General features: G+C 38.4%; 9 protein-coding genes and 1 long non-coding RNA gene across 12 annotated transcripts in view; 8 read left to right on the forward strand and 2 right to left on the reverse strand.

The window, feature by feature from the left end:
* Positions 1-697: 697 nt before the first annotated feature.
* Positions 698-1,894, forward strand: LOC149097407 (uncharacterized). Its single transcript, XM_089280375.1, has 2 exons — positions 698-777; positions 1,342-1,894. The coding sequence occupies exons 1-2, from the start codon at positions 698-700 to the stop codon at positions 1,892-1,894; spliced, it is 633 nt and encodes a 210-aa protein (XP_089136501.1).
* A 780-nt stretch (positions 1,895-2,674) lies between these two features.
* LOC149097408 (uncharacterized) lies at positions 2,675-4,027 on the forward strand. Its single transcript, XM_089280374.1, has one exon. The coding sequence runs from the start codon at positions 2,718-2,720 to the stop codon at positions 3,873-3,875; it is 1,158 nt and encodes a 385-aa protein (XP_089136500.1). The 5' UTR covers positions 2,675-2,717; the 3' UTR covers positions 3,876-4,027.
* Positions 4,028-12,984: 8,957 nt separating this feature from the next.
* Positions 12,985-15,990, forward strand: LOC149097409 (uncharacterized). Its single transcript, XM_089280149.1, has 2 exons — positions 12,985-13,576; positions 14,146-15,990. Exons 1-2 carry the CDS (start codon positions 13,037-13,039, stop codon positions 15,640-15,642), a joined length of 2,037 nt encoding a protein of 678 aa, XP_089136275.1. The 5' UTR covers positions 12,985-13,036; the 3' UTR covers positions 15,643-15,990.
* Positions 15,991-22,046: 6,056 nt separating this feature from the next.
* Positions 22,047-22,707, forward strand: LOC149097410 (uncharacterized). Its single transcript, XM_089280593.1, has one exon. It carries the CDS (start codon positions 22,264-22,266, stop codon positions 22,642-22,644), a length of 381 nt encoding a protein of 126 aa, XP_089136719.1. The 5' UTR covers positions 22,047-22,263; the 3' UTR covers positions 22,645-22,707.
* A 424-nt stretch (positions 22,708-23,131) lies between these two features.
* On the reverse strand, positions 23,132-24,706 carry LOC149097411 (uncharacterized). The gene is made up of 3 exons (XR_016204405.1): positions 24,005-24,706; positions 23,697-23,811; positions 23,132-23,194 (listed from the first exon to the last, which is right to left on the reverse strand). It is a non-coding gene; the product is annotated as an uncharacterized LOC149097411 (long non-coding RNA).
* A 323-nt stretch (positions 24,707-25,029) lies between these two features.
* LOC110064730 (uncharacterized) lies at positions 25,030-32,067 on the forward strand. 2 transcript variants are annotated; one of them, XM_089280172.1, is made up of 4 exons: positions 25,030-25,400; positions 26,405-27,169; positions 27,674-27,833; positions 28,796-32,067. In XM_089280172.1, exons 2-4 carry the CDS (start codon positions 26,471-26,473, stop codon positions 29,446-29,448), a joined length of 1,512 nt encoding a protein of 503 aa, XP_089136298.1. In that variant the 5' UTR covers positions 25,030-25,400; positions 26,405-26,470; the 3' UTR covers positions 29,449-32,067. The 2 variants fall into 2 exon arrangements, with proteins under 2 accessions (XP_089136298.1, XP_089136297.1); XM_089280171.1 differs by lacking the exon at positions 25,030-25,400 and adding an exon at positions 25,410-25,568.
* A 760-nt stretch (positions 32,068-32,827) lies between these two features.
* On the forward strand, positions 32,828-47,071 carry LOC110064729 (putative ATP-dependent RNA helicase DDX52). Of its 2 annotated transcripts, none has more exons than XM_020771823.2 (19): positions 32,828-32,977; positions 33,163-33,394; positions 34,896-35,026; positions 35,719-35,807; positions 36,843-36,939; positions 37,116-37,196; positions 37,925-37,987; positions 38,415-38,526; positions 39,025-39,097; positions 40,167-40,236; positions 40,861-40,994; positions 42,062-42,152; positions 43,038-43,160; positions 43,770-43,805; positions 44,397-44,511; positions 44,831-44,906; positions 45,170-45,241; positions 45,513-45,605; positions 46,756-47,071. In XM_020771823.2, exons 1-19 carry the CDS (start codon positions 32,888-32,890, stop codon positions 46,832-46,834), a joined length of 1,857 nt encoding a protein of 618 aa, XP_020627482.2. In that variant the 5' UTR covers positions 32,828-32,887; the 3' UTR covers positions 46,835-47,071. The 2 variants fall into 2 exon arrangements, with proteins under 2 accessions (XP_020627482.2, XP_020627483.2); XM_020771824.2 differs by having other exon boundaries at positions 36,849-36,939.
* Positions 47,072-48,196: 1,125 nt separating this feature from the next.
* LOC110064732 (cell division cycle-associated protein 7-like) lies at positions 48,197-49,317 on the forward strand. Its single transcript, XM_020771827.2, has one exon. The coding sequence runs from the start codon at positions 48,296-48,298 to the stop codon at positions 49,076-49,078; it is 783 nt and encodes a 260-aa protein (XP_020627486.2). The 5' UTR covers positions 48,197-48,295; the 3' UTR covers positions 49,079-49,317.
* Positions 49,318-52,733: 3,416 nt separating this feature from the next.
* LOC110064728 (uncharacterized) lies at positions 52,734-64,891 on the forward strand. Its single transcript, XM_020771822.2, has 14 exons — positions 52,734-53,427; positions 54,443-54,683; positions 54,947-55,595; positions 56,552-56,635; positions 57,230-57,372; positions 58,118-58,268; positions 60,241-60,387; positions 60,847-60,979; positions 61,563-61,703; positions 62,059-62,192; positions 62,639-62,746; positions 63,237-63,296; positions 63,756-63,846; positions 63,939-64,891. Exons 1-13 carry the CDS (start codon positions 52,968-52,970, stop codon positions 63,843-63,845), a joined length of 2,541 nt encoding a protein of 846 aa, XP_020627481.2. The 5' UTR covers positions 52,734-52,967; the 3' UTR covers position 63,846; positions 63,939-64,891.
* Positions 64,892-67,234: 2,343 nt separating this feature from the next.
* LOC110064747 (splicing factor ESS-2 homolog) overlaps positions 67,235-69,206 on the reverse strand; it is a 7,009-nt gene continuing 5,037 nt past the window's right edge. Inside the window, exons 4-5 of the mRNA XM_020771847.2 lie at positions 68,735-68,957; positions 67,235-68,097 (exon numbers count right to left, since the gene is read on the reverse strand). Of these exons, the coding sequence (XP_020627506.2) occupies positions 67,833-68,097; positions 68,735-68,957 (488 nt within the window). The 3' untranslated portion in view covers positions 67,235-67,832. The remainder of the gene's footprint in view (positions 68,098-68,734; positions 68,958-69,206) is intronic.

Raw genomic sequence — 69,206 nt, forward strand, 5'->3', positions numbered from 1 at the left:
TCCTTAGACAAACAAAGGTGTTCGCCTTCTCCCTTACAACAGAAATTATAAAGTGCATTATTTTTTGATGTGAAGAAATTGAGTTAGTACTCATTGTTTAAGAAAAAAACAATACTTTTATAATTGCTTCTCTCACGCGGAAACCGCTTTGAAGATATTGAAGATGTCGTTGATCTTACTCATTACCTGAGTTCTACATCACCGTACAAAGTATTTCCTTACCAGAAACCAGGTAATATGTTACCTCATGAACTTAATAATTTAATTGTCTTTTTCCTTATGTTATATATTTAAAAGAAACTCCCAGATGCAGTTTATTTGTTAACTTCCGGCCCCGGATGAACAAGGGAGTGGATGCCACCCACCAATCAGGCTCAATCTCGGACTTAAAAACAGTATTTATCCTAAGATGCTGAAACTTTCCACAGCTTTATTCATTCATCGCGTAAATTAATGTGCCAACTGTGTATTCATGATTTTACATGTAAGACATTGCAAGGCAAGGCATAATTACATGTAAGTTAGGCCAGATATGTACTTTAATTTTTGATGTATTTGTTTATATTTTTCCAGTTATTTTAATTTGATTTTAGTTTGTTGAAAAAAATGACTGTATTACTCCAAAAAAGGACAGATATAGTAGTGCTTTCGAATAAATACGATATACGTTTTGTTACACAGCGGGGACTTTGTCGCAATGATTCGAGACATCGTTGATCTTACCGGGTCCCAGATTCCCACATCAGCAGACCAACAGATGCCTTCACCAAAGACAAGGTATTCTATCTCAACGTTTATAATGTCAAGAAGCTCAAGTAAAGACTGAGGCAGATTTCGTGAACCGAATAGATATCGGATAGATACAAGAATAATTCTGAATAGCCATGAAACCATTCTTTTAAGTGAGAAGTCATTTTAGCGTTGTTTGATTTCAGCTCATTAATTAACATTGAGTGTAAAACATTCTAGTCTGCATGAATAGGGCATATTTGCAATCAGTTTCTTATATAAAACTATTCACTTTGCTCTCCGGCGGACGTCAGTACAAGACAGGTTTGATAGTTATTTGTTTCATTCACGGTTTTACTGTGGGATACTAAAGCGAAAACTGAAACTTTCGGTAGTGTTTCATTCATTTACATCCAACAATGTCTATATTAAGCTTCTTAATGCCGCCAGGCAAATATATTTTGCTTTGAACGATGATCGATATTCTCTGGTGGCCTTTTGTGTATTAGCTAGGGAGTCCTTAGGTAACTGTTTCATGAATGAAGAAAGGCTTCTCACTTACTCTCCTGTCCTTATTAATCTTTACTCTGGTCATTCCTTTGTAATTTGCAGTAAATGGAAATACTCAAGTGACGAAGAAAGTGACAGTAGCAGCGGGGATGAAGCATTTCGTGTCACTGAGTATTATAAAGACAACCCCAAACTTCCTGTATATACAAAGAAAACAGAGGTTCTTGGACCGCTGAGAGTTGTAAATCTTCTTAGATCAGTTGGAACGTCGCTTCCCATAAGCGTCGCCTGTATCCAACAACCTATCCATGTCGAGCACCACAGAACCTTCATTGTAGACACCGAAGCATTGAAATCCATCGAGGATCTCAAGTGTGATGATTGTGATTGCTGGTTCAATAACCGTAACAAGAAATTCCGTTTTGTTGTTGACAAAGGTGGAAATGTCTCCAAAGACGTTAGCAAAGAAATGAATGGCCCAGCTGTTGTTCTAACGCTTAAGACAGAGTACTTCTGCTTGAAAGACGGGATTCTAAATGACTTTAGGAAGAGGACTGATGTGATTTATGGTAGGTTACTTTTGACGTTTATGTATAAAGGGTTTCTCCGGGGGTTTCTACCCGATGTGAGGGTCTCAATGGGGATCAACCGTTAGCCGTTAAACCCCGAGAAATGTGATCCTTTGGCTTAAAACTGAAATTATAGTAGAGCAATGACTGTCATGTGACCGGCATCGCTCTATGCTGTAGTGCGATAGCTGTTTAGAGACGGAATTACTTCATAACCGATGAGTTACCAAACACGTATGCAAGGTTACAGATTTGCTTGCCTGAGCCATTTTGGTTGTAAGCATTTTGCCGTTTCAAGAGGATTACCCTAAAGAACAGTCCGAAGATTTTGGAGCTGTTATTATCCGTGCAGTTGCAAAGGCCCATCACATAAAATAAAAGAAAGAGATAAATTATATTTAAAGATTTGCGTTTGCTTTTGAAAGCGGAAATCTCTATATTTTTTCTCAATCGGCCGAGACAGGACAGAATTTGATTTTGATCACGGGTATGTCACGCTGCAATATCGCGCAACTTTTGTCAACTTCAATGTCGAGAAGTAAAATGAAGTAAATTCCGAGTTGAAAGGGCTCAATTTGCTCTTAAGGACACCGGCTCGCGCTAATTGTTTCCGCGCATCCTTACTACACACGCAAATTCACACGCCACGTCACGGCATCGAGGGCGCGCTAAAGGCAAAACGAAGTCCGTGACCCCCAATTTTTTTTTCATTTCTGAAACAAGTAATTCGTCTGTCCGCAATAGAAGTTTGAAGAAAATCTATCGAGGAGAACATTTTCGCGATGTAAAAAATTGTCCACTGTCGACAACCTTAAAACTAAAATACCAACTGTTAGTAGTAAAAGCCACTAACCTATAATAAATGAAGCATCACTGATATTAATATACCACATTATAGGGCCTGATGGTATGATGCATCGATATTGTTTGGTTCAGTATTCCTTTAAAGGAGGCGCCGAACACTCAATTGAGCTCAGACCACATGGAAATTGCAAGTCACGGTCGACAGGATACATGAGAACCTGGACCAGTACCAAGACTTTCCTGAAGTCGGCTTCTGAAGAATCTAAGCCAAGGGAGGTGGTCTACAAAACAGTCACAGAAGAACTTGGGGGTCTGCCCGGCTGTTCTGGCATAAGACAACTACCCAGAGGTAGACAGCAAGTAAAGGATTTTGGTCGAAAGCCCAGAGACAAAACGAGTGTTCCCGTGAAGAATATTTCTGGGGCAGGAAAACAACATGATCCGTGGTTTCGTCTTCTCGGCGATTGTAAAAAACAAGCAAGCGACCGGAAATCAGCATTCATAAGAGACGTAAGAGTCGCCCCAGAGCCAATGTGTGTCCTTACAACCGACAGAACTCTGAATGATATGGTAAGAGTTTGCTGTAATCCAGTCGAGTTCAAACCCTTCACCGTGGACCCAACATTCGACATAGGTGACTATAATGTGACGCCCATCACGTATCAGCACTTATTGTTAGAAAACAGAAAAGATGGCAAGCACCCTTCAATGATAGACCCTGTCGTCCACACTCACGAAAAGAAAACGACAGAGACATATTCAGTTTTTAGCGGAGCCCTGAAATCACTAAACCCAGGCTTAGGCAAAGTCTTAGCGTTTGGTACTGATGGCGAGAAGGCTCTTGTCATTGCGTTCAGAAACAACTTTGAAAGGGCCACAAATCTGCTATGTGATCTTCACCTGAAGGCGAACGTCGAAAGCAAACTCCAGGAATTCGGAATAAGTGGCATAGTAAAGGAAACTATTGTCGCTGACATATTTGGAAGACAGAGAGGAACTGTCTTTGAAGCTGGGCTTGCAAATGCTTCGAGCAGAGACATGTTTGCCAAACAGCTCGGCCAGCTGGAAGAACCATGGTCAGCACTACACCAAAATGGGCGGAATTTCTTCAAATGGTTTCATAATCACAAGAGCGCTGATTTCGTGAACTGTGTTATTAGTCCAGTTCATCAAAGAGCCGGACTGGCCGTGTCCATCCGAAAAGTTCACAACCAACCGCTCAGAGGCAACCAACAATGTATTGCAGGACTTCGTGTCACGTGAATCGCATGGAAAGAAGAGAGTGGATGAGTATTCCTTTGCATCATCTGTTCAGAAGTTGGTCAAGATCCAAAAGGAAGATGTCGAGCTAGCAGCAGTAGGAGGAGGGGAATACAAATTGAGAGAAGAATTCCGGAATCTAGAAGTTGTCCTAAGCGAATGGAGCCGAATGCGCGTCGATCAGAGAAAAGCAGTGTTACAAAAAATTCACGAGGCTAACATTGATGAAATGCAACAGTCAAGCGTTACCCAAGCCGCGAATGCCCTTCGAAGCGGAGCACATCCCGTTATGCAGGAAATTCAAAGTATCGGAATCGACTGGATACCTCATGACGTTTTATCTGCAATGGTGAATAAGGCGGATTCCCTGAATAAAGAACATCATTCTGTAATGCCGCAAAAACAATCGTTGTTCCGTCGAAGTCAAATCCCAGAGATCCACACGTGGTAAACCTGTTTGCTAACGGAAAAGCTGAATGTGCAAAATGTCCCGGATTTGCCGCATTTTCAATCTGTGCCCACACCCTGGCTGCATGTTTGGCCATAGATCGTCTAAAAGATTTTCTTCGTTGGCTGGTTAGTACGAAGTGTAATTCGGGCGGGATCAATTTATCCGCGGTAGTTGCTTACGGAATGCCCAAAGGAAGGGGCCGTAAAGGGGAACGTGCTCCCAGGGAACGTTCTGTTGCAAACAAAAAACCAATCTCAAAAGTGGTGTCTCGAGTCGCACTTCGCTACAACAGCAACGATGGTTTTCAGCCACACTCTGTGTCCCCCAAAGGGCAAGCTTTATCGCAGCAATCATCAAACTTCTTCCAGTCCATTCAGACTCAATATCCCCCAAGTCAGCTGTTTGTTGGCCCCACTGCGTCCAACCAATGTAGTCCAGACTCAGTTTTTCCAACTAGTTTCATTTCCCCTCAACAAACCCAGTTCTTCGTTCGACCACAGCCGACACCTGAGACGTCTTTTCAGCCGCAGTTCACCCCTCAGACATCCTTTCAGCCACAGTTCACCCCTCAGAACTCTTTTCAGCCACAGTTCACCCCTCAGAAGTCTTTTCCGCCACAGTTCACCCCTCGGACGTCTTTTCAACCACAGTTCACCCCTCAGAAGTCTTTTCAGCCACAGTTCACCCCTCAGAAGTCTTTTCAGCCACAGTTCACCACTCAGAAGTCTTTTCAGCCACAGTTCACCCCTCAGACATCTTTTCAGCCACAGTCGACCCCTGAGGCGTCTTTTCAGCCACAGTTCACCCCTCAGACATCTTTTCAGCCGCAGTCGACCCCTGATACATCTTTTCAGCCACAGTTCACCCCTCAGACATCTTTTCAGCCACAGTCGACCCCTGAGACGTCTTTTCAGACATAGTTCACCCCTCAGAACTCTTTTCAGCCACAGTTCACCCCTCAGACGTCTTTTCAGCCACAGTTCACCCCTCAGACGTCTTTTCAGCCACAGTTCACCACTCAGAAGTCTTTTCCGCCACAGTTCACCCCTCAGACATCTTTTCAGCCACAGTCGACCCCTGAGGCGTCTTTTCAGCCACAGTTAACCCCTCAGACATCTTTTCAGCCACAGTCGACCCCTGAGACGTCTTTTCAGACACAGTTCACCCCTCAGACGTCTTTTCAGCCACAGTTCACCCCTCAGACGTCTTTTCAGCCACAGTCGACCTCTCAGACGTCTTTTCAAACCAATCAGCCTCATCATCAGCTTAACATCCCATGTTTCCCTTTTCCTGGCCAAGGACAGTTTATTGTTCACCTTCTGCAATACTGCCCTCCTCAGACCAGTGTATGCTTTGGTTGTGGCAATACACTGTGGCCTAATGCAACCATTCCTGCTCCACCAGGAGATCTCGTGATCGTCTGCAAAATGGCAAGAGAGTGGTCATACGAAGGCCGTCTCTACAGAAAGTCTTCGAATGTATACTTCCACTGCAACGTTCTATGCGTTCAAAGAAAACAACCAAACTTTGATGGACGGTCTTGTTTCGTGAATTTAGATATAGAATCCCTTCTCACTTATGTCCACAGGCAGTTTATCAGAGATCACCTTGGAATTTAGACATCCCTTGAAAACAAGATCGCGAAAACGTAACAGGTAAATCAGTGTTTCATAGGCGTGACGTAAAAATAAGCGCGGTAATGCAAGCAAAAAATCGACAAGTTCTCCTCTTCGTAAGGCCTGCACGTTAACCGGAAAAAATTGAAAACATGCCGAAAACGCAAAATTAGTGCCGCGCCCAGATCAGCTACATTACAATGGTTTCTTATCCACAGTCCTACTACGTTTGCTTTGTCAAACTTGCTTTCCCCTACATTTGTGTCACATTTGTGAAGCAGCCTTGATTAATTAACATTCATCGCTGTAGAGAATCCAGAATGTTTTCCTTTTTAAATCTGGCCAAACGCGTTTTTATTGAGGATCCCTGCCTTGTCTGGATTCGCCTTTACTTTTGCTAGCTGACTGCGCTTTAAAGATTGTTTTGCGTAGTATCCTTAACCATGAAAAAGCCTTTCCATACACTTTAATTCACCTTTGACTGCAGACCTGAGCGTTCAGTGTGCGACTAATGTATACAACAGCTACATGGAATACGACACAAGTAATTGTAAACCTGGAGCTGGTCCGATCATTTATGAAACGAGAGTGGCATATCGCTAGTGAGGTTCCAGTCGGTAATTGATGTAACGGGAATATCAGTTTGACTTTCTTAGAAGGAAATGTTTTGTAAACTGTATGAAGACACCAAAAACGAAATTCATATACGCGAGAGTGGAAGTTATTCGCGCTGAAACTAACGCGAGCAACTATACCGAACTGGCATTTCAAGATTACTGTATTTTCTCGATTTATAATCTTTTAAACCCCCTTTAAACTCTTTAAACCCTTTAAACCCGGCTGGGCCAGGCATACTTTGTTTCTACATTTTAGCTAAGCTCGATGTTTATTCCATATATTCTATGGCAATTTTTGTTGCCGTTTCTTATAGTCGTACTTACAGGGTAACCGGCGTTTAATCGAGTAAGTCGTAACTTGATATACACATTTGTTCATGTTATAAACATTTGTTGCGCTCACTGCTTGACCAAAAAAAAGGCTATACACCTTTTTGTTTGCTGGCATTTTTTCCAAAAAAGATATAATTATATATAATTACATTTCCTTAGGTGATATTTTTCTACAGAATACCGTGCACAGGCGCGTTATGTTGCTTTGTGCTTTTATTCTGTTTTTTACTTCATTTAAAGCGAATATTCTGAATCACGTTATTTTCAGTTATAATGATTTTCGTTTGAAACAGAATAGTAAAGAAGTGTTGGGTTTCTACTAAGTAATAAATTAAACACTAGCATTATTGAGGGATATAGGAAACTGAAGGCGGAGGGTGACGTTCCAGTTGAAACTTGTAGTACATTAACGATTTTAAGGAAGTAGGTATAATGGACCTTTTCGGTGATACGGCGGCCATTTTGAATTCTATTATTTCAAATAGCTATTATGGGATGTTCAAGGGGGGGAATTAGTATTTATTTGCCTACTGAACATCCCATAATAGCTATTGGAAACAATATAATTCAAAATAGCCACCGTATAGCCGAAACGGTCCATTGAATAGCAATTAACTTCGAACGTTTGTAATCGGTCTCCATATCTTGTAATCGGTCTCCATATGTTGTGTTGTAATAGATCTTACTCGCTTTCTCGCTTTCTTTTTGCTTCGTTTATTATAGACCAGGTTATGATATTTTTGAGAATTCTTACTTTCAAATTTTCAGTCGCGTGTATACGAATGAACAGTTTGCCTTAGTTGGATAAAAGAACAATTCTCTAAAGAATATCACATGGTCTTAAATGAGAAAACAAACCATCCAAGTGATTTTTGTTTCGTCTTCCGTTAATTTTAGTGACAGATAAAACCTTACTTCTGCAAACAGTGGCGAGTGTTTTTAATTGGAAGGGGGTTTGCATTGGAATGACACGGTCGTGAGCGCGGGGAGGCGGAAAGTGAGGTGTGCTCCCCCAGAGATAGCATTTCGGCAGACAGCCAAGAGCAAAACCGTATAAGAAAAGAATGTTTTCTGGACTGTTTTACATTCAAATATTTGGGAACATAAATTTTATGGGACATGCAATATTCATTTCAAACAAAAAAAACATGCAGCATACATGCAGCTCTTACATACAGCATAAAACTGTAAAAATGGAACTAAGCAATGGTCTTCCAAGAGTTTCTGTGGAAGCTAAGTCTTAAACAAGAACTTTGAAACCAAAGCAGTGAAGCTCAATGAGGTATGGAAAGAGGAACATTCCACTTCTATATTTAACTCTGTGATCTTCATTTGACTTCATATGCAGAAACTAAGATACACGTACACTGTAGATGTACTTTTCATGCAGAGCAATTAGTATGAACACAATTTTCTTCTGATCATCATTCCCCTTACAACCATCTTATCAGAACAGGCATTGCAACAATATGCCTTTCTTCTTACTGGATTTACAATGCAATTTTACCACATCTACAACAATCTTAATGTTAATAACGCTAAAAAAATGTCGCGAAGGAAAACCATTTAAATGGAGAATCGTAATTGGCTCTCATACCTTGGACGTCAAAACACCACCACATTTAATGTCATGCATGGGTGCTTTGTGTGATCTTTTTGACGAATCCATAAATATTCACCATGGGAAATTTACATCGGGGAAATATTGGTAACACTCACTTAAGGGTCACTTACCACGACAAAAAGAGCCCCGTGTCACCGCACCCTAAGAGAGCTACGGTGCTTACCATTTAGCAAAAAAATGCGGAAATTTCAGTTGAAAGTCAAATGGAACAGTAAGGGAGCTTACCATTTGACAGAATAAACCGGTTGGGACGACCGATGAATAATGGTAAGGGTTTTTCCAAAATCAGCAAACCAACCAAACGAGATGGAGCTTACAGTTGCAATTCGATTTCCCGTAATTGTTGTTGGCTGATGAGAGACTGGAGACTGGGAAGTTAAGCAAATGGTGAGGAAATTTCTGCTGTTCCGTTCCGAACGGAAAAAGAGGACTACCTCTGGAGGTAGTCTACAATTTCCGAACGGATTTTCCACAAAAATGTCCGTTCAATTTCACTTTCAACCGAAATTTCCGGATTTTTTTACTGAATGGTAAGCACCCTAATTTTCCGGAATGGTAGACTACCTACAGGGGTAGTCCCCTTTTTACATTCCGAACGGAACAGTGGAAGTTTCCTTACCATTTGCTAAATTTTCCAGTTTCCAGTCTCTCATCAGCCGGAAACAATTGCAAATGGTAAGCGCCATTTCGTTGGGCTGGTTTGCTGATTTTGGAAAAGCTGTTACCATTATTCACCGGTCATCGCAATCGGTTTATTCTGACAAATGGTAAGCACCCCTGATTTCCTTGAAACTAGAAGTCCAAACATGTTTCTCTCCTAACCGTTTTCTCATCTGCAGCTTGGGATTCTACGGATTCTATATTCAACATTTACCACTATAACATGACAAAATGTATTACATTTGCTATAATGCTAATCATCAATGTTTACTTGACTGAAATCCCACACGAGTACGCATTACGGACCTATTTTTCTCATTTGCATTCGATTCTGCTCATGTGAAGTACGGCGTCTGAACTTGACCTAAGGGTGCGTTTCTTTAAGGAAATCCAAGATTGGATTCTTAAATCCCAAAACGGATTTTGTGTTTCTTTACTAAACGGATAAATCCAAGATCACTCGGAACATTAAAAGAACCGAAGAATCCATGCCCAGAGTGGATTCTTCGGTTCCTTTGACGCGCCATGATCCGAGAGATCTTGGTTTAATCTGTTTAGTAAAGAAACGCAAAATCCGTTTTCGGATTTAAGAATCCAATCTTGGATTTTCTTAAAGAAACGCACCCTAAATTTGCCGACTCTCCCCAGACAAACTCTCAGTTGAGATAAACGTTATTTAAAATGCCATTCCACCGAATTGGCTGAAAAAAAATTAGAGTTTTCTGGATTGACCTTATATCAAAATAAACATAGAATAAACCAGACTGTGTGTTCGATCGAATCGCTTTATCTCCAATTCCGAAATACAGTGGAACCCCGGTTTAAAGATCTTCGGTATAACGATATTCCCGGTTTAACGATGGGGATGTCGTTATATCGTTATATTTCCGGTTATAACGATAAAATCCAAAACGTTGAAGTTCCTCAGTGATCAGGAGTACCCAACGACAGTTTCGAAGAAAATCCACCGTACAGTGTGCTTTACATTACCCGAGTGTCGCTACGTCAATCTTGTTTAATATTTAACTTCCCGAGGAAAAAAATACCCGCTCTTCACCGCCAGCAAGCAGGATTTTGAGGTTATCGGACTCCCAGCCAGCGCTCGACGTTGAGGTCATCAACGAGCCAGTATGCTTTAAATTTGTCACCTAGCTAGCCAGCATAAAAAAAGTTTGCCAAAAGTTTGCCAGCATGTTGGAGTATACTATTTTTTGCCAGCCAGCGAGCGAGAAATTTCAATATACCATAGCAAGGTACATTTCCTTAAAACTATTAATATAACAACGGATTTAGTATTGCGTACCCTGAACGCAAAAAATACGTTAATGGTTTCATTTTTACATTTGACTGGAAAGCTTTTGTAACACTTAAAAGATTACACTTACCATACAACAGTAAACACAAGGGAAAGATAAAATTTGCTTACAGTGTTCTGATTATCCTTTAGGGATCCAAGCTTCACTCTGAAAATAAATCGTGAATTCCCTCCAAAAGAAGAGTGAAGTATAAACAATGTCCATTCGGTTAACAGACGTAATCTAGATATTCAGTTAATGGAGATCTATTGCTGTTATTATAAGTACAACAAGCAACCTATCAGTTGTTTCAAACGCTTACATACGACAAACTTTCACATTCATTTCATTTCCCACAGTTATTGTTCCAAAACGTCAACGAACCTCCATGCAAAGAAAAACTATTTAGCTCATGAAGTAAAAGCAAGACAGGATTACAAAGCCCTCACTAGGCTTTGGCTACCAAATGTCTGTCATTTTTATTTTCAAATGAACCTATGAAACAAACAGATGTCAGTTACCTTTGTCAGTATGACATTTCGTTGGCAAAATAGCAAATCCCCGCAAAAGATTCAATACAGAAGCTGTAAGGATTTGCAGCAAAAGCAATCGTTAGTTGTTCGTCAGGCGATCATGATCACCGCAAAAGACTCACGACAGAAGCCGCAAGGATTCGCAGCAAAAGCAATCATCAGTTGTTCTTCAGGCGATCACCGCAAAAGAATCACGACAGAAGCCGCAAGGATTCACAACAAAAGCAATCGTTAGTTGCTCATAACTGAAGCGATTGTGGCAGAAACCAACGAATAATATTTGGAGTAAGAGGTTGGAAAAAACCTTTTAGCAACACGCAGAGAGCTCTAGACCCAGCTAAACCGTTTCTAAGTGAGTGTTCACCAATAGTCCTTTGAAGCCAAGAGTATGGGGCGCCGAACCAGTCAATATTCCCTATATATTTCCATGGTCTGTTGGACTTTTTATACGGTCAACTCGCCTTTTTATATGGTCAACTCGACTTTTTTTATGGTCAACTCGACTTTTTACATGGCCAACTAAACACTTTTTATATGGTCAACTTGACTTTTTATATGGTCAACTAAACACTTTTTATATGGTCAACTGGACTTTTTATATGGTCAACTAAACACTTTTTATATGGTCAACTTGACTTTTTATATGGTCAACTAAACACTTTTTATATGGTCAACTGGACTTTTTATATGGTCAACTAAACACTTTTTATATGGTCAACTTGACTTTTTATATGGTCAACTAAACACTTTTTATATGATCAACTTGACTTTTTATATGGTCAACTAAACACTTTTTTTATGGTTAACTCGACTTTTTATATGGTCAACTAAACACTTTTTATATGGTCAACTTGACTTTTTATATGGTCAACTAAACACTTTTTATATGGTCAACTTGACTTTTTATATGGTCAACTAAACACTTTTTATATGGTCAACTAAACACTTTTTATATGGTCAACTAAACACTTTTTATATGGTCAACTGGACTTTTTATATGGTCAACTAAACACTTTTTATATGGTCAACTTGACTTTTTATATGGTCAACTAAACACTTTTTATATGGTCAACTGGACTTTTTATATGGTCAACTAAACACTTTTTATATGGTCAACTAAACACTTTTTATATGGTCAACTAAACACTTTTTATATGGTCAACTCGACTTTTTATATGGTCAACTAAACACTTTTTATGGTGAACTTGACTTTTTATATGGTCAACGAAACACTTTTTATATGGTCAACTAAACACTTTTTATATGGTCAACTCGACTTTTTATATGGTCAACTAAACACTTTTTATATGGTCAACTAAACACTTTTTATATGGTCAACTCGACTTTTTATATGGTCAACTAAACACTTTTTATATGGTGAACTTGACTTTTTATATGGTCAACTAAACACTTTTTATATGATCAACTTGACTTTTTATATGGTCAACTAAACACTTTTTATATGGTCAACTCGACTTTTTATATGGTCAACTAAACACTTTTTATATGGTCAACTTGACTTTTTATATGGTCAACTAAACACTTTTTATATGGTCAACTTGACTTTTTATATGGTCAACTAAACACTTTTTATATGGTCAACTGGACTTTTTATATGGTCAACTAAACACTTTTTATATGGTCAACTGGACTTTTTATATGGTCAACTAAACACTTTTTATATGGTCAACTGGACTTTTTATATGGTCAACTAAACACTTTTTATATGGTCAACTTGACTTTTTATATGGTCAACTAAACACTTTTTATATGGTCAACTGGACTTTTTATATGGTCAACTAAACACTTTTTATATGGTCAACTCGACTTTTTATATGGTCAACTAAACACTTTTTATATGGTCAACTTGACTTTTTATATGGTCAACTAAACACTTTTTATATGGTCAACTGGACTTTTTATATGGTCAACTAAACACTTTTTATATGGTCAACTAAACACTTTTTATATGGTCAACTGGACTTTTTATATGGTCAACTAAACACTTTTTATATGGTCAACTTTCGAATTTTTAATGACGTCCACAATGCATTGCGCCCAAAATCAAACAAAGATGGCTGCCAGCAAGGAAGACGTGCAGCAAATCTCCTCGGCGTGTGCCATTGCCAAACAGGCCCTCGAGGCCATTGGGAACTTGCAGAACAAGGACATTCGAAATGTGGCAGCGTTGACCGCGACGAACAGCTCTTCAACGAACTCTATTTCGTCTTCAAGCTCGGGGTCGATTGCAGCAGAGCTTGCGCAACGATTCCCAAGTTACAACGCACGTGGAGCAACGAGTAGAAAACGACCTTCAACGAGTAGTTCTACGAATTCTATGTCTCGTGGAAAGAAGAATGGGCGCCCCAATAAGACCATCATCCACAAAGACCTGGTGATAATTCCAAACCCTGATACCAACCAAGTACCAAGTCATGTCAGCAAAGTGAAGCTGGAGGAGAGGGGTCTTATTATCCACCAGTTGCCTTTTAACAAAGATTGGACTCACCTGGACTTGAAAAGAAACATCGAAAGCCAACTTCCAAGGGATGATATTATGTTTGAATACCTTAAGGTAAGTTATTATTTTTTGTTTGTTTTTCTTTTCATCAAGAGAAACAAAGAAATATTAAAGACATTTTTAGAAAGCACAACTTTTCTTAGGGCAAAATGCAAAGCAATTTGTGGAGACAAAAGCTTAGTATGAAGCAGAAATGACTGACTAATACATGGAGCCTTTGGGACTACATATACCTTTTGCCACTTTTATCTAAAGCTTGTTTTAGGTGTGTGTGCAGTGTGTGTTTGCTTTTGCCCACCCCTTTAAAAAACCACACATCTTTTTTGAACACAAGTCAAGGGCTTTTTAGTGATTCCAAGACAAAAATGTATCCCAGTTCCACACAAAACAGCAATAGGTATAAAGACAACAGCTGACATAAGGTTTATTTTTGTGTAAGTAAAATGGAGAATATCTTTTTCCCTTTTCAAACCACCATACCTGTAAACTGTGATGGTAAATTCACATGCATAAGCATGTAAACAGTTGCTTGGTTACAAAGCAGTTGTTTCCTGTCATTCACATGACTTGTGTATTTGATGAGAATTGCTTCCTTTTTTTGATTGTAAATGTATACCTTATAGGCTTGCTATGGAACCCTAGTAACTCCAAAACTAGCAAAGGGAGTGAGAATGGATGGTGAAAGGATAATAAAACTGTCAGGACAAGGGAGTGTGTACATCAGATGTTTGGAGCCCCTTGAAGAGGAGGATAGAGATGAAGAGGATGAACAGCTTATGACACCAGCCTATGCCCAACACACTGACGACATCACAGGAAACCCTGCTGAAACAAGTTCTTCAAGTTTACAGAAGCAAGAAAGTGAATCTGTATCCACAGATCTGGGAGTGCCACTCCTACTTGAAGATCCAATGCCATTCTTCCCAGAAATGTGGGACAGTCAGTCTATTGACAATAATTATGAAGCTGTCATTAATGTTAATCATGTATTTTCACCAACTGCACCATCAAATGGAGGTAAAACTGCACCATCAAATGGTGGTGAAATGGCATCATCAAGTGATGGTGAAATTGTACCATCAAATGATGGTGAAACTGCACAATCAAATGATGGTGAAGTGCCAACTAAAGTTATAAGAGTGCACAGGTTGCATGTTAAGGCTGATATGCTTGAGATCTTCTCAGATCCATCCATAATTAAGTTCAGTTTAAGTGCCATCATTATAAATCAGCTTGGTCATGAAGAAGCTGGACAAGGCATTGGGGTCTTGAGGGAAGTATTTTCATTGTTTTGGAAAGATTTCTATGAGTCACACATGTTGGGGGAGACTGAAAGGGTTCCCTATATCAGGCATGATTTTGACAGGAATAAGTGGGAAGCAGTAGCAAGGATACTTGTAAAGGGTTACACAGAGAGTCAGTATTTTCCCCACAAGATAAGCAAGACCTTCCTTGCTGTTTGTCTTTTTAGGGAGGAGAGTATTACCTGGGAAATGTTGCAAGATTCTTTCAAGCGTTATGTTTCTCATTCTGAAACCAAACTTATTGAGGGCTGCTTGACTAATACTATTGCTTGTGACAGCGATGAGATGCTTGACTTTTTCTCAGCATTTGATTGTAAACGGAAGGTCACACCCAGCAATGTAGCAGAAATCATGAGAGAGGTTGCCCACAAGGAGATAGTGCAAAAACCCCAATATGTGAGTGATTGTTGGCAGCCAATTCTTGCCCACTTTAAGATCTATTTTCCAGATGTAAGTTTGTTATATCAATTTTATTCCTCTATTATACCAACTAATCTCAAAGTAATTGCCCTGCTCAAAGCAAGTCCAGCTACAGCTGCTGAGACTGAGGCCATGGCCCACCTCAAGCGATTTATTAGAGGGCTTGATGAAGCAAAGCTTACAACCTTTTTGAGATTTACTACTGCAGCTGATGTTATTGTCACTGATGCTTTGACAATATCGTTCACGAATAGTGAGGGTCTTCAAAGAAGACCAATTGTTCACACTTGCGGTTGCACTTTGGAGGTGCCAAGCACATATGCAAGCTTTTGTGAGCTCAGAGAAGAATTCATGGCCATTTTGAATTCAGATAGTTGGGAAATGAACATCTTGTGAAGAATTATCACATACCATAAAGTTATTGTCTGAATCTTGATCACCTCCAATTAAGTTTCTCAGGCCGTTAGTTTACTGTTGAGTTAACTGTTGAGTTAAAGCAGTATTGCATCTACTTGCTTAAAACACAAATGATTTCAAACACAGGAGATATCATTTAAATACATTTTTTCTGAATGCCAGCAGTCTTCTAGTGTAATCAAGGCTGGCTTGTTCGAGGTAAATATGTTACATTTCTTTTCAACGTTGGGGATTCAAACAATTTGTGTAATCTTAAATTTATTTTAAATATCAAAGTTATAGAAGAGAATATTACATCCAATAATAAAAGCTGTTGTGTTTTGTGCAGATTATAGTCTCAAGTGTTGATGTCTTTCTTAATGCATGTTCTTTCTTAATACAAGTTCGTTACCACATTCAGCTTAGGCCATATCCTTTAAATGAAAGAACACAGAATCGTTAAACATTCTAAGTATGTATTTTCACCACTTCTGTCATTTTCTTGCAAAGGATTGCACTGATTTTCCAACAATGCCATCTGCTGATCAGAAAGTGGGACAGTTGTATCTGGAACCACTACCTGATAGTCTTCTTCTTCCATGGGAAATGGACCTGAGGGATCAAATCCGTAATCATGCATGCTACTAGGATTAAACACACTTGCAACTGCAGCATATCCGGAAAGTTCATTTTCCAGCATCCCAGCTGTATATAATTGAAGAGGAGAACGATTCCCCTCGGAAGATAAAGGATGGTTTTCCCACTGCCTTTTAAATTCCTCTAAACACTTATTGATCCCGGGAATGAATGTGTAATGCAATGCAAATAAATGCAACTCATTGAGAGGATCAAGGAGACCATTATCCTCTAAGTGAGCAAATGTTCTTGCAAAGAAGCAAAGTACTCCTGAGTAAATATCTCTGTGGGCCCTCTCCACACGACAGTTGTGCACAGAACTACCAGTTATAATGCTACCTCTATCACAACCTCTTTGCTCTAACATAAATTCTGCTACTTTGAAATTTTCCATACCATAGTCGCTTCTCACTCTTGAGGGTAATCCATAACTGTTGACGCCTCCAACAAATTGTTCCAAGACTGTATCTGCTTTATTGTTATTGCAGCAGTGTGCATAAATTATAATTCGGGAATATCCATCGACACAAACATGAGTTATAAGTCTCCACCTTATTAGTTTGTGATTACCGTCGATGTGCCAGTGGGCGTTTGGAGTTGGAACATTGTACTTTCTTCTGTAGATTGCTGAACGCCAACGTAAACGTACCAACAGGATCAAGGGTGCGAAGACAATTTCTCACTCGCCATCGTTGAATATTTAGTCCTCTACTTCTCAGAGCACCAAGCAGTCGGGCCTGTCCGATATTAAGAGTTAGTTCTTGGATTTCTTGAACAATTCTCTCCAAATCAGAATCTGAAATCTGAGTCCAGCTTGATTCTTCATGGTCGGTCATGCCATACATCAATCTCCTCCTTCGAAGGGTGCTCTCACTTACACCAAGTAAGTCGGCTATCGTTTTCCATGGAAAATGCATTTCTCTTAAAAAACGTATTTGATTTTCCTCAATGACATAACGAGGGCGTCTGCGACCACCCTTTCTGGAATCAGTTCGGCTGCTGTATGCCCTTTCGCCAACGAAGTCTGACATGTCATTTCTGCATTGCTGTAGCTGAACACTCAAGTTTCTGACTTTAATCAGAATCAGGTTCAGGACGGACGAAACATCAGTTAAATCGTCATTATTTTCAATATCTGAGATGAGTAGCTGAATGGTCTCTGCAGCAGTAATCAATTGATCAGCAGCCTGGTCAATATCCTCAAAGCCCAAGTTATTGTATCTCTCTGCTTCCCCGAATGTGGATATTGTCGACAGCAGTAACTTAAAATTGTCAAAGAATAAAAACAACCCATGTTCGTTGCGTTCTCTTGCAGGGTTTCGAGCCATAATTATTGCTGCTTCCTCAAACGATAGATAGTGGCAGCCATCTTTGTTTGATTTTGGGCGCAATGCATTGTGGACGTCATTAAAAATTCGAAAGTTGACCATATAAAAAGTGTTTAGTTGACCATATAAAAAGTCGAGTTAACCATAAAAAAAGTGTTTAGTTGACCATATAAAAAGTCAAGTTGACCATATAAAAAGTGTTTAGTTGACCATATAAAAAGTCCAGTTGACCATATAAAAAGTGTTTAGTTGACCATATAAAAAGTCCAGTTGACCATATAAAAAGTGTTTAGTTGACCATATAAAAAGTCAAGTTGACCATATAAAAAGTGTTTAGTTGACCATATAAAAAGTCCAGTTGACCATATAAAAAGTGTTTAGTTGACCATATAAAAAGTCCAGTTGACCATATAAAAAGTGTTTAGTTGACCATATAAAAAGTCCAGTTGACCATATAAAAAGTGTTTAGTTGACCATATAAAAAGTGTTTAGTTGACCATATAAAAAGTGTTTAGTTGACCATATAAAAAGTGTTTAGTTGGCCATATAAAAAGTCGAGTTGACCATATAAAAAGTGTTTAGTTGACCATATAAAAAGTCAAGTTGACCATATAAAAAGTGTTTAGTTGACCATATAAAAAGTCGAGTTGACCATATAAAAAGTGTTTAGTTGACCATATAAAAAGTCGAGTTGACCATATAAAAAGTGTTTAGTTGACCATATAAAAAGTGTTTAGTTGACCATATAAAAAGTGTTTAGTTGACCATATAAAAAGTCAAGTTGACCATATAAAAAGTGTTTAGTTGACCATATAAAAAGTCGAGTTGACCATATAAAAAGTGTTTAGTTGACCATATAAAAAGTCCAGTTGACCATATAAAAAGTGTTTAGTTGACCATATAAAAAGTCCAGTTGACCATATAAAAAGTGTTTAGTTGACCATATAAAAAGTCCAGTTGACCATATAAAAAGTGTTTAGTTGACCATATAAAAAGTCGAGTTGACCATATAAAAAGTGTTTAGTTGACCATATAAAAAGTGTTTAGTTGACCATATAAAAAGTGTTTAGTTGACCATATAAAAAGTCAAGTTGACCATATAAAAAGTGTTTAGTTGACCATATAAAAAGTCAAGTTGACCATATAAAAAGTGTTTAGTTGACCATATAAAAAGTGTTTAGTTGACCATATAAAAAGTGTTTAGTTGACCATATAAAAAGTCCAGTTGACCATATAAAAAGTGTTTAGTTGACCATATAAAAAGTCCAGTTGACCATATAAAAAGTGTTTAGTTGACCATATAAAAAGTCCAGTTGACCATATAAAAAGTGTTTAGTTGACCATATAAAAAGTCAAGTTGACCATATAAAAAGTGTTTAGTTGACCATATAAAAAGTCGAGTTGACCATATAAAAAGTGTTTAGTTGACCATATAAAAAGTCCAGTTGACCATATAAAAAGTGTTTAGTTGACCATATAAAAAGTCAAGTTGACCATATAAAAAGTGTTTAGTTGACCATATAAAAAGTCCAGTTGACCATATAAAAAGTGTTTAGTTGACCATATAAAAAGTCCAGTTGACCATATAAAAAGTGTTTAGTTGACCATATAAAAAGTCCAGTTGACCATATAAAAAGTGTTTAGTTGACCATATAAAAAGTCAAGTTGACCATATAAAAAGTGTTTAGTTGACCATACAAAAAGTCCAGTTGACCATATAAAAAGTGTTTAGTTGACCATATAAAAAGTCAAGTTGACCATATAAAAAGTGTTTAGTTGGCCATATGAAAAGTCGAGTTGACCATAAAAAAAGTCGAGTTGACCATATAAAAAGGCGAGTTGACCATATAAAAAGTCCAGTTGACCATATAAAAAGTGTTTAGTTGACCATATAAAAAGTGTTTAGTTGACCATATAAAAAGTGTTTAGTTGACCATATAAAAAGTCAAGTTGACCATATAAAAAGTGTTTAGTTGACCATATAAAAAGTCGAGTTGACCATATAAAAAGTGTTTAGTTGACCATATAAAAAGTCCAGTTGACCATATAAAAAGTGTTTAGTTGACCATATAAAAAGTCCAGTTGACCATATAAAAAGTGTTTAGTTGACCATATAAAAAGTCGAGTTGACCATATAAAAAGTGTTTAGTTGACCATATAAAAAGTGTTTAGTTGACCATATAAAAAGTGTTTAGTTGACCATATAAAAAGTGTTTAGTTGGCCATATAAAAAGTCGAGTTGACCATATAAAAAGTGTTTAGTTGACCATATAAAAAGTCAAGTTGACCATATAAAAAGTGTTTAGTTGACCATATAAAAAGTCGAGTTGACCATATAAAAAGTGTTTAGTTGACCATATAAAAAGTCGAGTTGACCATATAAAAAGTGTTTAGTTGACCATATAAAAAGTGTTTAGTTGACCATATAAAAAGTGTTTAGTTGACCATATAAAAAGTCAAGTTGACCATATAAAAAGTGTTTAGTTGACCATATAAAAAGTCGAGTTGACCATATAAAAAGTGTTTAGTTGACCATATAAAAAGTCAAGTTGACCATATAAAAAGTGTTTAGTTGACCATATAAAAAGTCCAGTTGACCATATAAAAAGTGTTTAGTTGACCATATAAAAAGTCCAGTTGACCATATAAAAAGTGTTTAGTTGACCATATAAAAAGTCCAGTTGACCATATAAAAAGTGTTTAGTTGACCATATAAAAAGTCAAGTTGACCATATAAAAAGTGTTTAGTTGACCATATAAAAAGTCCAGTTGACCATATAAAAAGTGTTTAGTTGACCATATAAAAAGTCCAGTTGACCATATAAAAAGTGTTTAGTTGACCATATAAAAAGTCGAGTTGACCATATAAAAAGTGTTTAGTTGACCATATAAAAAGTCAAGTTGACCATAAAAAAAGTGTTTAGTTGACCATACAAAAAGTCCAGTTGACCATATAAAAAGTGTTTAGTTGACCATATAAAAAGTCAAGTTGACCATATAAAAAGTGTTTAGTTGGCCATATAAAAAGTCGAGTTGACCATAAAAAAAGTCGAGTTGACCATATAAAAAGGCGAGTTGACCGTATAAAAAGTCCAACAGACCATGGAAATATGTAGGGAATATTGACTGGTTCGGTGCCCCATATATTCGACTGAAGAAACTTTGTCAGAGTCTTGTTGCAAGGTCCATCTGCGTTATCGTATACATCGACCAAGCTATTTAAACCTGTGAAATTGAACATCTTAAGTGAGATATAATTTATGCGTGCACTGAATTTGTCTTAGTAGTCGTGAGCCGTGATTTTCCTAAACGTTCTTTTTTATTTTCCGTGAAGCGTAAAATGCCAATATTATATCAGTTTTCGTGAATTGTGAAAAGGCCTTTTTATTTTCCGTGAAACGTGATCTATACCCCCAATCACCCTCTCTACTAGTCGACGAACTGAAAAGACGTTTGCAATTTCGTGTGGTTCCTATGCATATACTGGGTGCACAGACCTTGTCAAAGCGCGTAATTAGGAACACAACCCCTTTTGTTTGCGGTCATGTCTTCAGGCAGTGTCAAGTTTCTCATGGGTCAACTTATCTCCTGATGTTCCAAAGGTCATTTGCGGCCTCTCGTTAACATGATCAGTGTGATCTCGGATCGTAAATCCTGACCCGGATCACCCCAAAGGAATTCGCCCCATTGGCCTTGTGTTAAGCGAGTGAACATGCCAAAAAAAAAAAGGAGTTTTCGCCTTTACGCCCGCCCAATACCACAGGCGAGAGATGCCTGCCAAATAACCTGGCAAAATTATTATCCAGACGTGCGCTCTTTGGTCAAAGAATTTTAAACTGGCAGAAGTGTCTATTTCGATATACAGTTCATCGATAGATCATTCTTTACACGACTCGTTAATTCACGGCACTAGCGTGCAGAATGAAACCGTTGCCTCAACTGCTAGGTCAACGACGAGTTCAAAGCTGGTTTGGATCGCGTTTATTACCGGAAATTCACTTGCTTGGCGCAATCAAACACATCGGCGTTATGCCTGTCAAATTGTACTTTGGTAATATTTTCCGGACACTTGCTTAGTTGTTTGCTTTTCACAATTCTAAAACAGTGTTTTCCAGCGATCGCGAGTTCTGTAATCCTTCGCTGATTTCTCTCATCTTTAGGCTTCGAAAGATCCTTCGGTTCCTGGTACGGAAATTCAATTATTACATGATTACACGCGCAGAACCTACAGGTCCGACCAGCTAGCTTTGTGAAACACAACCAAAGGCGACAAATGATATATTTTCGCTCAAAGAAAGCCGCACAGAAAGACGAAAGTTGTTTCCTTCTCAACTACCAAACTGATGGAAAGTTTAAGAAGGTAAAATCTTGAGTTCTTTAACTGACAAAGATTTTAATAACATAGACAATTGTAACATTTTACTTATTACGCCAAATAAGGGCCCGGACGCACTGGGCAAATTTTTGTTTATTTTGCGAAAAAATCTGTCATCAATTCCCTGAGACAAGTGCGTCCGGTGATTTTTAGATCTACCAAATTTTGTCAAGGCTTACCAAACTTCAAAGACGCCGTCGTCCTGCCTCGGAGCAGGACAAATTTTTGTCAGGCGTGAAATCTGACAGATTTGTCAATTCACACGCCATGATTTGAAGGAAAATGTCAATCAAGTCAGTCCGAAGCCCGCCAAAATTAAATTTATATTTGCGCGGCAATCAAACGATAAACATGGAAGATTCGTACCTCGGTGTGCTCCATGACGATCCGTTCGCACAGTACAACTATTACGGTTCCCAAGTCTACGTTAACGTTCCAGCTGCATCTCCAGGACCAAGCTCTGCTCAATTTGTACATCCGTATGTCCACCCGAGTCAGCCGAGTACAAGTACAAGTGCAAGTTTCACGACTACATGTAATCAAATGGAAAGCAGCCAAGCTAAGGATTCAAGAGCAGACGAGAGCAGAAAAAGGGGCAAAGATCCAAAGAAACAAGCGGCAAAGTATGGTGTTTATTTCCATGTGATTGACACTTGTGGTTAACAAATATTTTGCTGTGATTCAGTGCGCCCACGCTTGACAAATTAAAAATTTGGCAGAGACAAATTTTGTCGAGATTTTTGGAAGGGCCAAACAAATTTTGTTAGTCCAGTGCGTCCGGATCCTAAAATACATTGCATGATTTAACTACCGTTTCCGGTGAGCAGCGCGAAATAGTCCCTTGCATTCAATGTACCCAATAAGACTGAAAAAGGGGGCAAACAATTGACCCTTGTCGCCCGTCAACTTTCGGAAAATTCCATCACGCAAAGTTGCACTGATTTAAAGTAATACAAAAGTGCTATGAGCGAGGCGTTGATTGTATGTCGGGTACAATGATCCCTTTACCTTAGCATCAGAGAGGATAGTTGTATGTCCAACAATGCAGTCAGATGCAGTCCGTGCTAGCGCATGTAAACAAATATGCCTACCCTTTATCCAGCTGCTTTGTCTCTTTGGTAAGTCCTTTTCTCAGCGGAACTTAGATCTGGCAGATGTTTTCCCTTAGTCTCTTTTCTTTTTTCTCTCCAGCCTTTGAAATGACTCAGAATGACTGCAAATGTAAATTAACTCCCGGCAATCTTGAATCGTCGATACATTAATAAGTTTAGGGTCTCAAAATAAAAGCATTTCTCTCAAAGAGACAGCGAACAATGTGGAATGAGTTCACCAAAAGCATTTCTCTCAAAGAGACAGCGAACAGTGTAGAATGAATTCACCCGACGGCCATTTCTGGTGAGCAACGCGCGATGGTCCCTTGTTTTCCAGAGGACAAACATTAACTCGTTAGGCTAGCACTGAACCACGATTAAGGCATTTAATGTACCCAATAAGACTGAAAAAGAGGGCAAACCATGTCCCTCGTCTTCCGGCAACTTTCGGGAAATTTTCGATTAGGCAAATTTGCAGATTCATAGCAACCCAAAAATGCTATGAGCGAAACGATGAGTGTATGGTACAATGAGATCACTTTACTTGACTACTTTAGCATCAAGAGAGAAAAGTTGACCACCAATGCAGACGACTAGCGCATATAGACAGAACACTATGCCTACCCTTTATCCAGCTGCTTTGTTTGTCTGCGCCAAGTCCCTTTCACAGCAGATCTCAGATTTGGCAGATCTCGTTTCTTTCCTTTACCAGCGGAGCCCTCGAAATAACTCAGAATGACTGCAAAAGAGGAATGTAAATGAACACCTTAGAGTCTAGGTTCTTATGCCGCCGATACCTTTTTTAAATTTAGTTGTCTATAAATGAAAGAATTAATGCAAAACAGACAGCGAACAGTGTCACTGATTCCAGTACAATGTACCATCACTGCCCCGTGTGCAAGCAAGAGAATTATGGGAATGAATTTACCAACCTTTACGTTGCTTTCCACTGTTTCTTTACAACTGCTGACTGCTTGCAGCACAATAGCGCCAGCAGCGGTTTTCTGAAGTGACGGCTTCTTCAGGCCTTTGGAACGACAAACGAGCGGAGATCCTGGAGATCGTTCGTATTCCATTGAAAAGAACGTCTCTTACGGATTTGGCTATTCGAGATACTAGTGTTATCACGTCATTGAAAATGACAGCTGCTGGTGTTATGCAAGTTTTACTGATTGATGAAAAAGATAAACCGCAACACTAAAAAAAAGCCATCATTTTCGGGCATGGCACCATGATCACGCGCGCGTTGATTTGCATTATTTTTGCAGCGCGTGGCGCTGGGAGTAAGTACGGCCGCTTGCGGTTTATTGACTCACGGCGGAGGACTTTAGACCTTAGAGCTCACTCGCGCGTTTTTTATGTCCCAGGACGGAAGCAGTTTAATTGACTGCTTTTTCGAAAAAGTCACAGTCAGGAAAAACAAACAAGTCACGTTTTTTTCCAGCTAGGGACAGTGTTTTAAATCAGTTTTTAGCAAGCCAGACGCTGAACGAAAATCTCAGTCAGTAAATGATCTAATGCTAATATTTCCCAGCCAGCGTAATTGCAGCCTGTCGAGCGGGTTTTCTGTCGAGCGGCTCCGTCGGGTACTCCTCAGTGATCAGAGTGATGCCATAGAATTTTCTGTATTTTAGGTAACGAACATCTTGTGAGCTGTACAAACTGTTTTTGACATGCGTTAAGGACATTGAATAATACTCTGGATGTTGTAACGCATTTGATGATCAATTACAAATTTATTAGATAACGTGCAGTAAAAAGGCGATTATCAGCTTTATCCCGGTATAACGATATTTACAGAAATTTTCCCACAATATCGTTATTCCGGGAATTCGGCTATAACGATATCCCGGTTTAACGATATAAATTTTAACGTGCCCGTGGCATATCGTTAGGGCTCCACTGTGCGTGGAATGTCTTCCAATATTTTATTCAAGGGAGTACAACACTCGGAATATAATCCGGAACTATGATGTCACTTCCTTTTCGTGTCACGGCCTTTTGCCATACCAAAATTAGGAATAGCGCCCTCTGGCAGAAAAGGAAAAAATCAAAAGAAAATCACTTGTCACTCCTGCCAAGAGGGCAGTCGATAGAAATCCATGTCAGGACAATTTTTGTCGATGATTTTAGCATTGCTCGAAGCACGTGAAGCACGTGAGTAACATTAACACATGCATGTCATGACCATATTTGCCCACAAAACGTTTCCAGAAGAGCATCTTCGCGGTATGCTTCAGTTCTGTCCTCGCAGGTTTTGACCTTTGCTCGTCGCCGAAAAAAAGTATCATACATTTCCTGTGGGGAAAATTCTTTGCTGTTTTCTCTGTAAGTGGATTCTTTGTCGACCTTGCCGCTGGAGTAGGTGTAGGTTACATGTAAATTTACTTTGGCCTTGCCGGAAAGGTTAATCGCATTTCATTTACGAATACCGTGGGTCTAAAATCCAGTTAATTTCAAGTAGCAGGGGTGCAGGGGACATCAAATGTATGAGCAGTAAGTAAAATGTTAAACACGACCTTAACTCCGCTTAATCTCACCGCTACACTAGACGAGAATTGGCCGGTGTACTTCAATCTTAAATTCCTAAATATCCTTGTTGGTGTATCGATACAGCAAAACAGATGTCTGTTTTTGTGGTAAAGGAATGCTAAATGCGACTAGATTTCATCATTTGCCGGGCAAATGAATGGAACTTAACCGAATGTTACTAAATTCGGTGCCGGCGTTGTAATGACATAAATTTACCGCGTAAACCTGAAGTTTCACACAAAAACACGTGGAAAATAAGTCGGTAGAACGAGGGGTCTACACCAGTGAAAAATGTATTTGTATTGTTCAGTATTGTTTGTAATATTCGTGTTAGTTTGTCACAAATCTTGGGCAATGTTACGACCAAGGTTACTGAAGGTCAGTTGGGCATTTGCCCGGAAATCCAGTGAGGTATTTGTGAAGTTTAATTTACTGGTTGCTTGTACCTGTAACACTATTTAACGCTTACCTAGCATTGCGAATTGTCCGGCAATTTTTTTCGTAAGATCTCCTTAGTTGTTTGGTTAAAAACGGCGTTATATTGTTTTCAGGCTAGAATCACGGGTTTGGAAATATAATACACTGTGGTGATTCAGTCAAGAATTTTGAGAATCGTGTCCAAGTTGCAAAGACTTGTTAGGAAATTGTCCTTCTTATGGGAGAGAGAGAGAGAGGGTGACCCTGCATTTTGCGTTTGTCAGTTTTAAAAGTTTGCTGTTGTTTTCCAAAAAGCCTAAACTCGTCACCTATTTTTAAGTGTTGAATGTTTTTTTCACAGTTTCCTGTGCTTGCTTTTGCAGGATTTAGGGACAGAGTCATAAGGAACAGTTCACCGGACAAACAACGCGTCGATTTTTCATTCCAAAATGAATCTTTACTCAAAATACTTGGAATCTGCTCCGTCATTTCTTTATGGCCTGTTGTGCTTCTTTGCCTTTGTTCTGTGGACGTTGTTTGCTATCCTGACACTTCCACTCTGGTTCCTGTTCAGAATTTTCAAGTGGTTCCAAGGGATTTGCATTTCATACTACAGACTAGGGAGGCTGCTGGCGAGTTGGGACGTACCGTTTCTGCACGAGACAGAATACAACCGTAACTTTATCAACGGTCTATTCGTGGTGGATGGCTCTATAGATCTGCCAGAGCTCCGTGAGCTGCTCATGGCCCGTGTGGTACAGAATGTCGAGGAACCTAGCTATGCACGCATGCGCAAACTCATAGTTCAAACTTACTGGCGCTACGTTTGGCAAGACGAGCCAGATTTTCATATCAACAAGCACGTGTACCTATTCGAAGGCCCTTCTCCATGTAACGAACTAGAATTGCAGAGAATGCTTAGTGAGCAGTTTTCCTCACCGATGCGTGACAACATTTCCCCGTGGGAGATTCTGGTGGTGCCTTTGGACATGCCGGGCAAGGATCAGACCGCCATTTGTATGAGGATGCATCATGCTTTAGGAGACGGATTCGCCTTAATTGGTCTGTTTTCCAGGCTCATGGATAAGAAGCCAGAGCTACTGCGTGTCAAAAAACCCGTGGCCACCCCTTGTGACAAACAAAAACAGGTAAGGATTGTCGAGTATGGTAGTTCTAAACGCTTCGTTTTTGTTGTCACTCCTTCGCGCGCGCGAGGCGAGTTCATTACGCGTACAATTTTGGCATTTTAAATTTGCTAAAATAGGCCTAGTAATAAATAGATTTATATTTTACTTTGGAATTTCGTAACTATCTGAATCTGTTGAGTTCGCCAATCGATTTGAAAACTTCCTCAAACTAAATACATGTAATTTCAGTGATCAATTCAAAACAAGTTGCCGTCGTGGCCTACGTTCTCTAAATACGCAGCACTTGATTATCTCAGGTTGTTGATTTGCAGAGGACGGCTACGAAATGTGCAAAGATTTAAAACGCACGTGTTTAGCCATTGTTTTATTTATAAACCTTTTGTTTGTTGACTTTTTATTTGCCGTTGCCGTCGTGGTTTGCTTAAGCTCTCTAATGTAAATTGAGAGCAACTTTGCTGTTAAGTGAGATTCATTGCCACATTCTGTTTGCTATGTATTTTGCAGGTGTGGAAAGCCATTCTAACAGGCCCATTGGCCCTTTTAAGCGTGGCACTATCCAAAGCAGACAACCCTTTTCCCGCTAAGAAGATGTCTGGAGAAAAGTGCGTTAGTTGGACTAAAGCAATCAACCTTGAACTTATTAAAGAAATCAAGACGCGAACAGGTGATGAAAACATACGTTAAATCAACCAGAATAGTTTCTAATAAGACTATAGAGGTACACTTGACCCCCTATGTGGGAGTGTTGACCTTGGTTAGAGCTGTCCTCGTCTTCAAGGTTCCACAAAGTTAATAACAACCTTATTCAATGAGTGATTCTAGCTGTGAGCTTCTTGTGTTTCGTACGTGGGATTACTAGTGTTTAAATTTGGTTTTACCATATATGCTGCCACGTTAAGGCAATGTTGTTACAATAGTTTGTCCGTGAGTCTAGATCTGATTAAGATGTGTACTTTCACCAGTAGCGCTACATGCTGTCCAATTTGGAAATATTTGGATGAAAAGATTCCAAGGACTGCCAGAATTGGATGAGCCCGGATGCCGAGCCCAATTTGGCAGTCGGATGAATCTTTTTTAATTCAATTACAGTTGTTAACCTCGGGGAAATGGGAGGTGGCCGCTTAGTAGGAGTTGCCTTTGAGTTGGCCGTTAATAGAATTTCGTCGGAGATTAGCATAAGGATTTGTACAAACCTCAATTATTTATTCAAATAATTTATTCAAATACATTAAGGTAACATGGAATCACGTGCGGATAATTATAAACGTGTGTTTGAGTAAATTTCTATTTCGGATTCTTATCTTTTTATCACCTTTTCCAAAACCAAGGGAAACTACGTGTATTAAATTTTGGGTGGCCGCTTTAATAATAAGGGTTAGGGCAATAGAAAAACCTTCATCGGTATGACCAAAAGGTGGCCGCTTAATAGGGGTTTTATTTGAATGTAGTATTTTAATGTAAGCATTTGCGGGACTTTGATAACTGGCCAGTTAACAGGTTGGCCGCTTAATAGGGGTTCACCTGTATGTTCAAATTGGACAAGATGATCGACTAGGGTGTAGTCGCTTTATAAAATTATATTGCGGCTTCTCACCGAAGACTGTCATCGCGTATTCTCTACCTTAGGTACAACCGTGAATGATGTTCTTTCCACCTGTTTAGCGGGTTCGTTGCGTCGATATCTGAGTTCCGAGGGAATGGAAAATCCCGCTGACATCCAGATCGCTGTAAGTATAAACACGCGTTCTCCCAAAGTTCTGTCACGTGACAACATACCCCTGGAGAATCACTCCGCTGGCTTGCTTTACAACCTGCCTGTCAGCATGGCCGATCCACTCAAGCGTTTGCTGGAAACCAAGCGGAGAATGGATAAGTTGAAGTCTTCAACAGACTGGCGAATCTTTGGGTTCATCTACGACCATATTGTTGGCAGGTTACCTGATTTCATCGGCCGGTTTTCTTCGTTCTCTCTCAACCGACATGCTTCCCTGATACTAAGCAATGTGCCAGGTCCTCTGACGCCGTTTGAAATTGGCGGAAAGGAAGTGGTGATCGCGATACCTTGGCCCCCATTGGTCAGCGATACGGGCATGTCGATTACGGTGTTCAGCTATGCGGGTACACTGCGCATGAGTGTTCTGTCCGACAAAGCTGTGCTTGCCAATCCCGGTAAACTAACAGAAATGTTCATAGAAGAGTTCGAAGAGATGTACGAGTGCATGAAAAACGCTCCTGCGTTAATAACGGAGGACATGGCTAAGTGTAAGAAGTATTATTAGCCAGTCAAGGACGATGGGTGGGTCGTGAGATAATGTGTTGATGTTGTTATTGTTTCTTTGACTTTTGTTCTCCGTGTTTTCATCTTAACCTTTAGACGCAGTTGCCGTGATATGTACGAGTAAAGTTAATGTTGTGGACCTTCCTTCCACTGAATTTCAACTGTCAGTGGTGGAGGAGCAAAGTCCTTTATTTTTTGATTGATTTTCATCTAGAAGAAAAAGAAAAAAAAGATTTAAAAACGAATTGATTTATAGAAAACCATTAATAATATATTTGACGATGACTGACACATGTTAGAAATGCTTTAGGAGTTCACGGACGTTTTAACGTTTTGACGTGTGCTTTGGATTTATTGCAGAATTTGTCGCAATCTCCATCCTCTGCATTATGTAGTTAGGAGTTCAACGAATTGGAAAGGCATTTCAAGCATTCATTTCGCGGTGATTGAATTTTTAACATGATTCGAAACCTTTTATTGAATTGTCATAAATAAATCGGAGATGCCACAAAAATGAAAATTGTCAACGAGCTTTGAACAGTTAAAAAAAATGCGATATTGCTAATTTTTATTTCTTATTTATAATCAAACTGATCAATTCAATCAGCAGCACTTAAAATATTTCTTATTAATATATTTGCAGTCGATAAGTTGATTAAATTTATAGAATTGCCAGATTCAATTTTAGTATATGCAGGATGTGTCATCATTATGGTATAGATGAGGGATCACGGATTTGACAAACGACGTCTCGTACATACTATGGACATTGCAATTTCCCCTGCCGATCTTAGCTTTGGGCCTAAGTAGACTTTGAAAGAACGCCCAGGCCATTGGAGAGATGAAGAGATAAGGCTTGATTTGACAAACTGTTGTGCTTAGGCAGGCTTCAAAGCACGTTGTTTTCGTCAGCTTGGAGTGCGTCTGAGTTCTTCAAGTAATCGTTTTCGGGTCAGGGTGGTTGAAACAAAACTATTTGGAAAGAACTTTACAGTTTCGCAGTGAAAGTAGAGACAAAGTTTAGATAGGTATGGCCAAACGAACGGCTGAATTTTGAAATTTAGAATGTATTTATAAGGCCTGGTTTTCACTATGACATAAACACAAGCACAGGCACCAGCATAATGACAGTGAGGACGCTAACAACACAAGCATTTAAGCACAAGCACGCGATAGTGAGATCGCGCAAAACACAAGCATAAGCACAAGGACAAGCAGAACAAAGAATTTTGTTCGTCTAGCGATTGTGCTTATGCTTATGTTAAAACATCGTCCTTTGTTTTACTGCATCGAGGAGGTGCGGAACCCATTCTCGTCCCCAGAGGCCGCGCTCCTTTTGGTCAACACAAAGAATCGCGACCTCTTGGAAGGTCCAATTTTCTGAGCATGCGCAGAGTAATCGTTTCGTATTCCCAGCCAATCAGATTTGTTAGACTTGACTGAGCATGCACAGAGTGACGGGAATCACGGACTTCCGGTGTTGGACGAGGCCAAAGGTCGCGATTCTTGGTTCTGACCAAAAGGAGCGCGGCCTCTGGGAACGAGAATGGTACGGAACCGAAAATAGGCCAATTATACATTCTGCGCATGCTTGCGTTGTACATCCTCGCTACCGTTATGCTTATATATGCTTGTGCTTATGTCGTAGTGACAAGCGGGCTTAAGGGTATGCTAACAAAAAAAAAACTTACAGCGATTGGACGCTGGCGCCCATGTGACAAAAAGCTTAACCTATATATTGGTATCAGTTTTGAAATGTTACGTCAGTTGAATAGAAAGAGCTGTTTCATTTTGACGGCAAGAGCGAGGATGGTATAAAGAAAAGTAAAGTGTGCATATTCGTTTATTTGTATTGTGTCAGTGGTACCTCAGCTATTAGAAGTCCTTTACGTTGTAATCGATAACAAAAAAAAAAAAAGAAAAAAAAAGAGGAGAAATAACTCTGGACAAAGTGGTGTGAAAACTGGACAGTGATGTCCCGTCTTCTCACGCTCCCGAACCAAGGTTAACACTAGATTTTTCTTGACTGAAGTTCGAATACCCGTAAGATTTTGAACTTCTGTTGGTTGACAAAAAATTCCGGGAACATCTGATAAGCTGGATATCGCTAACACAGATACCTGATACTTGAAGAGTTACAGTCAGTTAGCTTTTCGCTGTTTGTTTCATCCTATGGAATTCATTAACATCATGGCCAGTGCACTACAGCTGTTCAGAGCAGGCCTGCTAGATTTAAGGTGGCGGTTGTTTTCCAGGGAGGTTTATCCTTAAGCGTTTTGCTCCAACGTTTCCCAAATATCTGAGGCTGGTTCTTATGTATTTGTAGAATCTTTGAGTGATCAGTGATCACTTTAGGTAACTCCCTGGCAAGAATGACTCGCTACTTTTGCTAACAAAGCCTTGTAAAACCTCTTGGTAATTTACCAAACTACTTCTTGTGCTATGTTGATCGCACCTCAAGAAGTTGGTAGTACAGCTACATCAGAACGGTAAAAGAGGGTTTCTAAATAATGTGTAATTCAATGTAACTGGTTAATTTGCTTTCGCTTTTGTGCAGTTCTATTGTTTAATGTGTGAAAGTGATCTCCATGATTGAATAAAGATACTTTACTTTATTTGATCTGTCTGTGTCACTGGTGTATTTTGACTATTTTCATAGATATTCTTTGAACGTGATCAGGAGAAAGGGTCTACGATAGTACATTTTATAACGAATAAAAAATTTGTCTTTCATTCATGCCTGCCATTAACTGATCAGAGGTTATTATTGAAAAACTGGACTAATAGGAAAAAAAAAAAAACAGTCAAATATATTTGCTATTCCCACGAAAACATATCTCCTAAGGAGCGAGAGATGAATGCATGAACCAAAATCAGGTACCCAAAGGGTGCATGTTTGAGATACTCATTTGCATTAACGGACTCGAGCCGATGACAATATTGTGGGATACCACGGGTATCCCACGCAAAAAAACCGTTACGTTGAAGAGTTTTGAATTATGACAACGGAAAATAAAAGGTTAGGAATCGAGCTCACCTCGTCCTTTTATTTTTAACCATGACGCTCCAGCGTGCCTTATCCCTTCAGAGTTGTGAAAGAGTGGCAAGAGAATGGAGAGGATCGAAGAGGATGGAGTTGATGGCGGCCACAGTTAATAAGCTTGGGTAAACCTTGCCTCTCCATCCCACATCCAACCTACTTTTTTTGGAGCTTTCTACTAAAGATCCGGCGCTCTATTCGATTGTCACTGTGGTTTTCCCTTTCTTGGAGTTTTTTTATTTTTCAGATTTCGGAACATTTTTCAGTCCGTTACAGGATCTAGAATTCCGGCCGACTTTAGTAGACTCTATGTGAATGATATACGGAGAATCTATCGTTAAAATGATTACCGCTGACTCAATTTTCTTTTTCCGATGACTTTTCCAATGACTTTTCCAATATGGTGGACACTTTCGACCTTTTTCGACGACTAAGTGTAGGTGCAAAATTCAATAAGAAGAAATTTCACAATGACACAGAAAATGTTAAGGTAAGTCTTAGAAGGACATGTTGTCAAAAATTACGGTTAGAGAATTTCTGTCACTTTATTACAAAACATTGGACACAAAACTCACGTGTTCCCAGGTCTTTGATAAACATTTTAATTTACATTGTCTTGTACTCAAGATTCAACTGCTTTGAGCAAATTTTTGCAATTTGAACATATATCTACAGGATTCCAATGAGTGTGTCTTTCATTCTGAGAATGTTGCTCAAGCACTGGACTTTTTTGGAACTTTGGGAGAACCTGGAGACTCGCTAGACCGAACTAGTAAAGCTGAAAAATCCAAAGGGACATCAAAGGATCTATTAGATTCTGGTAACAGGACTAAGAATAAGAAATCAGAAGAAGAATCCTCTGAATTTAGGGGAAAGAGAAAGAAAAGAAAGCGAGTCACAACTAAAGGTGAAGCAAAGTCGTCGATTTTTCTGTGAAACGTTTATGGTACTTGTAAGTTTCGGTTGCTTTTTTTTGTTGAATGTTGTAGAATGTGTACAGTGGTCGATGCGCCTAGCTACAAAAAGCTATATATAGGCTTAAAAATCCCAACTGGCAGGAGGAAAATTGGCTATTCAAAAGCATGACTGAGGAGTTGAACTACATTGTAGGGTCTACCGAAGAAACATTTGGTAGACCCTACTTGAACTTGAACCTGTGACCTCCAGGTTTCAAGTCTGGCACCCTAACCACTCAGTCATGCTGCCTCCTCTTTACTTGGTATAGATTAACTATAAATTGGAATCCCAATTTCTCCTATCCGTCAAGTTTTCTGAGGTACAAATTTAGGTCCAAGTTGGTTGGAGTTTCTGGAATTCTGCAGTTCGAGACATTGGGATACCACCTGCAACAAAATACGTACCCAGTGATTTCAATCCTTTGTTGGTACAAATGGTTGCAATTTTGTTCCTGTTGTTCTTTTTTATTTTGTTCTAAAACAAATTTAAAGTGGTACTATGATCAAATTTTTACCCCTCAATTTTTTAGGTGTATCACATAGAGTTCCATGAAAGAAAAAAACGCTGTTTACCGTTTTCAAATATCTGCATTAGTTCCGGAGATATTTAAGTTTGAAAAATGTGTAAAATATGCAAATGAATGACTGATGACGTCATACACTCAACCCAATATTATATTATGTATATAAATAGAGCTATCTCAGTCAATTTACGGCAGAATCCATTGAAACTTGGTAGGCCAATAGTTCTACAGGAAACACACCTACGGCTATAAAAAATTCTGTTCCCATGGCAAAATTTGAAAATAGTAAACGACATTTTTCTTCTCATAAAGACTACTTGTTTATGTTTTAAATGGCTTAGATAGGAGAGATGCGATTTTTGTCATAGTACCACTTTAATTCTCTCAATTAGCATCTAATGTATTATACAGTACCAGTGGTAGATCCAGACCTTGAGCTAAGGAGTAGGGGGAGGGGGGACTGTTTGCTTGCCTTGCCAGCTTTTCTTCCTTCTTTTTTTTTTTTCACCCAAAATAAGAGGGGTGGGACAGGCCCCCCGGGCCCCACCCCTAGATCTGCCACTGAGTACATGTACTATTTTTATTGTAATTGTTGCTTGCTTAATCCTGGTGAAAAGTTTTCAAGGGTCTTAAAGAAACTTTGCATTGAGGAATTTCATAAGGATCTTATCAAGGATCCCAGTCAAGATCTTCTCTTGACCAAGTTAATATAATGATACTCAACAAACTTGAAAGATTTTTCTCAAAGATCCTGGCATAATCTTTGAAGATACGGGAGGATAGCTGCAAGATGAAAGGTCTTTTAGGATCCTTGAAAGATCCTTATCCTCAATAATCTTTAGTATGTCCTTGTAAGACATTAAGAACTAAGAATTAAGACTTGTGGCATTCAAAACGACAATGTAATATTATATTTTTTTGTCTGCAGATGAAAATGGTAATGGAAGTATACCACTGCCAGATTCTAAGGTTAAAATCTTTGCAGAGCAAACATCTGGAAATGTCAGTGTTGATAAAAAGTTCAGTTCTGAAAGGATGACAGAACTCCATCAAGAAAAAGTAGGTTTGTCGTCACAAACATAATGTTGTTAGACAAAAGTAAACAAACCTGTGTAAGGCTGCCTGCTCTTCTCAAGTGAAATCTGAAGAAGGGCATCTGTGTTGTACCGTTGTTAATAATAATTATTGTGTTCTAGGCCATGTGATTTTTCCAGGAATGTGTGGAAAATGACCTGATCTCATTGATCATTTGCAGTTTCATAAAGTATAATGTTTGTGTATTGTTGAATTAAATGCCCTGTGTTTCGACAAATATCTGGAGAGTTAACTGTAGAGACCAAAATGGAAAATAATGTGTTACAGACACCCCTCTCTGAGTTTTCTTGGGGAGAGCGGGCATCTACACACAGGCTGAAATAAACAAAATTCATGAAAAACAACCATGGGGATAACTTATCAATGTGTTAATTATGCCACAGTTAAGAATGGTAAAATCGCATACATGGAAGTACATGATTGTACTGTTAATAAAGGTGTTTAGGCTCAGCACATATAAAAAGTTATAAACATAAAGATTTGTGAATGATCAGTAGACTCACTGACTTACATTTACTTTAATTTGTATAGAATTGTAGGAATATGATAAACTCCTACTGGATAAGAGTTCTCCATATACTTTGTATTTCATAGAAAGTTCATTGTAAAAAGAACAAATTAATAATTTTATACGATTTGCAATCTTTTGTCTTCAGATGAATATTGCAAGGAGAGAAAACCACATATATGTTAAGGGCTCAGATATTCCTGATCTGGCAGAGAGTTTTTCTGATTTACAAGAGAGGTATTAAAAATGATTTCATGCGTAGTGATCTGCTGCCAAGCTTCCTTTTCTTGTGAGGGAAAGTAAACTGTGGATTGGGATCCTCAATAAAGTTTCCTTGGAACCCTGCAGGGACTCCCATGTAAAAAGGGCAGGGGCTCTGGGTGTACCTATTGGGGGTAGAAATGCAGTTGTTTTGGTGCCTCTTAGGGTGTTCAGCCTGGTCCACAGCGGGAGCTTTTGCAGTACCTTTTAGGGTATCAAGCCAAAAAATATGACAGGAGATAATGTGTTGTTTTAGAATTGGTACCTCTAACTCTTAGGTGTGAAAACACATTTTAAGCCACACCCACAAAACAGGATCTTTCATTGGTAGTTCTCAGAGGTTCTTATCAAAATTTCCAACGAGCACCTCCGTCTTTTTTATATGGGATTCTGAATCCCCCCCCCCCCCCCCCCCCAGGCTCAGACCTTTTATAATCTATTTGAAGCAGAAAAGTGTAACCCATTCAGAGATGTTGATAACCATTTCACGCACAGTTGTAGAAATTTTGCTGACTTCCACTTGAGTAAGCCCTTAAAATTCCTCCCCCATTAGGAGCATCTGTTTGAATTCTTCCAAAACAAAGTCCTTTAAAATACCTATAGTAAATGACAGTTTCCCTACCCTCTACTATACTTCAACTCATGAAATCCCTACTTCCTTTTATGTACTCCAGTCTGAAAATGGTACCTCCATACGTATAGGGAATTAACACTAACATTGCTTTTTCTTCTTTATTTTGCTTGTCAAATGACTGCTACATTATTGCTTGGCTGATTTAATCCAACACATTCTGGTACTTTTTAATGATGGTAATGTTTTTTCATTACTTAGAAAAATATTATAATAAAACAGTCACTTTTTGTAATAGAACACAATTTTTTTTCTGAACAAAATTTCAATTGTCCCTTTGAACACTCGTCATTGACTTGTAGAAAACTTGAACTTGTGCATAGTCTAATATTAAAATTTCTTTCCTACATGCTTTCTTATTTTTTTGATATTTTGTTCAGATATAGACTTGCTCCTTACATGATAGAGAATGTAACCAAGAGGGGTTATCAGCAACCAACTCCAATTCAGATGCAAGCTATACCTCTTATAATCCATGTAAGTACATGTCATGTCTTATGATCCATGTAAGTACATGTAAGTACATGTAAGTACAAGTTTGGTCTTTAAACATAGTTAAATTAAACACGGAGTTTCTTACATAACAGCTAAGTAATTATTATTCCTTGTTGAAATGCTCTCTGTTTTTTTTTTATTTTTATGTATTTGATCAGAAAAGAGAGGTGTTATGTTGTGCCCCTACTGGCTCTGGGAAAACTGCAGCTTTCATTTTACCAATTCTTCATCATTTGAAGGTAATTAATGTACTAAATTCTAAGTAATGTCATGATCGACTCATGAAAAACATTTAGGATGTACACACCATGTGCTTTGATCTTACTTGTCTGAATGAACAAATATCCAGGCAATATGCTACTTTTCATTTCTGTATAAAGTGACCTGGTGATAATTTTGCATTATAGCAACCAGATCCCATCAGTATCTAGGAAAACATTTTTTGACTGCATTTAATTCACAGACAGCTCATTGAAAATTAAGAATGGAGACAAGTGATTGATTTAAAAAAATTATCCATATTGTTATGCGAAATAAAATTTTTCAAAGACAGGTATTAGTCTTGTTTCATGATGTACCACATTTCCTTAGTTATGAGTTTCAGTGAATTATGTTATTAATCACAATCGCTCTCTCTGCATGTGCATTATTATAATTTTGTAATGCCACAATTTAACTCCATTCTTCAACGTCAAAATCACAACAAATTGAGAGTTGTCGTGGATCTTTCATGACCCACTTAAGGGCTCAACTTTCAGGAAAAAACCTTGAGGCCAGCTGGCCCTTAAGTTTTTTGATTTAGTTGCCAGCAAAACTATTTCAGTGAAAAGTTGGAAAAGTTAGTCGCCAGTGAAGAAAATTTGGTAGCATCTGCGACCCCAGCAGTTGTAACTTCAAGCTCTGCACATACCCTAGAATTCATGTTTTAAAATACAAACATTATCTTGTTTTTTTTTTTTTTTTGTAGTCTTCACGAAAGGAAGGTTTCAGAGCAGTTGTTGTGTCACCAACAAGAGAATTAGCACAACAGGTATGCAACCACTAGAAATTGTTATATATTAAATTATTTTATTTAATAACTACTTGAGTCGAGAGAAACACTCTGATAGTGAAGTACCGGTACATTTATCCTCAACATTAATCAAAATTAATACAAAAACCATGGCTAGGATCCATACTGGAACTTTGGATACCCACTGCCTACACTACATTTGTACAAGGAGGTAATTTGTCAACTGAATTATAAAGGGCCCATATACCATTTTAACTTGTTTTATTATATACGTTGCTTTCTATTAACCTTTTCAGCAACAGGCCATCAATATTTGGTCTTATTAATATAATATAATATAAATAAACAAGTGTCTGTGCTGGACATGACTTAAGACTCCACTGTGACAAGTAGAATTTTAATTTTTCTGTAAGTAATCTCCCTCATTATCTTATTGTCCCTGTAGATTTACCATGAATTCTGTCACCTCTCTAATGGCCGTATGTTCAGGATACATCTATTAACTAAATCGAAGGCTTCTTCTAACAGTTTTGGATCAAAGTCATCTCAGAAGTTTGGTAAGTCAGAGTCAAGAGACATGCTCTATTGCAGGAACATGGACTTTGTCTTAATGAGTGGTTAACTTTTTTTCTTTTTTGACATAAGTAACTTAGCCATTAATTTTCTTGATGTAAAAGATTGAAACATCTAAAGATTATTTCCCTTGCTGCATAATTAACTACCAAATATACACCAGTATATCTTTAAATGTTAGGTCTGGTATTTTATTTTACTAGCAATAATTAGGGCATAATAATTGTTATTGTATCCAAGTTGACAGTTTTGTTTGTTCATATCTATTCTCCACTTGCCAATATCTATGTGTTGGAATTTGATACTTTACTTACTTTTATTAAATGATATAGAGATTTAAACTCTTAGTACTTTTGAAAGGCATGGTAACTGAGAGAATGACTGTCTGTTAGATTCAGACTGGTCTATTGTCCACTGTCTTCACAAAGTTCATTCTTGGTCATTTACTTTAATATCAGCATGTTTTTTAACTTGCTTTTCAGATATTCTTGTAACCACACCCAACAGACTGGTACATTTGTTGTCCCAGGATCCACCAGGAATTCAGCTTCACAAGTAAATTCCTGTTAGGTTAATAAACAGTTAGATACATATAAAATACTGTGTGTTATGACATGTGGAAAAAAACAAGGGGTCAAGAACCAAAAATAAATTGCAAACTGGTCTGTATCTGCTGATTGAAACTTTAACCATGTCCTGCCTTGAACATCACACCCGTAACAAACTTGTTACTTTGTGGGTGAAATGTACCAAGAACAGGCAAGTTCACCTGTTACATCAAGGGCTCATCAAGGATACTCAGCCATAACAGGTGTTACAGGTTACAGCCCTTAATGACAGCCCTGCATGTTATTTGTAACATTTACTTCATCTGTGTGTCATATCTAGACCCTCATTGTAGCTCAAATATAACTGCACTGACCACTTAAATCATGCATTGCATTTCAATCATTATTACCAGTGATTTGGTATATATATGATCCACTAGATTTTCATATAGGTACCTAAACATTAAAATTTAACTCTTCCTGCTCCAAACATGAAATATTTATTCCCTTCATGGATTGTCACAGTTGCACATTTCTAAAGTGGCACATGAAAACAGTTTCCTTCAATATTGAATTCTTTGTCCTAATCAACAGTCATGAACATGTGCTAAATACTATGTCTAGACCAGATTGAATAAGCCAAAAATAATCCAGATACTTCTATAGTCAACAGAAGTCTGAGCAAGCAGTTTATTTATTTATTTTAGAAATATTAATATTTTTAATTGTCTTAATTGGCTACCTGGCTCCTCTAACACTTGTGGTTATTTCAGGCAGTCAGTACTCTAATAATTTTATTATTTTCCTTGTAATGTAAATTATTTTCAAGACTACAGTGCAAGGTTTTGAAGACAGGTTTTGATCTTTCATATATTTACTTGCATACTACAAGGCTTTGTTGTTTTTTTGACCCTCTTTGTTCTTGTAGACTTTTTGATAGTTTTCTTTGTCCAAGATCTCGAAGTATCAGTTGATAAATCGTTCTACTGACTAAGCTTGAGAATTTGTATCAGTTTTCTCTAATTCAATTGTGAAATATCACTACCAACAGTATCCTCTGAATAATTTTATTGCAGTGTAGAGTGGCTGATTCTTGATGAAGCTGACAAATTATTTGAAGAGGGAAAGGATGGGTTTAGAGAACAGGTTAGCTAGCACTATTTTTATCTCATTATTATCACTATTAAATACAGTTGAGCCTCTATTAAGCGACCCCCTATAACCTATAACCCATAACCTATAACCTATAACCTATAAGCGGCCAACCTTTGTTTCGTGGCCAGTGCCCAAAGTCCTGGAAAAATTGTTAGCTATATACTGTAACAAAAACCTCTATTCAACGGCCACCTCTATTAAGTGGCCGTGGCCAGCTTCTTGCCGTCCCAAGGGTGATTTTGTTTTGTTTTATGCCTCTACTAAATGGCCAGGAAGATTTGAAGTTGGACATTTTTAGCCAGATGAAGGTAAAAGAATGACAAAGTGGAAATGTAATTGTTTCTTTGGCTTTTGTTAATGTTATGGACCGCATTATAACCATCATTGTTCTACTTAAAAGTTTCTCCACTTGCACTGATTAGTACTTATTTTTGACAAACTGAAAACTGGACCATGGCCAACGTTGTTTTCAGGTGATTCTCTATTAAAAGGCCACCACTATTAAGCGGCCAGTTGTCTCCGTATCGACTGTATACATGTATTATTATGTCAAATTGGTAATCAATCAATGAACACAATTTTATTTATCTCAATAATTATTTTTTCTGGATAAAGGTAGCTACTATTTATCAGGCATGCGACAAACCAGATGTTAAGAGAGCACTGTTTAGTGCAACCTTGTCTAACGGCATTGATGACTGGGCCAGGATTCACCTGGACAATGTTGTTAAAGTCACTGTTGGAATCAGGTACAAACTTACTTGCTCCTTGACGTATATATTTTAATTTATTCGTAGATGGGCAGTCATTTAAACTTGGTGATCTCAGGTTAATCAGTATATTATTATTTTGAATAAATCTCTGTCTGGCAAACTTATAGACACAATTAGCTTATTGCGACTGCATCATGTAGTAAATTGTGGCAAATGTGAGATAATACATTAAGTGAAATATTCCCTTAGAAATAAACATCAGATTTTAAAGGCATTTTTATGGGCTGCTTGGCAAGAGTTGCAAATGTCACAGGTTCTGAATGCCTCCTTAAGTCAGGTTAGAGCAGTTTTTCAGAATGTAAACGGGCTGACCTTCTTGACATGAGGTAACATAAGCAGTGATGTTTCTGTTGGCAATATATGAAATAGACAAGAAAAACAAATAAAGCATATTATTACACGATTAAGTTATGACCCTAATGATCACCCTAAATGATCACTCTTGAAGATTTTTTGATTGTTTTATCAATTTTATGGCTTACATTATTGTATATTTCTAAAGGAACTTGCTTTTACATAATTAGGATATCCCTTTCTTTTTCTTCCAACTCTTTTTCCCTTCTGTGTTGTCCAACATCAGACGTGAGTATACCCTATTCGGCTCTCAATCAGAATTGCATACTTGGAGTTTGCCAGCAAGGTTTTTTAGTTAACCAAGCTTGCTCTGGACCTTACTGGGAGAATATCAAACTCCAGTCTTTTTGCCCAAGAACCGTCCTCATGCTTGGTTAATAATATATATATGTTTTATCCACATGTGGCAGACAGATTCATTTTTTTTTAATGACAGTGGGCTTTAGAGAGGGTAGGGAATTGTATATCTCACCAGAACAACTGACCTCAGCTGGGGGGTCAACCTGGGACCACTCGATTCAGAATCCAGGGCACTAACTGTTCCCACTGCAGTTCCTAAATGTTATCATTGATATGGTGTCATGTAATATAGCAGATCAAAGAACCATGGCTTAGAATTTGAAAAATGTGAGAAACACAGGTCACTACGCAGTTTTTGTTGTTATTGAAAGATATTTTGTTTTAAACAGAAACACTGCCACCCACTCGGTGGAGCAGGAACTGTTGTTTGTTGGACAGGAGGCTGGTAAACTTCTTGCTGTCAGAGATATTGTTCAGAAGGTGAGGAGGTTTCATTACTGTTGAGCAAAAGAATTACATAACAATTATCATTCTGCAATGCTTTGCTTCAGTATTGTTTATGTATAATTTACTGATTGTACATCTACCATACTATACGCATGCATTGTTCTAGAAATTTCTTGAATTTGTTAGGATGATATTGCTCTTATCTGAAGCTTGAACTGGGCTTTTGTCACAAATGATTAGTGAGTAACAAGTCAGGCAAAAACGTTGATGTTTAGAGAAGCCTCTGTAGCATGAATTCATTAGTAAACAATACTAATTACAGTTTTTCTTCTTGGCCACCTGCTGCTAGCATTTTTGATAAGTCCTTGTCCCCCAAAATTCACACTACTCATTTAATTGGAAAAGGGCTTTAAGTTTAAATCTTCTTCACAGTATTTTCCCATGTAACGTTAGGAGAATAAAGTAAAATAGAAGATGGTATTATGCTGTTGGTATTTCTTTGTACATCATAGATTTCCATATTTGGATCTCAACAACAACAAAACTGTTAGGTGGAATTTTAAAATTCCCTTTTTCATGGTTAAGAAAAAAGTTAACATTGGGAGACATTTTACTCATTAGCCTCATTTTGCATGCCTCATAAAATGTAAGCTGCTTCATGTATTATTTGTCAAACAATTTAATAAATGTGTAATTATTAAAGCCAGTGCAGACTGCAGTCTCTGTGTAAGACTTGTTCAAATCCAAAGATGAAAATACAATGGAACCACGCGTTATGGCCACGCTGTTCATACGGCAATATTTTTGTGGCTCATTGGTTAAGATTAACAGCTAGGGTTCCACAGACTGTATTATCTTATCTAGGCTATACCGTACTTTGTAAGAATGCTGTAACAGTGTTGATGTTTCTTTCCACAGGGATTCCAGCCACCAATGTTAATATTTGTGCAGTCCAAAGAAAGAGCAAAAGAACTGTTTCACGAACTTATTTATGATGGCATTAATGTGGATGTTATTCACTCTGACAGAACACAAGCGCAGGTGAGCTGAATGGAACACGTCAGTTACAACAATATTCATCTAACTGTCTTGTTCTATGTTCATACCTTGTTTATAAAGTACCAGGGCAGGTGGATCTGAATTTCCCACTTTCTGTGCCTTTTTCTCCTGGCCCCAGTTATTCCTTTAATAGTTGTTGTTGTTGTAGCCCCTTTTGACTTTTACACTTGCCAAATGTATTACACAATATTCCTGAAGCTATCTTGAACTTCTTTCTGTGGGTCCCACCTTCCAGACTCGCCCACTGTACTCCTGATTGTCTAACGTTAAGTACAGTATATTTATACCCCTGGGTTGATTGGCCAGAAGACGATCTCCTGTACGTGATTTATATCATACCCAATACCGCATGACAGCCGTGACAGGCATTAATCTTACAACTTTGAGTTGCTCTGACCACATCAAGATGTACGTGTATGATCATGGATGGTTCACAAAATCCATTTTTAGGGCAGCATTGACATCTTCAAGAGTGTGTTCTCCCATAGTTAGTGGTTCTCCATACACTCAAAAAATGCTCATCTTTTCTATGTTATCCCTCCACACTTAAGGACACTACAGTAACTGTTATCATTGTGAATTCTTTTTCAGAGAGATAACGTTGTAAAGTGCTTCAGAACAGGAAAGGTATATATAATCATCTTTTAAAATTGTTTTTGTAGTGGAGATATTGTCTTATTTACTATAGTCTCTGTGACAGGCGTTCAAACTGGAGGAGGGGAGAACTAGAGGTAGGCATTCAAAGGGGAGGGAGAAGGGAAAACTAGAGGCAGGCATTCAAACGGGAGGGAGAAAGGGAAACTAGAGGCAGGCATTCAAACGGGAGGGAGAAAGGGAAACTAGGGGCAGGCATTCAAGGAGGAGGGAGAGGGGTAAACTAGAGGCAGGCATTCAAAGGGGAGGGAGAGGGGGAAACTAGAGGCATGTATCCAATGGTGAGGGTGAAAGGGAAACTAGAGGCAGGCATTTAAGGGGGAGGGAGAAGGAAAAATTAGAGGCAGGCATTCAAGGGGGAGGGAGAAGGGAAAACTAGAGGCAGGTGTTCAAGGGGGAGAAAGAGGGGGAAACTAGAGGCAGGCATTCAAATGGGAGGGAGAGGCGGGACTACGCTTCTAGTTTCCCCTCTCGCACCCCTCGCACCACCACGTCTTCCACATAGGCTATATTTATCTAAGAGTCAAGCAGTGACTTATACTTTTTTTTATCATTAATAAACAGATCTGGGTTCTCATAGCTACTGAACTCATGGGTCGTGGAATTGACTTCAAAGGAGTGAATTTAGTAATAAACTATGATTTCCCTACATCGTCTGTGGCTTACATTCACAGAATAGGTATGAGATATGATGTTTTTCACTTCAGTGCTTTGATTGAGTTTGTAGTGGATATAGTTTTGCGTAAGCAATCAATTAGTGAATAAAGCAAGCAAGTTACCAAGGAAGTCAACACTATAGCGGTTAATCAATCAGTCGATAAAATGATCAGTAAAATCCTCAATCAATCAATAATGAAAGAAAGCAATCCATCGGTCAGATATCAAAATTAATAAAATCGTTCACCTTACCTAGCAGAGTCAGTGACCAGAGAATTTCTCCCAATATTTCTCTGCGATGTTTTATTGTTTCAATTCATGTTTTTGTATTTATTTTGAAGGTAGAACAGGCCGTGCTGGTAGACCAGGAAAAGCTGTGACATTTTTCACAGAGGACGATGCAACAAATTTACGCAGGTACGAAAAGGGCTTGCATCAGTTAGTCATCGACGTTTCCAAAATTGAGCTGTGCTAACTTTAGTTTTGATTGAGAGAATTACAATGTGTATCAGATTGTTCAGATAATGGAATGTTAACCAGTGCGTTTTGGTTTTATCTTCTGGTCAAGGGAAACCATTTCCTTCTGTTCATTTGCATTACGGTAATTCGATGATTTTCTTTTTCTTTTTCCTTGCCGTCATGCACTGACTAATGAGTTGTCACGTGGTTTTGTTGTTTAGTATTGCCAATGTAATGAAGAGTTCCGGATGTGAAATTCCTGACTGGATGCTTAAGTTAAAAAAGCCTGGCAGGTGAGCGACTAGAAAACATTCAATTCTTTTGAATTTTGAAATTGAAATAGAATATTAAAATATTCAGCAAGCCCCGGCTGTACACATTTTAATTCCCTTTCTCTCAAAAGGAAATACTTGTATTACAAAATTAGAAAAGGAAAGATTTAGTAGCCAGAGTAAGACTATGATGGAACAGTTGTGATATAATAGATCTTAATTTAGGCATTTTGCGCTACAGTGGTGTGTAATCTTGGCATCACACAAAACACTTTATTGTTACTTTCCGCAGAAAATCGCGAAAGAACCTATCCAAGACGCCTCCGTTACGATCAGCGATTAAAACGGTGTCAAAATATGACTCGCAGAAGGCAAAAAGGAAGAGGTAAGAAAGCACACTTGACTTGTAACTGTACAGTTTACTTAGCCCGTGAACAGGCTCCGGCTGGAAGGGCCAAGAAGGAAGTGGCTGAGAGTGAAGTGGTCGAGGGGGAATATAGGGTAGGGGTTATCTTCTTTCTTCCTGTTTTCCGTTTTCTCTTTGCCCCCTTCTCGACTAGAGAGCCTGTTCACAGGCTATGACATACCGTATTTGGCAATCCTCGCTCCAGTGTTCAATTATTATCCAATCAGAGGATACTACAAGTTCTTCAAGAGTTAGGTCTGCTTGATCAGGAAAATTTCGGGATTGCAACACAAAGAACTTTTGAGAAAAGCAGTGTTAACACGCGAGAATCACCTGTTAGAAGCAAAGATATAGGAGTCTCTATTTCTCGACGCTTTAGTTGACAGCACGATTGATGTAAAGCAAAATTGAATTATCATTACCACAATGTTTCTTCGCAGTAACATTTCTGTCTATGGCGGAGAGACTCAGCTTGCTTCTATTCGAGCCTTCTTATTCATCAGCCTTATAACAGACCTTTACACGGTTTCTGACGCCATCTTGCTCTGGGGGGTGGACGGCAAACACAGCAAAAATTGCAGTAAATGCACGGGAAAAGTTAAACGCTCGATACCGAATAAGTCAAGAGTGATTGATGTTACGAGTATTTAATGCATTACAAGGAAAAGATACCCAGCTGAAGGTTTTTTGACCGAATTTGAAGTACATGGATTTGCTGTTAGGCGAGAAATTGCACTTTAGTTTTTCATACAAATGTCTCTAAACGTTCCCGCAAATTACGACTTGGTTTTACTAACACTAATGTATGGAAAAGTGAAAACCTTAATAACCTTATTGTGGCTTTTCTAGCGCAGCTATTTTCCTGAAATAAGAGGAGTAAATTCTTTTACCAAGTAACTTTCAAGTACTTTTCAAAATTTAATTTCGTTATTTTTTAACAACTAGTTCTTGCAGCTTATTTTGAAAACCTTTCCTTGGAGGAACCGAGATTTGTTGTCACTATAAATGAGTTCTGCGTGCCACATATAGATTTCCGTCCTGAACATAACAAACTAAAATAGCAACAAGTCATTTGGTAAGAAGTTCGTGAAAATAATTTTGATAAGTCTCTCTTATTTTTCTCCCGTAGAGAGTTGATTGAAGCCTCAAAGAAGAAGAAGAAGAAAATGAAGTTATCATCCAGCCATGCCTCCGAGCGGGACACCTAGTTAGCTCTTTATGCTCGGTCGAATTAAGATTTTTAATCATCGTCATCTGCATCTCGGGGAAGGGGAGGATGAAGAATAAAATACGAGGTATCTTCTGCCCTTCCCTTTCCATCCTTAGTCCCAGAGCATTAATTTAATGTTTTTGAGCTGTTAATACAATTTCTCAGAAAAGACTGATCTATTTTTAGGAGAAAACTGTAACGACTAGGTATCAAATAAACGTACTTTTTCCAGTAAGCGTTTCTATTCATTTTCAATGTGCCTGACTTTCAATATCAGCACTCCAAAGTGTCGAGTTTAGTTTGGATTTAGAGCACATTTACCCCCTTACCCCCCCCCCCCCCCCACACACACCTCATTACATTGAATATTTCGATGAAAATATCAAACAGTATCCCATAATTCATTTACAGAGTAAATTGGATCGGATGGTATAGACCCTATTTGTAAAGGGCTGCTAGGTTAAAATTATTTTGTGTGCATGTAATTTAGTACCCTGCGAGCAGAGTCTCCTCAGATCGAAAGAGAATGATCAATCGCAGGGTATTAAATTAGAAAATTAGCTTCTCTCAACTTGTTGAGAATAAAAATTCTTTTGAATTATCAACTCAAAAACGATGTTGGTAAGGCTAATTTTAATACTTTTACTAGTAAAAGGATTTATAATTGACAGCCATGTTTATGGAAAGGATCTATAACACGGACAAACTTCTCGAGAATAGCAAGCCATGATTTACAGCTATTCTTAGATACGGATAAGATATGCGTGTAAATCAGGACAGTTTGGTTATTAAGATTTGACAACGAATAGATAAATAAATAAATAAATAAATAAATAAATAAATAAATAAATAATATTTCCATATTTTGTGCGACTCGTATCTGGCTAGTCTAATTGTTCGCAAAGGGTTATTTAATAATAAGTGTCTTGCCAACGCAATGACCCCGGCCAGGACTCAAACCCGGATGGCTTGACCCGGATGGCTTGATCCGGACTCCCAGTCCACCGCGCATCCATGCCCTGCATATTTAAAAGGAAGTTTCATAAATCTGAATTAGCCTGTGAACAGGCTCCCGTGCTAGCGAGGGTGGAAAGAAAATTCGGCGAGCGAAGAGAGCGTGGAATAAACTCGCCTTAAAACCCAACCGGGAGCCTGTTCGCAGGCTAATCTGATTTATCTAATCTTAGGGTTTCAGTGGCTAGTATTTCCAGTGTCGGTGTGTGAAAGGCATAACATTTTATATAGAGGGTCTATATCTGTCCAAAATGATAAGGGCTTGGAGACTAACTCCTCTCCCGGGTGGTGACTGGTGTAATTCTCCCGGGCTTCGTCACGTGACTTCAAACCACATGATCACTTTTGGCGCCACTTTACAAGCGTCGCTTGTCTGGTTCTGTAACTCGAAGGAGTTTGATGCACATTCTTGAACTTCAGTTTTCTTTTAAAACGTTCAGCAAACATGTTACCTGTAACTGAAGAAAGTGAATACGAGAAGCAGCGACGTTTGAGGATTGCAGAAAACCAGGCTATGATTGCCAGTCTTTTCCCCAAAGATATCTTGCCTTCATCTCTGAAATGTTCTCCGAAGCCCTCGAACAAAAACAGCCATGTGAAACGAAGACGATCAGAAATTTTGGTCCCAAAAAGATATCTTCCAAAACGAAAGTGTAGATCGTTCGTTAGCAAATATCAGTCGGATAGTGACGATGGAGAAGCAGAAGACGTAGAGGAAAATGTTGGTTCTCCGAGCGCTCTTGTGATCAAGTTATGGAATTGGCCCTCGCGTAAACGCAACCTGGAAAGTTCATCCGGCAGTGAAAATTCTGATGGCTCACCGAAAAGAAAGCGACGTGCTCCAAACCGCCCACCCAAGCTGCCGGTCAAAATCACCGAAGACGACTTGATCCTGGTAGCAGAGCGGGTAGCCGAAAAAAATTATGATCCAGTCAATGGAACAACATGTCATCAATGCCGTCAAAAGACCGACGATCTCAAGACAGCATGCCGTGGAAAGAGTTGTTTTGGAGTCCGAGGACAATTTTGCGGACCTTGCCTTAGGAACCGGTACGGAGAAGACGCCAAAAAGGCTCTGATGGATCCTGACTGGCAGTGCCCTCCTTGCCGAGGGATCTGTAACTGCAGCTTTTGTATGAAGAAGAGAGGTCGCCGATGCACCGGTATTATGATCCACTTGGCCAAGGAACGTGGATATAAAGATGTCAAGTCTTTCTTAGGTGACTGACTTTAAATCGAGCATAAAACTTGTTTCTGAAGACAATCGGGTTCATGCTTTTTTAAAACCAGCTTGTTTTTTAGTAGTTAGGATTTTTAACATAGCCTATAAGTAATTTTTGCCTGCTTATGTACTGTGAAAACCATATTTTAAAGGGACCTTATATTGTAATCAGAGTTTTACTCTAAATATATTGGAATTAATTTTTAAAATTAGTTGTAATATTAAAATTTCAGTCATATAAGTTATTAGGTGTGATGCGGTGATTTCTCTTCAAGGGGTAGCGAATGGTCCTTCAAAAGCTCCGGGTCTTGTAAAATTTTAGTCGAATTTCATGGGTCTCGCAGTCTCAATTTTTCTACAAAGCTGTCTCGGAGTCTCCATTTTTTGCAAGGCTAAGGGTCTCGAAGTCCCAATTTGTTCTTTTTTCTGTTTTTATAAATGACTTCTTCTCACTTGATATGGAATTTGGTATCTGGACAACTTGCCCCCTGGACAATTTGCCCCAGACAACTTGCCCCCGATCCTCAGACAACTGGCCCCCTATATGAAACACCTATGTTACATTGGGCAAATATACTTTTGAGCTCGTAAGGTAATAATTTCTTGAAAGAAGAAGAGCATATAAGCATAAAAATATATTTGTCCAAAGTAACATAGCTGTTTTCATATTGGGGGCCAGTTGTCTGGAGATCGGGGGTGAGTTGTCTGAAGATTGGGGGCGAGTTGTCTGAAGATCGGGGGCGAGTTGTCTGAAGATCGGGGGCGAGTTGTCTGAAGATCGGGGGCGAGTTGTCCAGGGGGCGAGTTGTCTGACATTCTGGAATTTCAATGAAGTAACTTACAAATTTTCTGAGAAAAAGTTAATCCTAACCTCTTCCAATTGTCTCAATTCCACAAAAAGGTACAAAACCTACCACAACGTCTGTTTTGGCACTAGAAAAACAGTTGTTTTTCTCTAGGATATCATAACATAGTGTGTTATAATCAGATTTCCAGTTCCAGTCAGTTCCAAGAAGCTGGCTTAAGGCTGTACAAGCTCATTCTAGCTCAACTAAATCTGGGACTCAAATTTTAAGACTCTGAACATCTCGCATTCACTCAAAACACTTTGAAGTATCGGTCTCACAATCTAAAAAGTCAAAATGTCTCGGGCTCGCAAAGAAAAACGCTTGTCTCGCTATCTTGTAAAGTCTCGCATTTACTATATGCCACCCCTTCTGATCCTGATCCAGATCACCCCAAAGGAATGCACCTTAAGTAGCCAGGGTGGTGTAGGTCTGCTAAGAAAAGGTATGGCAGGTCATCTTCAAGTTGTGAAACTTTGAGAATTTAGGGGCTGTTGACAAAATCTCAGATTACAAGTTTATCATTATCTGTGTTTTAACTGTAAACGAGTTTGAGCAAAATATTGTGATTTATCAGTTGCAAGGAGATCAATTATTTGCTGAAGGCTGAGGCAAATAATTGATATGCGAGACACTGACAAATGGGCTTTTAGCCAGGATTTGAAAAGTGGGCATCCAAAATGTTTCCAAGGGCCTGCTCAAATGAGCAATAATTTATAAGGCAACATATGAAAAATAAAACAATGTTCTCTAAAAAGTGGCCATCCACAGGATGCCTGCACACCCATCTGGCTAAAACCCTGCTGACAAAATTAATGATCTTTTGTTTTATCATTTAATCATCAAGTTTGTTTTCATATTCACTCTCTGACAGCTCAGGGAAGCGATCTGTCATATGAAAGGTCCCTGAGTATACTGTAATGGCAAAAAGTACAAAGCATGGTCAATTTGACAAAAAATATGGGAACTATCATTCTTTTGGCAGTAAATCTAATTTTCTGGTGGTTTTATGGCTTAAGTTTCTGAAAGAACTCGCTTTCGCATAAAAACATTTTTCTTCCTACCATGCTTTGTTTAACATCAGGCATGAGTATACCTAGTCATTTCCCAATTAAATTGCATGCTGGTAGCTAGCTAGCCATGTTTTTCCATTCCATGATCATGGTATTTTTTCTAAATATTTTCAGTAGTGTAATAACACTAAGTATGGCCCTTGTGCCTGGTAAAAAAGATATACGTGTAAACCTGGTTGCTTGCTTTCTGTAAAGGGGCACTTTACCCTTAGTATTGGAATTTTAACAGAAACAGACTGAATTTGCATCCTAAAAGTATCACTGTCAAAATTTTACCAAACTGTCTATATCATCATGCAGCATGTGTAGAATACTCCACCAAGTTGCCGGTATTCATAATGTGAAGAATATTATCATTCAAATATGCGTGGATACAATTTCTGAAGTGCAGTGATACGTACGTTTAAGTTGACACTCACTCGGCTCTTGCTAGTGTCTCTTTAATGGAACTGTCAATCATAATTTTTACGGAAAATTATCACAGAGAATTTAAAATGTTCTGCAGTAAAACCAAGACACTGCTAAGATCTAGATGCAGCCATGATTTTAATTCTTTTTGAGGTATATAATTTCTGAAACAATTTAATTATTTGTATGGTTCAAAGTTTGATTTACACAGTAAAAACTCAGATAATTTCTGGCTTATGTTTTGAATCCAGCAGCCACTTTGCACCAAGAGAATTGCAGGGTAACTGATGTTTTTGTTTTGATAAATAAAGGTGAATCTTATCAGATAGGTTACAGTCAGACTATATCTTTTTCTTTGCATGAGTGTTTCCCAATCTGGGATTTAACATACTTCACTTTCATATACCTTTAATTGAAAAAAGGTTGGTTTACCCTTCACACAGTTTCATAACTGAACCATATTATGTATAAATCATCAAAAAAAGGAAATCTTTTTGTCATTTTCATGTAGTGCCTAATAAATGAAATGATACAGCCATAAAGTGCGTCTGTTTGAAATATTTTCATTAATGGGCCTTTAAAATAACTAAATGATGGATTTCCCTATTTTTTCATGGTGAAATCCCTACCCTTTTATATACCTGAAGTCTGAAAAAGGTACCCCTTTCAGGCAGGGCCTCCCCATATAGGCCAGGAAGTGCCCCCCCCCCCACCTGGGCAATGGTCACATCATTCTGGGGGGAGCTCTGCAAAAGAACAATGATTTGCAAAAGAGCAAATGGTGGTGGTGGAAGAAAGATAATTTCACAGGAGAAAATACTTTCCTTCTGAGAAAACTATTTTACTGGGAAAAGTATTTTGGGGTATCTGCAAACTTATTAGAGTAGTAAATTATATTTCTGCATAAATAAAGTAATTCATGACTGAAGCCAAAATAAATTATCTTACTTTTGTTAATAATTATTGAATTTTATGTTTTTTTTGGCTGGAAAGGTTATATTTTACATTCTGGAACATAAAATCTTTTAATCAGGACAAATTGAACATTTTTGTAGTGCCATTACTTATCTTAAATGATTCTGGCTTTTATGATTACAAATTTGAATTTCCGAGCTATGTCTGCTCTCGGAAAACAGAGTAAATTTTATCCGGAAAGCATTGTTGGACACTCTTTTCATTTCTTGCTGTAACATTGGACAATTTCAGGATATCGGGAACGAGAGGTAGGCAAGTGAGGCAGCGAGCTGGGGCTATATCCTTAGTCGTGCCAAGAGAGGAGACACGATCCTTAGCCGCTCAGAAAAACAAATGACGTAATGTCTACATTTAGTGCTGTTTGTAAATATTATGGGATAGCTAACGTGGACGAACATCTTTTCGAAGGTGTGCAGTTTCCATTAGACGAGTTTTATACGATAAAAGAAGCCACGTTTTTCACTGTTTCATTATTTTGACCCGGGAAATCCTTGGGTAATTGAACAAAGAACTTCAGAAGGTAAGAAAGCGCGAACATTTTCGGTTACCCAAAGCGTTTTGACTTCCAAAGAGGCCTCACCCCCGACAAGGATCATGGCTCCCAACCGCCAGACGCAAACGATGGAAGTCGTTCAGCCAACTTCGGACTCAGTGCAGTTTAAAGAAATTCCCATCGAAGTAGGAAAAACATCAAGGATAACGAGGTGTAGTTCTATCAGCTACAGCGAGGAAGAGAGCCTCGTGCTTGACAGCAGGTCCGAATATTTTCGGTCTCTTGCCTCGTTGAAGAAGACGTGCTTTATCAGCAGCAATGTCGCAGACACTCTAAACTCGAAATTGTGGCCTGGCGTTAGTTCTGGCCTGGACGAAGATGACAGGCAAGAGAAAGTGAAACAGAGGGTCGCATTGGAGCCCGAGGAGAGGAAAGAAGCGGTGGAGAATGACGATAAGTCCAGTGGTTTTTGTTGGCAACAAACGCGCGAAACAGCCGACGAAAAGGAGTTTGAGTACACATGGAAATCGACAACAAATGAAGCGAAACATACAAAGACAGGTCAGTGGCTTGTTAACTTAGCTAGTGGTTAGTTAAAGTGACGAAAATGTTTTTGACTTTTTATTCCGGCCTAAAAATGCAGTCTTGTTTACATAAACCGAACTTCGGCGTGGGTGTGACGTAGTTCTTTTGCCTGTGCTCAGATCAGAAGACAGAATAGATTCTGTATTAATTCATGATAAGAGTTCTAGTATTAATATATTCACTCTGAATGTATCGAATCTGCGCTGGTACTTCTATTATAGCTTAAAATCTTTTTTACTAAACGGCCATATATTGTGAAAATTGTGTTTGTATTGAAGAAAAGAGTGGTTTCTTTGCATTCCTTCGGCCCACGTTGTACATGTACAAGAATCTTTGGGGTGGATAATGGTAGAGTGGAATATAGAATGAAATTCTAAACAGAAATAAGTGCACTTTTAATTCTCGTAATGAATTTTCTGCTAAAGAATTGTTTCGTCTCATGGTACAGTTGTATCTGCTTTTCGCTGCAGTAGTCACATGACTGGATATGGACAGAGGAATTCAAATATTTTCCTGTTTCGTTTTATACTCTTGGCAGTCACGTGATCTAGTTAACAGGAAGTCTGGTTTTATTAGCAAGTACAATTATGATGCACACAAGGTCCAAGTCTGATGGACTGTAACTTGTATTTCCTGTGTTTTATGTTTGAATAATATACAAAGAATAAACTCCCATAACTTTGATAACCAAGATGAAAACCAGAAAAACAGGACCAATCATCAGAAATTTGGTGCAAAGATCTTTCTTTTCATTCACCATTCCCTGAAACAAATTGAATTGGGTAAAACATTTTGCCCTTGTTCAATAAAATGAATTATTGTTCTTATTCTTTTTCACTGGTAGAAGAACTGAGCACTAGGAAGGTTTCTATTTTGTCATATAGGTTTTGAAGACTGGATGGCAGCTTTTTAACTCTTCATTTAATTTATGAAAATGACATTAAAAGTAATTTATTTACTTGTTATTTTTATATTCTAACTGTTTTTGCAGAAACTTACGAAGAAGACACCAGTTCTGATCTTTTGATGATTCCATATTCTGTACAAGAGAGTGCGACACTTCCAGAGAATGTTTCACAATTAGAACCAATGACGGCATCTGCCAGCTTTGAAGTTGAGGAAGTGTTCCCTACAAAAGATGAGATGTCACCAAGTGATGATTGCGCTGAAGTTAAAATTGAAAAAGTGAAGCTTGAAGAAAAAGAAATCCAGAGCAAAAGTTTGTTCAGAAGGTTTGTTTTTTTTTCCTTTTAGTTTCCTTCATGATATGAATTCAAGTGGTTGAAATTTGTAGTTTGATGTTTGACTGATATGAAATTGGTACATTAAGGTGAAAAATTAAATTTTCATTTTTGCTTTTTGTCAATACAGTTATCCACTTTTATGTCTGTAAAATGTGTCAGAACATACTACATTTCTACATGTGATTCATAGCAGGTCAAATTGGACTTACCAGTTTAATCTAATTTTAACTATTTTCTTCTTGAATTTTCAGACATGCTGTCAGAAGGGTGAAGAGAAGTGTTTGGTGTATTGTTGGCCCTGATCCCCCTCCTGTACGATGTAAACGAACAAGGAAATCATGCAAAACAGTCAAGGCAAGAAAATGCAGACACCTAAAGAACCATGCAGTTAAACAGTCTTCTGTATATGACAAGACTGAAGAATCAATCACTATTTTAAACACAAAACCATCTGCTTCCAAAAGAAAGAGAGCTAACTCTCCTGTTGGCAGTGAACCAAGAGATTCTGGTGTTCACAGTGAAAACAGCAGTAGTGGAAGTAGCGGTGGGCATAGTGGTAGCTCAGGAAGCAGCAGTGGTAATTTTGCAGGTGGAAATGGCAGCACAGGAGGTTTTGGTGGCAAAGGAAATTCAGGTGGAGATGATGATGATAAGAAGAAGGATTTTCCTCAGTGGCATCTACCTGCTCAACAATACAACACAGCAAAAAAGACAGAAAAAAAGAAAAGAGCAAAACAAGATGACAAAGAAAAAGGTTATGCAGAAGGAGAAAAGATGGAGTTGGATTATGTTCCTGATGCAAACTTAACTGGCTTCCCAATGTTCTTGCCTAGTAAAGTTGATAATGCAGAACAGTGTCACAGTCCTGGTGAAGGGGAGCCTACAACCATAAGTGGGAAGGTAGCTTACCAATAATTCATTTTTTAGGGCAAAACATGGTGTACAGTACTGCTCAAAAGTAAGTTACCCCCCCTCGCCTTGTCCCTCTCGAGAATTGCATCTCCAGTGAACCAGTGAAGCAGATATTTTGGAATAAATTACAACCTACATGTATAGGCTTTTAAGAAACTGATGAATTTTTCACAATGTACAAGATTCTCATCTCGTGAGAGGGTGGTAACTTACTCTTCAGCAGTACTGTAGATAGGTCTGTATTAAACTTTATAGCTTTTGGAAATTGTGGTTTCCCATTCAGTGATCTACTATGTATTTCAACTGAAATAATGAAATGTCAAATGGCTGTATTGCTGTAAACTTAAGTTAGTTCCAGTTCCATAACTGAAGTACTATATTTTCTTGTTATGGTCTAAATCACTTCATCAAGTTGTGACTAGAACCATTGAACTGTGACTAGAATTCCCCAGTGTATTTATCTCATAAAGTGGTAGTGGTAATTGCCAGAAGATTTGATTTAACCCTTAAAGGAAATCAGTCTGGGTATGGAAAAAGCTCTCTTGCATCCCTTTGAGGTACCATTTTGTAAGAGACACCCAGATAAGACCTCTACTGAGGTTAATAACAATAAAGATAGTCAAATTGTTCAGGAAAATTTAAACATTTCAGGTCAGATCTTACACAGCCTAATAACTGTTTTCATTTCATTCTGTGCAACCATTGGAGATACCTTGTTGGGACTGTAAAAATGTTGTATTTAATCCTGAAGACCTAAATCTTAATTTCCACCCTACGAAAGACAAAGAGCATCCCTGCGCCTTATGATAGCCTCCCCCTTAATTGAATAAAATACCTTGCTGTCTTATAGTTTTCTAACTAAGTAAGTGAAGCTGATTATCAAATGTTGAGTCAGTTTCTGTTACTTTCCCTAATAAATTTTTTTTTCCGTTTCTGCTTTGCAGAGTGACTTGAATTTCTTCCCTTCAGACCTGCAACATGCATGTTATTGTTCCCGTCCTGTTTGTCATAACATGAAGTGCAAGCATGTAAGTTTTATTTTTATATGATTATGTTTGTGTCTTCAGAGCAACAGGCTGTCACTTAAAGAAAATTCTAGACTTTAGTGAATGAATTATAAGTTGCTAGTTATTGTGCTGATCAGTGTAGAAGTCACTAAAGATAGATTGCTTCTCTGTGAAGTAACAATCACAAATTACTTGCTGAGGGTGAAGTGGAACTCCATCTCGCAGAATGTTCACCTAGATTCATTGAACATGGGGCAAATAATTGTTTTTAATTAGTATAATTTCCAGAGGTGAATGTCCAGATGCCAAGCAAAAACCTGAAATAAGTAAAAAAAATTGGAAAACAACACACTCAAAAGCTTGCATGCATACATTACTGTACTTGATCAAAATGTATAACAGAAACTCTGTCAGTGAAACAGCACAATCACCAGGTACCAAGCACTTGAAAGTATTGTTTGGTATTCATAGCTCTTATCTAAAGGGAAGTAAATGCAACTGCTGGTGATGTCATAATGTTACTATTTCTGATAGTATAGGTAAGAACGTAAACTTTTTTGTATCATAATTGGATTTTCCAACTTTCATGATCTTCATGCCTACATTGGTTCATAGGTGAAGGCAGAGGTCGATCACATGAAGGTTCATAAAGCTTGGAAGCTGTGTGGACGCTGTGTAAATACACGAAACATTGTGAAACAACATGCAAAGTTTTGTCGTAGGCCTGGTTGTCGAGTTCCAGACTGTGAGAGCTTAAGGTAACTGTACTAGCTCATTAAGTAGCAGTTTCAATAAGTTGGACAAGACAATTGACATAGTTTACTAGATCCCAAGAGTGTTCAACATCAAACTTCTCATTAGATTATGAAATTTTGTGTTACAGTGTAACTGCCTACTACATAGTAGGAAAGACGATCAAACTTGAAGAATCACAAGAATCAATTTTCTCTATTTTTCTATTGTTTTAGGAAAACCCTTGTAAACACCAATACATCAACTAGTTTATTTGATTAGTGCTTAAAAAGTCATGCTTAGCATGGAATATGTCCTTTCAAATCTCTATTTCAGCTTGACATCAATTAGCATTTAATTTCATGTAAGTTGCATATAGAGACAAACTTAAGACTCAATCTGTAGCCATCAATGAAGTAATTGGAATGCTTAGTAATGCATTGTGGGACAATTTTCAGGCTTAGCACACATTTTTTTCAAGTTTATGCAAGTCTGGGGGTCTAATCAAGCAAAACAAATTGTGATCCGTGTGATTTATGAATTTTAAAATTTTTTTAAAGCAAAAACTTGATCTGTATGCAGGATCTCCATGACAAAAAGCTTAGTCATTTAGGTGCTTGGACACAGTGTCCAGCCATGCTGTCAAAAATTCTAGCACGGTTTTGCAGCACACTTAAAAAGAATGCAGTTAAGAGAAAACAAACATTTTTAGTTAAATCTTGACCACGTCCAGTTGTCACAGTCTATTTATGAAAATGTTTCTATTCATAGGAACAGTACTAATGTTGATATTGAAGTTGGACAACCTGTCCCGCTGTGGACCAGGAATGTGCCACCACAGCAGTATTTTTGGACACCACCCAGGTCTCTCTATTGTTCACCACTGAATATTCCTCGTATTGATGGCTGCGTTATATTTCGGGTAAGATTTTAAAAAGTTGTAGTTCCATGTAGTGATCACAGGGTTCAGTATCATTGCCAGTCTGGTATCCAGAGACAAACAGAGCCGAATTGTGTTGAGATGTTAAGGGATCAAAAGTCTAGTTGCTACTGCTGCAAAAGAAAAAACAAAACAAAGCAAAACAAACAAACAAAAAAACTTCACCTTGTTTAGCCAAAGGTGGTGAAAATGTTTGAGTAAACTCATGTTGTAGATGTACTGTAAGATGTGAAATTATTGTGTTAATTGAAACCAATAACACCAGGGAGAGACAGTTGTTTCTGGTAGCCCAGGGCTAGTGGGTTTTTCAGTCAGGCTTGTGGATTGTGTCCTTTGTTTGCCTGATGGGCAAGTAAGGTATTTTGGGGAAATTGCTTGAGAAAATTGAAATTACAGAAGTACTGTAAGAGATGGTATCATTGTTTTTATTTACTTCTAAATTATATGCTAGTGAGAGTATTTTGGGGAAAGTTGGTGGGGGGTGGGAAGGGGGAGGCTGGCAGTTCGGAGGACTGTTGGGCTAGTGTATCATAGGCTGCAGTTGTACCTTGTTGGAAGCGAAGCGTAAAACTCAGTCCTTTGAACCCCAAATAAACGTAAATTGTCGCAATTCCAGTGACTAGAGGTTGATTCTGCCTTTTAACCCATTGACTCCCTGTGATGAGCGTTGTCCTTTGTTCCACTTCTGACGTCAACACCTTTGACTAAAATTGGTATCACTTATACTCAAGTTCTGCAAGAGGAAAAGATCATTCCAGTGATACCCAGGTCAGAGTGATTGGCTCAGTGGAGCCTGAAATATGCACATCAGTGCTACAACAACAACAACAACAACAAAAACCTTTATTAACGTGTCTGGGATATTTAGCATTGCTGCTAATTGGGGACACACACAAAAAAAGAAATTGTGAATGTAAAAATGAATAAGTATATATTAAAAAGGTAATAAGTAAATATTAAAATATTAATATGTAAATATGAAAGTCAGGTCAGGATAAACATAAGGGACAGTTTTCACAATTATCCCCAAGCAAAGATGCTATGTCTCTTCTTCTTATAGTTGATATGAAGGAATGTAAGGTATCACTGTTCTTTTCATCTCTTGAAAGTCTTGACCACAAGTATGGACCCATGTATCTTATAGAGTGTTTCCCATATCTTACAGTCTGAAATCTTGGTATCTTAAAATCATTCTCATTCCAAAGTTGGTATGTCATTCTATTTTCTTCAAACATATTCTGTAGGTAGATTGGTATCAGTTTATGTTTGCCTTTGTACATTAGTATTGCCAAATCTTGTAACCTTAGGTTGTATAGAGTTGTTAGTCCAGCTTTCTTAAGTAGTTCATTATATGTAGCAGATTTGTCCTTGAAAACAATGTGAAGAACACACTCAGAAATTTGAGTTAAAAACTCAAAGCAAAATTCCCTGGGACTACGCTTAGTTATTCCATGATAAAATTGCCTGTCTCTGTGATGCTCTCTGAGAAATTTTTGAACTGAAAGCAAGCCCAGTAGAAGGTCAATCGCTGCAGCAAAAAGACAGGAGAAGGAGAAAAAGGAAAGTTGAAAAAAAAACTAAAAACAATGAAAAGCCTAAAGATGTAGTTCACTTTCTCGTCCAAAATTTTAATTTCTGCACATACCCGAGCAAAAATCTCCTAAAACAAGATACTAGTGGAAATAAAAGGCATGCCGTCATGTTGGAAAAGCCTTTTTGAGTAGATTGGAGCTAGCCTGGCTCATGTCCAGGCGAAAAATCTCCAAAATGTCCAAAAAAATGTGTTTTTGCTAAAAGGCTCTGGGAGTCAATGGGTTAAAGGGATGTATACTTCTGTGACCATAATTACATCAATTTCTTGGTTGGCTACTATTCTTATGCAGGGCCAGGAATGATGTCTCGGTGCCCTTTTACCTCAGTACCTTCTACATTTAAATTTTGTTTTTCCTTGTAGAACTCAACACTGCTGCCTGAGTTCTACTTTTCAGAACACATTGATTACAATGTGATGAGAAAGAACAAACTTGGTACTGGTTCCAATGGAAATATTTATTCCATTTGCATGCAGTCAGACCTTAACCAAAAATTGGCCATGAAGGAGGTGAGTGTCTTTCAAGAAGCTAGAAGGTGAATTTGCAAGAAGGTTACAACAGTCAGTATTTGTTGTTCAGAAGCAGTGAATGACAGTAATACACTGTACTCGTAGTTGGTTTTCATATAGTAGAGTAGGTCAAAAAAGAATGAAAAATGATGAGTCTCAATGGATGAGAGTTCAACAAGAGTTTCCTTCAAGTTTCCAAAAGTATTATTATAACTAGTAGAACGAGTTCTGCATATGTATTGATCAATGAGAGTTCCTTGTCAAATCAGAAAAACATCTTGTTGAATAAAATTCAATTTTTGTACGAAAACTCTATAACACAATGGTTTTTGCAACAGCTAGTTATGCCTCTACAGTAACTGTCAGGTATAGAATATGGTGTCTAGCATTACCACGAATGAATAATATTTGAAGACTTAAAAGAATAAAATTTATGTTGACATCTTTAAATTTTTTCAGACAAATTACCCCATTCCCAAGGAGGAAATAGAAGTTTACAGGGCACTTGGAGAACATAAGCACATAGTAAATCACTATGGAGCAACGTTCAAAGGCAGTGAGGGACATGCTAACATATTCATGGAAAAGTGTGGTAAGTTATTCAAAAAGATTTATGATTTATATCTTTTGTTTTGGTTTAAAATATTGTTCAAGTTAACTGTAAGTGTCTATACGGGCAACAGCGTTTTTTAGTTTTCATATTTCTATGCATGTGTCAAGAGGTTTTGTATGGAAAAAAGTTGGATTCCACCGCTTTTTTGCCCTAAAATCAAGCTTTAAAGTTCCTGCTTTGGCCACACCCAAAGAAGTTAACTGTGAGTCAGTGCAAAAAAGAGTTTCGGTTCCTGAGTGGGTCTTGATGTCATGTCAGGAAGGACCCAGTCCTGCTAGTTCATGCCGCTATTGTTTCAGTAATGGTGAGGAATTTTTTTTTGACATAAATATGCATGTTGAAGTTGTCAAACAAAATAAAAACACTAAGCTTCAAGAGGCTCCTGAAGTGATATCACTGGTCAGCAATCTTTCATTATGTGGTAAGCCTCATTGAGCTTGACAGAAGCAGGAACTTTAAAGCAATGCCCTTCCTCAGTCTATGAATGCCATTAGCTTGATCAGAAACCATCCTGCCTTTAAGAACACATGACTCAAAGTCTAAATATTTTTATTTCCTGCAGACCAATCACTTTATCATTGCATGGAGCAAATGCAACGTCGGCTATCATTGAACGAAGCCATGTTCTACTGGCTACAAATACTTGATGCAGTGGATTACTTACACAACTTGCCAGTTCCTGTGATTCACAAGGATATCAAGGGTAAGGGAAAATGTTTTGATGTAGAATCCCACTTGCAGTGTACAAGCCATAGTCTGACACAACTCCACAAGAACATTTGAAAGGAAGTTTCACAAGAAAGAATTTGGCAATTAATTATTTTATGAACATTCCATGGTTAACAGAAGTGATGATGTACTGTATCATGGAAGGCCAAATACTTTTTGCTTATTGGGTTGTGGTTATACAATATATAGTGTTACATGATGTATTCATTTCATCTAGTCAATATGTTTAAAGATTAAGGATTAAACAGTGATATATAATAATATAATAATAGGTTGTTAAATAGTCAGGCTGCAGTTGTAATAATCATTTTTTGTAACTTTGCTTGCAGCCAAGAATGTGTTGCTCACATCAGAAGGTGCAAGAGCCAAACTTGCTGACTTTGACTCGGCCAAGAGACTCCTACACGAGTTGACAGAGGCAGGCCTCAAACCACTTGGTACCAGAGGATTTGCTTCCCCTGAGGTAAGAACTGGTATCTCTGTAGAAAAGTGTACAGAGCATAGGGTGTTTTTTAGCCTTGATTTCATTTGCACTCTTTTCTGTGGTATTCCTAAAAAAAGGCAATTAGAGGTTTTCAGAAATTTTGAGCACAGGCATGTCATTTTCCCATGCAAGTCTGTTTAGTAAGAATGAAAATATATGAAAAGAACTTTTTTCCCACAAACTTCATCATTGCACTGGCTGCCACTCTGTGTAGTGATGCTGGTAGGTATTTCCCTGAGAGTTTGTAGCTAGCCTGTCTTTACGATAATATTATGTGTTTAAGCAACTCTGCCCTTCTGAGACAGTTCCAAAAAATTGGAACATAAAGAAACGTTTTCAAAAATCAGTAAAACAAGAGAGCTTTAAAAAGTTATATACATTATATTACAAAGTTGCAGAAGGTAATGTTGGTTGGGTTGTTTTAGGTTTTGGATAGGAAGCCTCATGGAAGGCCAGCTGATGTGTACAACTTAGCTTGCTTTTTGCTTGAACTAACTGTTGGTGTTCCAACTGAAGATACATTGCGGGCAAAGGTTTGTGTGATGAACTTTGTGATTAATCGACAGTGACTTCTATTAATCTCGGCATTCTTTGCCTCCGATTTCAGGTGTACAGTGGAATAATACAGATCATTTATGATGTTAAGATGTCTTGCTCTTTCTTGATGATTATTCAGATGTTGTAATGTGATAGTTCTTCCCTTTACAAAGGGCAATTGCCAATCTAGTTCATTAAATGATTGAATGAGGATGGGCCTTTTAAGGGTTTGTCTTGATATGCAATATTGCATGGGAAAGATGTGGCTTATTGAGTAGGGTTATTCAGTTTAACTTTCAAGATTTTAATTAAAGAATGAACAAAATACATACATTTTGAATGTGATATGTTTTGACTTCCTGAATGTTATACGAGATACTCTCTGTTTTTGCACATTTGATATTTTTGTTACCTTGAAACATGTTAATACAAAGTTTTGGCATCTAATTAGTATTGGGTAATAATTATTTATGATGTATGTTGCAGATTGACTGTTTAAAGGAACTAAATCCTGATTTGGCCAAGATGGTACAGCAATGTGTTAAGGTAAGATTGAATAAATGAATTTTTTTCAGAATGTCAAATTTTGTGGTTAGTGTTTTTTCCCATGAGACTAGCTAATGGTTAGGATAATCTTTGGTTGTTGTTAAATGGTACAGGTAAATAGTTTCATATACAGTGCCCCCCCCCCCCCCCCCCCCCACCAACCCGCCTTATTGCCACCCCATTAATACAGCCACTGACCTTGTTATTATGGTCACTTTATTTATTCTGGTCCAAACAAAAGCTCAGTCACTCATTTTCTTATTTAAAGAACCCCTTTAATATGCCACCCTGTTAATACGGCCATTGGTGACCAGATTAACAGGGTAACTGTAGCTGCATAGGAAAATAAACACTTAAATGCTGAAGAAATAAAAATCTGTTAAAGGCATAGAAACAGGATTGGAAGTATGGGAGAACAGATAATGTAACAATGTTTGCTTTTTGTCTTGGGTCAAATAGCACAACCCAGAGGAGCGGCCTAGTGCTCGCGGATTGTTAGAGTGGCCAGTTATCCAGAGGTTCAAAGCAGGGCAACCTGTTTTAGAATAAGGTATTCATGCCTACTTTTTCGTCCTCGTTGTTTGATTTCTTGAATTAGCTATGGTCACACATTTGATAGTAGTGTTCCTTTTATTTTAACAGGTCGTGAATTAAAGATGACTATTGTTGGTAACAACACACGCACTTGAGTTGGCTGTGCCACAAATCACTTAGAATTTTTTTTTACATAATATAATTAAATGTAGATTGATAAATTGTAGAAAAGGTAGAATACACAAAATATGTGTATTATTATTATTTATAGAGTAGGTTATGAACTAGTGTACAGTTGCTAACTTAAAATTGTGGTTTATCCTGTAGACATAAATCAGATATGTTTGTGAAACACTTAGTTTTTGTAGTATTTGTCTCCGTTTTGTTCAAAATATTAATGTGATTTTCAATTTTTCAGTCATAAAGCTAAGCTAGACTGCATTCAACACTGAGAAATAGAAGCTTATAGTAGGATTGCCTAGTGTATAAAGTACTTTGACTTGCTGAGAACTTTATGAGAAAAGTGCATAGCTGAGTGGGTGTAACTCATTCATAACTTTGAATAGAAATGCTGTCAATTAAAGTAGTGTCTCCAAGAGATGTTATCCAATAAATCATGTAAGGGATTGTCTTGAGGTTGAATGATTTCATGCAGCTTTCGTTGATTTTATACTAGTGTCTAATTCTCTTCAAAGTATGATTTTTTCTAAACGGTAACACGGCTTTGTTCTCTAAGGGTCACTTAGACGAGTGTTAAGTCATCGCGAACGTTAAGTGACGGTATGGCGGTGGCCAAGTAGGTAAGAAGGCGAGACGAGAAAAGTTTTTCTTCTCGTGAGTGCCACGCCCATGTGTCGTCCCATTCCCCTTAGGCTAAAGCGTCTCGCCTCATACATAATCCCTGCTGAATTTGACAGAAAACAGACTGCCAGCAGTCTACTAGTAGATAATTAAGACAGGAAAGTGCTTGAGGTAGAAATTAATAGAAATTGTAGACCAGTCATTTGTTGTAAACTTAGGTGTGAATTTTTTGAATATTAAATGATGCTTTTGTGAGTGTATTAGTGACTCTTGGGTCATTCTCTACAAAGAGTATTGTAAACGTTTGGATATCAACTTCTCCCGACCCTTAAATGAGGTCAAATAAGCCCACCCCCTAACTCTTAGACACAAAGATTCTTCCACTAGAAAGCTGCCCCAAATATAAGCCCATGGGCCTAGATTTTCCACCACAACTTCTAGGGTTTGTATTTTTTTTCTTCGTTTCCTCAGAAACGAAACGATGAACTATTTACATGGTGAAGGTAGTCTCTAATCGGGCTGTAAGGCCAGGTTCCACTTCAGTTATTCAAGTTAAAAGCACACCTGTGAAAATTCTGTGTTACTGAGGGGTAATGTAATTGTATAAATTGAAGGGCCGTACGCTTGATCGCCTCACGTCGAATTTAGGCCGGGTTTTTTCCCTGATTTGCCTGAGTGTTTGGGAAAGTGACTGAAAGTTGTATTCGAAATACCCGGACCTTGACATTTTTCACTTGTTTGCACATTGTTGGAAGGAAATCTACCTGGTTAAGATAGTTCACTCTGAAGCAACGATCATAGCTCGTGCACGACGACCTGACTGACGTCGTGAGATCCAGTAGAGATGAACAGTGGAAAATAAGGACAAACAGTATGAAAACATGACTGATCATCGCAGTTATATACACAATTTAAGCAGTTGTGAAATTAAAGGCTGAAGAAAATTCAGGCCTGAACGGGAGTCGAACCCAAGAGGCCAACCCATGACCTGTCTGCGATACCGATGCATTGCTCTACCAACTGAAGTGTGGTTCAAATATATGGTCTTTCAGATATTCACTAGTGGGAACAGTAGAAACGGAGAGACAGTAGAAACAGAGAACCAGAGGTATGGTACGAACACACGGGCGTTACTGACAGCATGCAATAAGAACAGTAGGAACGGAAGGAATAAAGGAACAGTGGGAACGGTAGGAACAGTATCAACGATAAGTACAGTAGGTAGGAACAGTGGGAAAGTAGGAACAATAAGAGCAGAGGAATAGAAGAACAGGACAGTAGCACACTAGGGACGGTAGGAAAAGTTAGAAGAGGAACGTTAGGAACAGAGAAACAGCAGGAACAGCAGGAACAGCAGGAACATCCGGAACGGTAGGAACAGAGGAACATTAAGAATGCCACAAGTCGACCTTTGCTTAGTCATTGGCTAAACCAACAGGCCGGTGAAGTATACAAGTATTACATTGGAAAGGACTTTAAGAAAGTCTACAAGAACAGCAGGAACTGAGGAACAATAGGAACAGTAGGAACTGTAGGAATAGAGAAATAATAAGAACATACAAACAATCTCCTATGCTTGTAGTTGTTATCATCTATCCTGGGGTGTCCAATCGATACCAATCAAGACCTATCAATATATCAATTAATCGACTGATATTGATAATCGATGGCCAATCGATGAAGAGGATTTGTGACAATAACAGGACTGACAACAATTAGTTTTTTGCAATAACAGCATCGTATAAATTATAAATTCATGTCTGTCCCCATATTGAAAATGAAAATTAGTCAATGAGCACGCGAGAATTTCTGCAGTTACAAGTTGAGGTTTATGAAAATGTAGAGAAATCTGTCATGAGGTATAACGTGAACGGGACCTGAATAAATAACACTTAGTTTTTAGTCGACATCTCTTCTGGTAATGCTTGATGTTCTCCCATAGTATTGCTCATTGACTTCATTCCAAGGGTTTAGAAAAGGGATGCAGTGTTCTTAAGTAGATATAAGAAAGGGGTACTTTTTCCATAAAAAGGTATACAAAAGCGGTACCTTTTCTGTCAAAATGGAATACAAAATTTAAGGGTAAGGGGTTGGACTTCAGGGCGGAGCCTCCCCATATAAAACTTTGTAGAGTACCCCGGGCATTTTTTAAACTTCTTCCGTGCCGCTTGAAGTGCCGCATTAAGGGGACACAGTCAGCTGGCGCGTATGCGCATTAGATACCATTTCGTAGCTAATTTGCATATCACAGAGACGCGATTCATACTGTTTTTAACCAAATATGATAAAAATAATTTCGGGATGAGCAAGAGCACACTCAAAAACACGTTTTTTAGCAAACGATTGAAAATACCGGTAAAGCAAAACACTGCCAAGATTAAAGCGGATTTCTAGAAGTACTTTGATTTCAGGTTTACGTAAACTTTTTTCAAAGTGAGAAAACTAGTGTCTAGGTCAGCGCGGTCCCAAAGCTAACTGTGAAATAACAGCAAGCGTTGACGGAGAAACTCCGACAAAACCAGAACGAGATTGTCTGTCGGAAAAAAGGCAAAATACAGGAATGGTTAAAGTATTGTGAATTACCTTAATATAATACAACTGTATTGAGACAAGATATTGAAATTCGCGTTTTAAAATTACCCTATTAAACACGTCTAACAAATAAAGAGCTACCAAGACATTATTTCAGTTCATAAATAGAAAGCTCAAGCTTGAAGTAATAATTTTTCTCTCTGTGTTCTCGCTAAAAGTCATCAGTAATTTATTGCAAGTTATAATCACTGGTCATCATCTTCTGCGGTAATGGTGTAAACACGTTCAAGATCTACCTTGTCAGGGGACTTCTCAAGTATTCTATAAATAGCCTCCAAAAACCTCCTCATTTGCGTTGAATGGAAGGCGCTTACAGAAGTCAGTGGTTCTATCCACGAGTAGAATCTTTCCCAAGAGTTAGGGTTTGCAGATTCTCCAACACCGAAGGTAAATAACAGTAACTGCCGCTGGACAAATTCCACTGATTGCGGATTGTAAATGACATTTTACCGAGTGAGTGAAATGGATAAACATTATTTCTAATACACAATATATTGTTTGTAAAGCCTTAAAAATTCTCAGCTACTAATTCCAACATCTTTCAAATTTTAATACAAGAGTAACACAGATGACAGCTGACTTGAGGACCAATATGCTATGTCCTGAATGTCAGTGCTTTGGTAGATTTAAGAGGTTATCTGTTAGGGATACACCCCGAGCTGGTGTTGAACTATGATCCTTTGGTGTTGTGGCGGGAGATGATTGATGGAGACGAGCTGGTGTTGAGCTTCGTGATCTTTGAGGTGATGGTGTATAACTTGCTCGTAAAGACTTATCAGTTCCTGTTCTAATTCCTAATCTTTGTGAGGCCAATCGCTGTCCTGCAGGAGACATCTGCCCCAGACAGTCCACTGTGTTCAAGTGTTTTGGGCTCCTACAAATTAAGATCAGACATTTGTGAGATTATGCTAAAGAATGAAGTTTAATACTACTTTTCCCACTGCATAATTAATTAACTCATTGCAAAAGACGCTGTTATTCCTTCACAATCCCCCACTATCGCCCATGTTGGTAGTGTTAGTAATGCTTTGCGCCATCTGCAATTTGGTCGTTCCGCCTCGAGCATGGTCTTTTCATCCTGTACTCCACAAAGACAGTCATCTTTTGCGACCCGCCCACCTCCCCTGGTGGCGGTTGACCAAGCTCCTGTCAGCTCATATCCTCGTTACATGCCTACTGCCTCATCAGTCTCGGACTCCTCTCATAACTTAATCTTATGCAATGAGGTAATGAGTATGCAGTGAGGTTATAGTTCTAATATGTGGAGAAATAACTGGCATTGTTTTAAGCTGGAATTCTACTCCCTACTAAAACACCTCTGTCATAGAAATCTCAAGATCATCATCATCATCATCATCATCATCATGGCACTTGTGACATTAAAAGCAACCAAGGTAATTAACCACTGCATGGAAAACACTTCCTGGCATTTTGCAAGCGTAGAATGTAATATTAGCTGTCCAATTTGGAAATAGTGGGATGAAAAAAATTCAGAGGTCTACAATGCTCACCTGCCAATCAAAGCCGTAGCCTTTGCTAAAGCATCTCTTCGTTTCTCCCTGTGTTTCCTACTGACCTTGTCAGCCAGTGCTAGACCTAACTGGTCTCTTTTCTTGGGTTCTGGCATTTTAAAAGTTGGGCCAGGTGTGGCTGTAATTGGGGTATCACCACCATCCAAGCGAAAAGGTGTTCCTTCTATACTGCCCCAGGTCATTAGGGGCGATGCATCTACACCTTAAATAAACCAGCTAACACAGTCAAGACAAATAAGCAGTTATTAGACTGCGAGTAGTCCCTCTTTCGCTCAATCCGTCAAGTGAGACAGTAAAAACACCACGAGGAAAATGTGGCTGCATCAAATCCTGGGGGCATTTGCACAATTCTCCCCTCCAGGATTTTGTGTGGCCATTTTCTTCTGATGGTTTTTTTTGTGTGTGTCATGCACGACAGACTAAGCAAAAGAGGGACTTCGCACAGTTAAGT

This window comes from Orbicella faveolata, unplaced genomic scaffold, assembly GCF_042242905.1.
Source record: "Orbicella faveolata isolate gen_17 unplaced genomic scaffold, um_ofav_v1 contig_47, whole genome shotgun sequence".
In the NCBI taxonomy this organism is placed as follows: Eukaryota; Metazoa; Cnidaria; class Anthozoa; order Scleractinia; family Merulinidae; genus Orbicella; species Orbicella faveolata.

What these genes read in the sequence shown, in the direction of transcription:
- LOC110064728 (XM_020771822.2), top strand. Translation starts at nt 52,968, where the DNA reads ATGGCTCCCAACCGCCAGACGCAAACGATGGAAGTCGTTCAGCCAACT. An exon ending in CCAGACTGTGAGAGCTTAAG is followed by an intron (nt 57,373 to 58,117) that starts GTAACTGTACTA and finishes TTCTATTCATAG; the next exon opens with GAACAGTACTAATGTTGATA. An exon ending in ATGGCTGCGTTATATTTCGG is followed by an intron (nt 58,269 to 60,240) that starts GTAAGATTTTAA and finishes TTTTCCTTGTAG; the next exon opens with AACTCAACACTGCTGCCTGA.
- LOC110064730 (XM_089280172.1), top strand. Translation starts at nt 26,471, where the DNA reads ATGAATCTTTACTCAAAATACTTGGAATCTGCTCCGTCATTTCTTTAT. An exon ending in CTTGTGACAAACAAAAACAG is followed by an intron (nt 27,170 to 27,673) that starts GTAAGGATTGTC and finishes TGTATTTTGCAG; the next exon opens with GTGTGGAAAGCCATTCTAAC. An exon ending in AGAAATCAAGACGCGAACAG is followed by an intron (nt 27,834 to 28,795) that starts GTGATGAAAACA and finishes TCTCTACCTTAG; the next exon opens with GTACAACCGTGAATGATGTT.
- LOC149097407 (XM_089280375.1), top strand. Translation starts at nt 698, where the DNA reads ATGATTCGAGACATCGTTGATCTTACCGGGTCCCAGATTCCCACATCA. An exon ending in ATGCCTTCACCAAAGACAAG is followed by an intron (nt 778 to 1,341) that starts GTATTCTATCTC and finishes TGTAATTTGCAG; the next exon opens with TAAATGGAAATACTCAAGTG.
- LOC110064729 (XM_020771823.2), top strand. Translation starts at nt 32,888, where the DNA reads ATGGTGGACACTTTCGACCTTTTTCGACGACTAAGTGTAGGTGCAAAA. An exon ending in AGGATGGGTTTAGAGAACAG is followed by an intron (nt 40,237 to 40,860) that starts GTTAGCTAGCAC and finishes TTCTGGATAAAG; the next exon opens with GTAGCTACTATTTATCAGGC. An exon ending in CAGAAGGCAAAAAGGAAGAG is followed by an intron (nt 45,606 to 46,755) that starts GTAAGAAAGCAC and finishes TTTCTCCCGTAG; the next exon opens with AGAGTTGATTGAAGCCTCAA.
- LOC149097409 (XM_089280149.1), top strand. Translation starts at nt 13,037, where the DNA reads ATGACGTCCACAATGCATTGCGCCCAAAATCAAACAAAGATGGCTGCC. An exon ending in TTATGTTTGAATACCTTAAG is followed by an intron (nt 13,577 to 14,145) that starts GTAAGTTATTAT and finishes TATACCTTATAG; the next exon opens with GCTTGCTATGGAACCCTAGT.
- LOC149097410 (XM_089280593.1), top strand. Translation starts at nt 22,264, where the DNA reads ATGTCAATCAAGTCAGTCCGAAGCCCGCCAAAATTAAATTTATATTTG.
- LOC149097408 (XM_089280374.1), top strand. Translation starts at nt 2,718, where the DNA reads ATGATGCATCGATATTGTTTGGTTCAGTATTCCTTTAAAGGAGGCGCC.
- LOC110064732 (XM_020771827.2), top strand. Translation starts at nt 48,296, where the DNA reads ATGTTACCTGTAACTGAAGAAAGTGAATACGAGAAGCAGCGACGTTTG.